The sequence below is a fragment of the Cricetulus griseus genome, chromosome X (genome assembly GCF_003668045.3).
Source record: "Cricetulus griseus strain 17A/GY chromosome X, alternate assembly CriGri-PICRH-1.0, whole genome shotgun sequence".
Lineage (NCBI taxonomy): Eukaryota > Metazoa > Chordata > Mammalia > Rodentia > Cricetidae > Cricetulus > Cricetulus griseus.
The window spans coordinates 112762621-112834709 of NC_048604.1; the positions used below are offsets into that span (position 1 = coordinate 112762621).

Genomic DNA, 72089 nt, shown 5'->3' on the forward strand with positions numbered 1-72089 from the left:
GGAAAATTCACTAACCAGAGATCCACAGAAAGGAAGCAGAAATGTACTCCAATCGAATTGGAGAATTTGATTTCTAGATTAACGATTTAAGAATATTCAAAGTGGTCATTTTCTAATGAAAGTTTTAAAAATGATTAACTGGAAAAAAACCTGATGTGAATGAAGAGAATGCTTTTTTCTGAAAACAGAGAATTTAACAAAGGAGAAACTGTAAAAAAGAAATAAAACAAATTGTGGAACTAAAATATAGACTAATGATGTAAAAAAATAATGAGTGATCTTTTGATTTGAGCAAGCCAAAGAACAAGTGGATTTGAACACACATTTTGAAAGCTAATTTTTAAATAAGCTTAATCTAAGATGCTGAAAGAAAAATATGAAGAATAAAAATGAAAAGCTCCTAGTGGATTTGTAGAACAGCATCAAACATACCAAGCACATATTGTGGAAGTCACAAAAGGAAAAGAAACAGAAAAACCTGAAACAATGTTTAAAGAATAGTGGCTGGAAACTTCTGAAATTTGAGAAAGGAAAAATACAAATAAGAATCATAACAACTACAGCTAAATTGAACTCAAAGATATCCACAATAATGACATCTGAGTGTGGATTACTAGGTTAAATACAATAGGAACTATATATAAGCACTGTACTTTTGTTGGTAAAGTTATTTCCCCAAAGCAAATGAAACTGCCATATGGCCATCTACCACTTAGTAACTGGGAAAAATTCTGGGAAATATATTGTTATGTGATTTCACAGAAATTATCCAGAATTCTTCTCCACATGTGATTTATCTACTACTATCTTCCATGTATATACATATTTGACCATTTATTGTGAAATCACATAGGGAACACTTACACTAAGGCATAACATATAAAAATAAGGATTTATGAAACCATAGGGATAGAAATAAATGACCAAATAAGTACATGGAAGATAGCAGTAGATAAATCACATATGGAAAAGAATCTGAATAATTTCCTCAGGAAACTGCAGCACCCCTCTAAAGAGTGCAAAGTAGAAAAGAGAAGTTGTGAGAAAGAGGGATGTTACAGTGGAAAACAGGACAAGCTTCAGGCAAGTAATCAAGTAGTTAGGGGATTAAAAACAATAAGTTATATTGGTAGGGTACATACTACACTTTACCTGTCTTCTAGATACATAAATTCTGAATTGTATAAATTCTACACCCAAATTCCATAAAATACTTGACCAGTATACTTCATAACTGTCAAAATCATCAGTGACAAACAAGGAACGCTAAGGACTTTTCCCAGTCAAAAGGAGCCAAAGCATACATAACTAAATCTCAGAAATATGTAAAAAGTCCACACTTTAATAAATGGTAATGTATCAATAAGGATTAGTTTTAACTGTACTATTGTAAATGTCAGATGTTACTAATAGAGGAAATCAGTGCGGGGTATAGGAGGATTCTGTAATATCTTCACACCTTTTCTATACATTTAATTGTATCACTTTTATGCTGTTGTGATAAAATACCATGAGCAAGGCACCTTCCAGAAGGAAGTGTTTATTTGGAGTCAGAGTCCATGGTTGATGGGGAGACTTGGCAGAAGCAAACTAGAGCATGAAACTTAGCTAGCGTATCTTCAACTGCAAGCTGGAAGTGAAGCTAGTCTTTAACTACTGAAGGCTGCCCGCAGTGACATGCTTCATTCAGAATGCCCTCACCTTGGAAAGGGGCCACAGCATCATCCAAACAGTGTCACCAACTGGGAACCTAAGGTTCAAATGCCTGAGTAGTTTCTCATTGAAACTACTACACAAATATTACAGAAAATAAAACTATTGAAATTATAGAAGAACCAAATAAAACAAGTAAAAACTCAAAGAATTAATTTTTGTGTCAGAGCTACATTGAAAATACTAAAAATACTTTAGGCCAGAATGACAAACATGAAATAGTAAACTAAATTAGTAAGATATAAAGGACACCAATAAAGGTAGCTAATGCAAAACATTATACACTACTGCTATTTGCAACCCTCTTCTCTATGTGATTTAAAAGAAAGTTGCTTCCCCAATGTATTGGTACATGCATGTAATGTCAACACTCAGGAGGCTGAGGCAAGGGGATGGAGAGTTCAAGGCTACCCTGGGCTACATAGGCTACATAGTGAAACCATGTTTCCAAACATCCTAATCAAATAAAAAGTTAAAAATAGAAGACAATTGACCAGGTATGGTGGCACACATCTTTAATCCTAGCACTCTAGAGGCAGAGGCAGGACTCAGTGAGTTCCAGCGACCTTTCTCAAAAAAAAAGTAGAGGACAATTGCTGTGCAAAGTAACGAATATAAACTTATTGATGTATTGTAATGCATCAAGTAATTTGTGTTATAAAAATTGAACAAAAGGAGAAATGCAGAGTAAAGCTATATTGAAGCAATGAATGTTTTTAAAAATTCTTGAAATTGTGTTACTACTAAAGAAATTAGGTTGTTTACGAAGCCAATTTTAAATCTCAATGCAACCATTAATAAAAAAAACACAATGAGATATTCCAAGAAAGTAAAATGGCACACTTAGAACACATGCATTTACTACAAAAGAAAGTGATAATATAGAAAATCATAAGTAAATATCCAGTCATAATGGAATGAAATAAAAAACCACTAACAAAAGTAAATTTGGGGAAATCCATAAATACATGTAAATTAAATAACCCATTCTAAAAACAAAACAAAACAAAACAAACAACAACAACAACAAAAGAGTCCCAATGGATCAAGAAGAAAGCACGAGAAAATGTAAAGTAATTTGACATAAAAGAAATTTAAAATGCAATATATTAAAACTAATGGAATGCATTTAATACAAGGTTTAAAAGACAGTATATCACCCTGGATGTTGATGTCTACATTTAAAAAGAAGACAGATCTCAAGTCAATAATATATCATATCAGCTTAAAAAAGCAAAGAGCCAACTAAACTCAAAATAAGATATAAGTAAATAAAAGACAGAATAGACAAACAACAGAAAAATCAGGGAAATAAAATTATTCCTTTAATAGATATCAAGGAAATCAATAGATCCAAAGATATCAAAGTAATTTTGAGCAGACAGGTTAATAACAACCTATAGTATTGATCTTGGTTATTGTACCTTCTATCACTCCTAGATTCAGATGCTTTTTAAAATTCCATGAAGGACAAAGGTCTGTCTTGGAAAGCCATGTGACTTTCTACTTAAATTTCTGTATTAATTTCAGATTAACCGTTTTAGGCACAGTGCAATGTGATCAGTAAGCTTACTGCAGCCTGCAATCCTTTTGGGACTAGATAGGAATGTGTGTCATGATAGGATACACATGAGGAATGCAACTCCACAATGTGCATGGTATGTGGCTTTTATACATAAAATGTTTGCTCACAGCACAGCTCAGTAGACACTCTAATGTGGCCTCAATCATGGGACTTCTGCTCATAGGTTCATAATACAGTCCAAAATATAGAAATGCTTTTTGGTTTCAGAAGCTGGATAAATCAAGCTGTTGCAAAGAGGTTTGCTTGAACTTGACATCCATATACCAGCCGCACAAGCATGGACACCATCTGGAAGTAGTTAACATGGGAAATGGACAGCGTGGGACTGCCCCATGCTGTTTTCAAAGTCAGTACAGCATCAGGTGTGGTCAGTCGGCTGTGAAGTTTCAGTTCCAAGCATTTGCTGGCATTTCAAAAAGCCCCACAGTGAAGTTTCTTTCAAAACCAGAACAAAGCTTCCAGGAACAGTTTTGAAAAATAAAGATCATTAATACCCACCCCCATGTCCACCTGCATTTCTAATTTTCCACATTTTCACAAAGTCAGTGTGCTCCATCCAATACTTCTAACCTTACACTCACACTGCCGTAAGCCATCATTTTATTCTCAGTAGGGTGTTTTATGCTTAGATGAGTTGTATGTAGGAGAAACCATTTTCCCAGGAAAAAATAATATTCAACATAGTCACAAATACACATTTAAGAATTGCTCAGGTTTTCAAGAGTTTACAAAAAGGTTTTTTTGTTCCCAGCCAGGGAAGCAGCTAGGCTAACTGCAGATCTTTACGTCTTCCTCTTCACCTCCAAATCCAATTGCACAATTTCACACGCAGCTCTGTAGCAGACTAGCTGCCATGGCTTCCCCTTCTCCCATCCCTCATCTAAAGTGCATCACACAGATCTTCCTCCCCAAACACCCTTTCCACCACTCACTGATTTCTCTCAGCCCCCAAGTCAAAGAGGCATTCCCTGGGAACCTACAATCCATTCTAGCCAGGGAAGAAGCTAGGCTAATGCTAAGTGCAGATCAACACCTCTCGCTTCTCTCTTCCACATCCAATTCCCCAGTCTCATCTCCAACTCTGTAGCAGAGCAGCCTTTTACTATGACCTTCCCATCCTCTTTGCCCCCATTTCCAGCAGATCATTCATATCTTCTCTTCCAGCCTTCCTCCCCACTTATCCTGCCGTTCTAGCCCCCAGATCCAGCAGGCATTCCCCAGGAACCCTATAGCCAAGTCTGCCAGAGAAATAAGTAGGGCATTGAAGCAGGTAGGTGAGCTCCAGATCTTCAGTCTCACTCCTCTCCTCCAAATTCAATTCCTCAGTCTCACCCCCAGCCTGTGGGGGCCACTCCCCACCCTGTCCCCTCATTCAAGGGCACTAAGCAAATCCTGGTGGAGCACCCCTTCTAGCCTATCCTTATTCCTGTCAACTCCCAGTAACTAGAAATATTTTTACTATGAAATTCCAGGGGACACACCTGTCAGGATCCCAGAAGACTTTCCTACTAGGCCACCACATTCTCCTATGAACCAGAGAGGGCAACAGAAACCAAGGAACAAAACATTCACTCAAAAAAGACAAGACTAGATATCAGCACTTTGAATTATAATCACCTCAAACCCAGATGCCTAGACACCAATGTAAAAGCATAGTCAATAATAGCCAGGACAATAAATCTCCATTAGAGAGCAGCAACCCTACCATAGAAACTGAACATAGTTGAAAAACAAGATAAGGATATTACAATAGCTTACAGATTTGATTGAAGCACTTAAAGATGAAATGAATAAATCCCTTAAGGAAATCTATGAAAACACAAACTGTGAAAAGAAGTGAATAAAACCACTGAAGACATGAAAGTGGAAATAGAATCAAAAAAGAAAACCCAAACTGAGGGAAATTTGGAAATGAAAAATTTGGTATCTCAAACAAAAATCACAGAGGCAAGGTACACCAATAAAATAAAAGAGATGGAAAAGAGAACCTCAGGTCTTGAAGACACAAAGAAAATATTAAATCTAAAAACAAAACATGAAACTCCTGGCACCAAACATCCAGGAAATCTGGGATACTATGAAAATGCCAAGTATAAGAATAATAGGAATAAAGGAAGAATAAGAAAAATAGCTCAAAACCCCAGAATATATTTTCAACAAAATAATAGAAGAAATTTTCCTCACCAAAAGGAGAAGATGCCTAGAAACATACAGGAAGAATACAGAATACCAAATAGATTGGACCAGAAAAGAAATTCCTTTTGGAAATAATATTTAAAACACTAAATGTACAAAACACAGAAAGAATATTAAAAACTGTAAGGGGGAAAGACCAAGTAACATATAAAGGCAGATCTATTAGAACTAACCTGACTTCTAAATGGAGACTCTACAAGCCAAAAGGGCCCGGACAGTTGTGCTGCAGACTCTAAAATCCAGCAAAATGCCTGCCCAGACTACTATACTAATCAAAACTTTCATTCACAATAGATTGATAAAATAGTGCATTCTATGATTAAAAACAAATTTAAGAAATAAATGTATCTTCAAATCTAGTCTTACAGAAGGCACTAGAAAGAAAACTCCGACCTAAAGAGCTTAACAACACCCAAGAAATTGCAGGACATAAATAATCCCAGGCCAGCAATGTAAAAATAAGGGAAACACACACACATACACACACACACACACACACACACACAGCCACTACCAACAACAACAATAACAATAACAATAACAAAATAACAGGAATTAACAACCATTGGACATTGATATCTCTTAATGATATAAATTCTCCAATAAAAAGATGAAGACTAACAGAATGGGTGCAAAAACAGGATTCATCCTTCTGCTGCATCCAAGAAACAAACCTCAATATAAAGGATAGAGATCACCTCAGGGTGAAAGGATGGAATAAGATACTCCAAGCAAATGGATCTAAGAAGCAAGCTGGTTTAGCCATTTTAATATCTGAAAAAATAACTTCAAACCAAAACTAATCAGAAGAGATAGGGAAGGACACAACATATCATTAAAGGAAAATTTCATCATGAAGATGTTTTTGTAATATTACTATTCTAATAAAATATTGCAATTCTTAACATTTATACCTTAAACACAAGGACACCCAAGTTTTTAAAAGAAACACTACTATAGCTTAAATCATATATTAACCCTCACACACTGATACTGGGAGACTCAATATCTGACTCTCACCGATAGACAGGTCATCCAGACAAAGCTAAACAGAGAAATTCTGGAGCTAACTGATGTTATAAACCAAATGGGCCTAACAGATATTTACAGAACATTTCACCCAAAACACAAAAGAATATATCTTCTTCCCAGTACCTCATGGAACTAACTCTAAAATTCACACAAAGAAAGTCCCAACAGATTAAAAAAATAAATCGAAATACTCCCTGCATCCTATCAGACCACCAAGGATTAAAACAGGATACCAACAACAACTGAAAGCTTACAAACTCATGGAAACTGAAAAAATCTCTACTGAATGAAAAATGGGTCAAGACAGAACTCAAGAAAGAAATTAAAGACGTTTTACAATCAAACAAAAATGAATACACAACATACCCAAACTTGTGGGACATAATGAGGGCAGTTCTAAGAGTCAAGTTCATAGCACTCATGGTGCTATGCTAATACCAGCCTCCCTCATAGTAGCAACTTACAATCACACCTGAAAGTTCAAATACAAAAAGAAGAAGTAACATTGAAAAGGAGTATGTGGCAATAAATAATCAAACTCGTGGCTGAAATCAATAAAATATAAACAAAAAATACAAAGAATCAATGCAACAAAGAATTTGTTTTTTTGAGAAGATCAGTAACATTGACAAACCTTTATAAAAATTAGCTAAAAGGCAGAGAGATAATATTGAAATTAACAAAATTAGAGATGAAAAGGGGTCATAACAACAGACATTGAATACCAGATAATCATAAGGATATACTTTAAAAACCTGTATTCTTCCAAACTGGTAAACCTAAAAGAAATGGATAATTTTGTAGATAGGTACTACTTAGCAAAATGAAATCAAGCAGGCCTGACCATCGAGGCTCAGCCCAGGCAGATAGAAGACACTCACAGTCCCAGCCATTGGGTGCTGTTACCATGAGCAAATATATGGTGGAAAAATGGGAAAGAAAGAGAAACAGAGCACTTCATGTGCTGTGGAGAGGGGCAGAACTGAAGAAGCAAAGGTGTTAAGAAACAGGCTGATGTGGGCAGCCTGCGCAGACACCTGGGACCATGGTTACATCCGGACCCAGGCTGCTACCAAGGACCATGTCTGGGTTCATGGTCCTATCCCAGACAAGGCCTGTGTTGATGTCCATGGCCCCAAGTTGCCATGGATACCACACAGATACCAGGGTGTCTGGGCCGCCACCTGACACCATGTTGGTGTCTAAGGTCCATGCTGCCACAGGGACCATACTGATCTGATTGGCCTGTGCTGCCATCTAGGGCCATGGTGATGTCTTAGCCCAGGCTGCTGCCAGGAACCATATCTGGGTCCATGATCCTAATGCAGCTGGAGTCGTGTGGCCTGTGTTACCATCATGCAAATCATGTGTATTGAAGTCTGAGGTCCGTGTTAAGCAGGTCCCACCCTTTGCTGGCCCTGGGAGAGCTAGTCCTGCCCCTCACAGGAAAGCTAGCTCCACCCCTCACTAAGATGAATGAAGAGTGATGGAGAGGCAGGAAGATGGAGGAGCAAAGTGTTTTTGTTGTTGTTGCTGTTTTAAGATTTTTATTTTTGCTGGGGGGGAGGGGGAGGGGGAATTCTACAAGGGTGAAGGGCAGATATGGAGGGACTGGGAAATGAATGAAGTTGGGATGCACGAAGTGAAATTCCCAAAGAATCAATAAAAAATGTTTTAAAAAATGAAATCAAGATAAGATAAGCAATTTGAACAGGAATATAATCAATAATTTGTGAAATAGTAGCAGCAATTAAAAGCCTCTGAGCCAAGAAAGCCCAGGGCCATATGGTGTTAGTGTAGAATTCTACAAGAGTTTCAAAGAAGAGTTAACACTAATACTCAAATGATTCCAAAAAATAGAATCAGAAGGAACATTTTATTGCCTGATATGTTTACCAAGGCCACAGTTACCCTGATACCCAAACTACATTAAGACCCAACAAAGAAAATTACAGACCCATTTCCCTTGTGGACATAAATGAATTTTTTTCAATAACATACTTGCAAAGAGAAACCAAGAACACATCAAAAACATGATTCAGCATGATCAAATAGGTTTCATCTTAGATATGCAGGAATGGTTTAATATATGTACACAAATAAATGTAATCTACCATATAAATAATCTGAAAGACAAAAATCATATGATCATCTCATTAGATGCAGAAAAGGCCTTTGACAAAATCCAGTGACCTTAATGATAAAAGTCCTGAAGATATTAGGAATACAAGAGGCATTCCTCATAATAAAAGCAGTTCATGGAAACTTAAATCTTGAGAAACACAAAGCAATTCCACTAAAATTGGGAGCAAGACACGATTGTCCACTATTTCCATACCTAGTCAATAAGTACTTCAAGTTCTAGCTGGAGCAATAAGACAACTGAAGGAGATCAAGGGCATAGAAATTGGAAAAGAAGAAGTGAAAAATCATTATTTGCAAATGTTATGATAGTATATATAAGTGGTCTGAAAAATTCCATTGGAAAACTCTTATAGTTAATAAATACTTTCAGCAAAGTAGCTGGGTAAAAAATTAAGTCACGAAAATCAATAGCCTCCTACATATAAATGGCAAACGGACTGAGAAAAATCAGGGAAATAACACCTTTCACAATAGCCTCAAATAAAAGTATCATAAAGTAACTCTAACCAAGCAAGTAAAAGACTTGTGTGATTAAAAAAAAACATGAGGAAAACTATGAAAATGATATCAGAAAATGGAAAGATCTCCCATGTTCATAGATTGGTAGGATTAACATAGTAAAATATGGCCACCCTACCAAAGGCAATCTAAACATTCATTGCAATCCCCATCAAATTTCCAACACAGTTGTTTTACAGACCTTAAAGGACATTTTTCAGCTTGTAAAGGAAACACAAAATACTCAGGATAGCTACAACAATTCTGAATAATAAAAGAAGTTGTACTACAGAGCTACAGTAATAAAAACATCATGGTATGGAACAAAACCAGACATGTTGATCAATGGATTTGAATTGAATGAATCCACATACATGTGGACACCTGATTTTTTATAAAGAAGTCAGAAAAACATGCTGAAGAAAAGGCAACATCTTCAACACCTGCTGCTGGTTAAGCTGGATGGCTCCATGTAGAAGAATCCAAAGACCCATAATATCACGCTGTACAAAACTCAACTCCAAATGGATCAAAGACCTCAACAGAAAGTCAGATATACTGAACCTGAAAAAGAGGAAGTGGAGAATAGCCTTGAACTCATTGGCACAGAAAAAGACTTCTGAATAGAACACTGTTAGTACTGGCACTAAGATCAACAATAAATGGGACCTCATGAAATTGAGAAGCTTCTGCATGGCAAAGGATACTGCCATTTAGACAAAGCAGCCTACATCCAAACGAAGCGGGGCATTGGTGGTGCAAGCCTTTAATCCCAGCCCCCAAGAGGCAGAGGCAGGTGGATCTCTGTGAGTTTGAGTTCCAGGATAGGCTCCAAAGCAATACAGAGAAAACCTGTCTTGAATGCCCCCAAAGAAAAAAAACAAAAACACATCCAAATGAGGGCTAATATCCAAAATATATAAAGAACTCAAAAGTTGAAGATCAATAAAACAAATGTCCAAAATTAAGCTCAAATGGCTGAGAAACACTTAGGCATCAAGGAAATGCAAATCAAACCTATGATATTTCATCTTACCCCCATAAGAATGGCTAAGATCAATAAAAACGTTGGTGGCACATACTTTTGATCCCAGCCGTAGGGAGGCAGAGGCACATTGAGATCTACAATTAACAAATGGGACCTCCTAAAACTGAGAAGCTTCTGTAAGGCAAAGGACACAGTCAGCCAGACAAAACACCAGCCCACAGAATGGGAAAAGATATTCACCAACCCCATATCCGACAGAGGACTGATATCCAAAATTTACAAAGAACACAAGAAGCTAGCCTCCAAAACACCAAATAATCCAATTAAAAAGTGGGATACAGAGCTAAATAGAGAATTCTCAATAGAGGAATCTAAAATGGTTGAAAGACACATAAGAAAGCGCCAACATCCTTAGCCATCAGGGAAATGCAAATCAAAACAACTCTGAGATACCACCTTACTCCTGTCAGAATGGCTAAAATCAAAAACACCAATGACAGTTTATTCTGGGGAGGATGTGGAGAAAGGGGAACACTCCTCCACTGCTGGTGGGAGTACAAACTCCTACAGCCACTTTTGAAATCTGTTTGGTGATTCCTCAGGAAAATGGGAATCAGTCTACCACAAGATCCAGCAATTCCACTCTAAGGCATATACCCAAAATAAAAACACTCATACAACAAGGACATCTGTTCAACGAAGTTCATTGCAGCATTATTTGTAATAGCCAGAACCTGGAAGCAACCTAGATGGTCATCAACTGAAGAATAGATAGAGAAAATGTGGTACATTTACACAATGGAGTACTACTCAGCAGGGGAACAAACAATGGAATCTTGAAAATCACAGGCAAAGGGATGGAACTAAAAGAAACCATCCTGAGTGAAGTAACCCAGTCGCAAAAAGACAAACATGGCATGCACTCATTCATATATGGATTTTAGACATGGAGCAGGGGATTGCCAGCCTACAATCTACATCAACAGAGAAGCTAGTAAATAAGGAGGACCCTAAGAGGGACACACAGAGTCCCCCGGAGAAGGGGAAAGGGACAAGATCTACTGAGCAAATTGGGAGCACAGGGGAAGGGGAGAGGGAGCTAGGAGAATGAGAAGGGGAGAAGAGGAGGGGTGAGGAGGACATAAGGATCAGGAAGTTTGTGTAGAGGGAAGAATAGAGGAGAGCAAACTAAGAGATACCATAATAGAGGGAGCCAGTATAGGTTTAAAGAGAAATCAGGCACTAGGGAAATGTCCAGAGATCTACAAGGATGGCACCAACTAACCATCTAAGCAACAGTGGAGATGCTACCTTAAATGCCCTTCCCCTGACAATGAGGTTGATGACTAACTTATATGCCATCCTAGAGCCTTCATCCAGCAGCTGATGGAAGTAGAAGAAGATACCCACAGCTAAACACTGAACTGAACTGGAATCCAGGAGGAATGACGAGCAAAGGGGTCAAAACCAGGCTGGTGAAAGCCACAGAAACAGCTGACCTGAATAAGGAGGAACTCTTGTCCCCCAGACTGATCACTTGGAAAGCAGCATGGAACTGATTCAGACCCCATGAATGTGGGTGTCAGTGAGGAGGCCTCGGAAATCTATGGGGCCTCTTGTAGTAGATCAGTACTTATCCCTAGCACAGGAATGGACTTTGGGAGCCCATTCCACAAAGAGGGATACTCCCTGAGCCTAGACACACGGACGAGGACCTAGGTCCTATCCCAAAGGATATGACAGACTCTGAAGACCCCAATGGAAGACCTCACTCTCCCCGGGGAGCAGAAAGGGTATGGGATAGGTAGGGTGTTAGTGGGGGGCAGGGGAAGAGAGGAGGGAGAGGGAATTGGGATTGACATGTAAAACAATCTTGTTTCTAATTGAAATAAAAAGTGGAGGAAAAAATCCATTTTCTATAAAGGAAAACAAAATGGGTTTGTATAATCTTCCAGAATTTTTTTCCCACTGACCACTTATCCAAGTTAGCATCATAGGAAAGCTAATTCCCTTTCTGTGGTCACCTGAATTAACCAGCTTTAAAAGCTGTGTGCCAGGCAAAAGGTGAGGGAAATAATGCAATGTTATCAAACATCTGTTGAAAAGTGTAGTTAATCAAGCAAGTGGAACATAATAATCAACAGTAGGAGGCACTCCTGTCACTGGGCCAAGAATTCAATCTGTCAGGATTTAGGGGCTGGCTCCTGCTTCTTGAGATATGTCCATTCCTAACTTGTAGGCTCAGGTAGGAATCACGAATTGAAAATAAAATTTGCTTTGGGTCTTAAATTTAAAGCTTTAATTTATTTTGGGCTGATACTTGTCACTGATGAGAGATAGGCCTGCAATCTCATCTTCCTGAATGTGATTATTAAATAACCCAAACACTGTTTGTGGGTACAATGCTATTGCTGGGATGAAGAAGTCAGTTTTGGTACTTTAAGATATAGCAGGTGATTGCCATTTACAAAATAGAAGGGAAGAATTTGAGTAAGACCTGATAAAAGTTTAAATTGATGACTTGCCTATTTTCTTCAGTTAATCACTACCCAATGTACACATGAGTCAAACATCACAGCATGGTTCTCAAATATGTACAAATATTATGTCAGTCAAAAAAAGAAAAAGAAAAAAATGTACAGTTCACTTCTGGATCAGAAATTATGGCATAATGGATGCAGAGATCCACAGCCAAGCACTGGGCCCAGCTCTCAGATTCCAGTCGAAAAGAGGGAGGAAAGATTATATGAGCAAAGTGGTCAAGGTCATGATGGGGAAAACCACAGACATGGCTGATCTGAGCTACTAGGAGCTCATGGATTCTGGACTGATAGCTGGGGAGCCTGCATGGGACTGAACTAGGCTCTCTGAACGTGGGTGACAGCTATGTGGCTTGATCTGTTGCCCTAGCAGTGGGACCAGGACCTATCCTGGGTGCATGAACTGACATTTTGGAGCCCATTCCCTAAGGTGGGATACCTTTCTCAGCCTTTATACAGAGGGGCTTGGTCTTGCCTCAACTTGATGTGCCTTGGAGAGTCAACCCTTACCCTTACTGAGGCGTGGGTAGGGGCTGGGTGTAGGGAAGGTGTAGGGGGTCAGTATCAGGAGGAGGGGGAGAGGGAACTGTAGTTGGTATGTTAAAATAAAAAACCTTTTAAATAAATTTTAAAAATTAAAAAGAAATTATGGCTTCAATTAGGAGCAAGTGCCTTCAATCTCAGCAATTCAGAAAGCTGAGGCAAGGAGGATTGATTAAGCCCAGAAGTTTGAAGTTAGCCTGAGCAACATAGTAAGATCTACACCTCATAGACAAAGAATTTGTGTGTGACATCAGTAGGAGTGCTTCCTTCTTGGCATCTGTAAGTAATGTAGAGGGCCTGGCCAGTACTTCGGGTGCTTTTGTTTTTATAATCTAGAACGCCCCCAGAGGAATCTAATATGCAATGGAGCCTGAGTAAGAATTTCGTTGGTTGAGCCTATATCTTCATTCTGTCCTGCACAGTTGTTGTGCAAGCTGATAAAAATAACCTGAAGTGAGGCCCAGCTAATTGTTGCTTGTGAATGAAGAATAAATAAACTGGTAGCTAGCTCTTCTTCAGTAGCAAAGCCAAGGTGTTGTAGAAGCAGACAGACATAGCACGAATCTAAGTGTCAAGTAGGGATTTCTAAAGGTGCTTGTCAGTTCTAGAATCCATTTGACCTATTCAAAAATATTCATTTTAAGCAGGAAAATCATTAGCCTTTAAGGGTCAGACTCTGAGAGTGCATTAGCAAATTAGAAATTGCTTTTTATAACTCCGAAAGTAAATGTCGTTCTGGAGATTTCATTTCATAGTGGACTGTTTCCCTTTTATCAGAGTTCCAATAGATAAGAGCCATAGTTTGTATCATCAGCTATGGAGACTTACTCTGCTTGTAATACTTAGAGGGTGTAGACTGTAATATGTTCATCAGAGGCAGAAAATAAACGGACTTCTCATTAACACAACTTCTTCCTTTCCATAACTGGGATGAGCCCTCAGGAATTCATGTAATTATAAGAATTTCATTATACATCTTGTTACAGACCTATTGTTGGCATCATCCCCCAAGAGAACAGCATTTAAAAGCAAAGCCTGTGGTAGGTAATCAGGCACAGTGGAACCTTTAAAGGTCATGTCTTTCTCCCACTATTCAATCACCGCCTTTATAATAAGATGGAAAAACACAGCATGGAAGTCTTTTAGCTAAGATCAAGTATAGGAAGAGACCAGAGCGATCTACTATACAGTGGTGAGGAAACACCCTGAAGGTGGCTGTCAGTAAGACAGGAACAAACTCTCCCAAGACACTGCATTTACAGCATCTTAATCCGGGACCTTCTAGCTTTCCAATCTGAATGGAAAGCATTTGTCAAAGCACCACAGTATACTGGAGTTTTATTAGAGGCCTGAACTAAGACACACCGAGGTATAATACCAAAAAATTAGAAGCAAAACTAAAAAAAAAAAAAACACATTTCTTTTCATTGCAAACCATTAGTAGGAAATCCAGCTTGTACAGAACTAATATTGCAATCCTTGGAGATTATTCCTACCTTGTAAGGAGAGAAGGAGCTGCTCCAGACTGAGGTCTGCTATCCAACCTCTTTCTGTCTGGTTTATCTAAAGCTTTGTCTTCCCACTTGGTAAACAGAGGGATGTAACATGCTAGTAATTTTGGCTCATCCACACTATCACCCATGGTGGGGTAATCAGCTGTCCTTTTATTGGCTGTGAGACCTACTCCATGAGGAGAATGGAAACCCATGCTTGGTATAGTAAGCCTGACTAACAGCTCAGATCTAGGGAGGTTGTAGGCTGAGGCAGGGAATGTATTACTGCTGTTTAAACTGCTTATATCCACAGACAAAGCTGCTCTGAGCCTTAATCAGAGAAACCTGTCTTTACAATAAATGATGGTAAATGTAGAGAGTGCAGTTCAGAATGCAGAGAATAAGCAATAGCTATGGTTCTAATCCTAAGCAAGACATTTGTGCCACTCTCTCTAAGGCTCAGAAACACTGCAGAAGAGGAGGTTAAGCAGGAAGATAGGGTGAAGGGCTACAAAATGTCACTCTCTATGCTACTGCAATCATTAATTCACAATCACAGTAGTTACCTTCACTGGGCTCACACAAGACCAGCCCTTTCAACAGTAAATCAAGGGAGGAGGTGGGTCTCACAATGCCCTAACTTTTCACCTTTTAACTATTAGCTATTGATAGACAGTCTTTAACTGTTGGTCCATTTCTGAGCCCCCTGGGCTCAAATGGAGGTATGCCACATAGAAAGCTGTGGTTAATCTCAATGGGCAACAAAACAAATGACTAGACATGACAATGGCAGAGATATTTGTAGGGAGGAGTTGATGGATAGGGATGTAGCAAGTGCTTTTCTAACTGAGCTATTTCCCCAGCACTCTTCCTGTTTTGGGCATCTGAGGATCAAACCCAGAATATCACATGGCTAGGCAAGTGTTTTACCATTGAGTTGCAACCTTAGCACCCCTCCAATCCCATGAATATATTCCCATGCAAATGAAATCTCTATATGGAAAAGAGAACTGTTATTTTCTGTTTATTTTATCAGATGGCCCTTATTAGAATGTATAAAGGAAATATGGTACATTCACAATAGAAAACTACTGAGCCATAAAAATGAATGAAATCCTGTCACAACAACATTAATACAAACAGAAAATGTTACATTGAGTCAAACAATTGAGATGCAGAAAGACAAATGTGTATTCAGTAATTTAAAGGAATCAATAATTTAAGCTTGTAGATAAAGAGAAAAAAACAGCAGTTACTAATGGTGGGGAAATCAGAAAAATGGAAGAAATTAAGAGGATGGAGGTGGGGAAGAAAATCCTGGGAGAAACTACTGGAATTGGGGGGGGGAGTTGAAAATGAGGTGGAAACCAGGGGCGATGGAAACTCATGGAATCAACAAGAGTAGCCCTAGCAAAGACTCCTAGCAATGGGGGACATGGAGCCTGAACTGGCCATCTTCTGTAACCAGGCAAAGCCTTAAGTGGAGGGACTGGGACACTAATCCAGCCAGAAAACTTTGTTCTACAGTTTGTCCTGCCTGCAGAGTGTGTTCTGGGACCAGAGCCTAGCAGAATTGTTGTCAAAGAGACTTCATCCAGCAACTAATAGGAGCAGATGCAGAGTCCCACAACCAAATATTGTATTGCTCAGGGAGGTTCTCCGAATGAAAGATCATCAGGCACAACAGGGACAGAGAGACCAGGAAAACATGTCCACAGAATCAACTGAACAGGACTCAATGGGGGCTCTCAGAGACCAGGGAAATTGTAGGATTCTGACCTAAGTCATCTGCATATATGCTATAGCTGAGTAGCTTGGTGCACTTGTGGGACTCCTAACAGTGGGAATTGGGGTGTCTCTGACCTTTTTGGGTACTTGTGATACCCTTTTCCTCCTACTGGGTTGCCTTGTTCAGCCTTAATGTGATGGTATGTGCCTGGTCTTATTAGAGCATATTATGCCATGTTTGGTTGGTGTCCCTGGGAGGCCTACTCTTTTCTGAGGGGAGACAGAGGGGGTGGTGGATCTGGGGAGGGGGGAAGAGACTGGAGGGAGGGGAACCATGGACAGGGTATGATATATGAGAGAATAATAAAATAAAAAAATTGAAAAAAGGGATTCAAAAGTATTTTATTAGTTCTTTGAGAATTTGGTACCATATGTTTTGATCATATTCACTCTCCTTAAGAAGGATTTTTAAGGACAAGGAAGGGTGCTATGAAGGGGGGCAAGAATAATAAAAGGGTGTATTGATACAATATGTAATAAATTTATGGGAACATCATAGTGAATCCCATTTAATTTATACAATTAATATAGGTTAATAATTATTTTTTAAAAGATACCATTCAGAGTTAGAGAGATGGTTCAGTGAGTCAAAGTGCTTACTGTGCAAGCTTCATGACACAGGTTCAATCCCCTGGTAAAAATAGAGCTGACTCCACAAAGTTTTCTTCTGACCTCTACATACATGCCATGGTACATATGTACACATGCACACAGATGAATACAACTTTTAAAAAGACACCATTTAGAGATCCATAGGTAAACTCATTTAAGAAAATGTTCTGCCTCCAAATAAATCATAAATTTACAATTTTCTGGAAAGACACACAATAAATTCATAACATTAACTGCCTCTATGTAGTAAGAGTTACTTATTTTATAGTCTTTAGTACTAATGGAACATTGAACCAGGCATTGCCATTACTTTCATAATTTCTAACCTAGATTTATTTTAAAGCAAATATGAGTGAAATATGTCTGTACATCATGATATTAAATACATAGTTTGAAGAAGACAATATGCAACAAACTGTTCATAGAAAACAATACAAGAAAACAATATTTAAACACTTTCAAATATTTTGAATTTTCTAGAAAAAATCTCAAATTTTCAGAATTCTTCTCAAATTTTCCAGAATTCTCAAATTTCTGGAAAAATATATATGTGTTTTAAATTGTCACTTCTGCATGGAATCAGAGGGATCTTACTAGGAGAAGAAACGGGACCAACAAGAAGGGAACAGAGAGACAGGATAGCAGAAGTGAGGGAGGAGAATCAACACAAATACAATATATGTGAAAATGCCATAATAAATCCCATCACTTCAGATGTTTCTTTTAAAACCTAATAAATGGTACCCTTTGAAGCTGAGGAGGATATAGTCAGAGTTTAGAAAGGGACACATTTACTATTAATTTTAAATGATTTTGTGTGTTTTATGTTTAAAGTTTGATATCATTTTTAATAGGAAGAGTATTTTAATTTGAAGATAGAGAGGCTTGTTGTCATATTAAAACTAATACTTTTTAAGTTTTAGCTTACACAACTGTTTCTGAGTTTCCAGTTTTTCTTGCAGATATGATCCCATGGGTTTGGAGACCCTCCACAACACTCACTACTCTCTGCTGAACTATACCTATGACTTCCTTTTAGCTCCATGCAAAAGGAAAGAGAAAAGACTATAGAATCTCACAAAATATCTTCACTTCATCTACATCCTAAGATGGATTCCACTGCAAGTCATGGACCATTAGAAGAGTACAATGAGGAGCAGAGATTCACACACAAGAATAATAAAATACTTTACTCACTTCTAGTGATGAGAAGATATGGGAGCTAGTAAGGCAGTGTGTATATACTCTAGAAGGGAAATGTGCTCATCTTGTTGGAAGCTGTAAGACTGTAACAATGGAGGTGGATGGAGAAAGTCAGACAGATGAGGCATATGGCAGAGAAATCCTATATTTGAGTGAGATGTAGAAATTTTGAACTGAAGTGTACAGGTGTGGGGAATTCCATAGAAATCACATTCTTCCTTCTCACCATTGCCCAGCTTCTGACAGCTAAAGCACATGCTGGATGGTCATCAAAGGCATAGTAAGGCAATTCCCCATTTACTGTCATCCCATCTCTAAGGGTCTCTACTAGCCCTGAGAGACCAAGTTATGATGGAGTAAGACTAATAGGAATCACTCATTTTGTCTCTCTTTCTATCCCTCAACCTTCCCAACCAAAATCTATCTTGTTAAAAAGCATGCATATGCTAGCACTATGCAATAAAATGTGCTGTTGCCAAAATAAATTGCGGTAAAAATTATTTAACCCTATTGACATAAGAACAAAGAACAAATGTAAATCCCAGCTCCATTCACAGTTCTAGATCTGCTTTCCCCTGTGGCTGTTTTTTTTTTTATTTAAACATTTTACTTTCTTTTTATTGGCTTATATTCACTGTACAAAGTAATAAGTTTCATGCTCGATTTTCATTCAAGTGTGTATCATACACTTTGACCCTATTTCCCTCACTTTCACTATTTTTGATGATACAGTGTTCATTCATATAAAGACTAAGCAGAGGGTATGTGAAGCATGTGAATCCCAGAGTCTTCCACTTTACCTGGGAGTAGCTACAGAACAAAAGCTGAGGCATACTTGTAGCATTTGGTTACACACTCTAGAGTCCAAATATAGGAATTCTACAGCTTCTGGAAAATTGAAACTACTTGGAGTTGCTTGACAGTCTCTGGTTATCTAATGGTTTTGCCACAGTCTTTACCATAGAGTCAATGAATTAAGTAGGGCATAATTGAAAAACGGAGGAGGAAGGAGACTCCAGTTGAATACCCAATTCCCATGGCACCTATCCTCCAACCATTCCCATCGTCCCATCTTTTTACACTTACCAGATGAGGCACCACAACCACAAGCAGCAGTAAGTGATGACATGACTCCAGAAAAAAAAAAAAAAAACAAGATGCAGGCAGTGCTAGGAAGGAATCCTAATAGCAAAAGAGCATCTGTGATTTCAGTGAAAACCAGTGAAGTTTCTGAACCTCGTGTTCCCTGAAACCCGTCCCCTCACATCTTCTCTTGAGATTGCTCCTCCTAACCTAACAGGCACTGTTCACATATTTACTCATTTCCTGCTTGTGGAACTTTCTTTCCACTGCCTCTCTACCTCTGATCTCCCTTCTTCCTTTCTCCTGAGATTTCTCCATTGGTCTTTTGGGGTCAAGTAAAAACACTAGTCTCACGGTTTTTCTTCTTGCTGAACGTAAACATACTTAGGCCCCCAAAGATGAACAAGTGATATATAACATTTTATTGGGCAATACCATATTCTCCTTGCACAGTAATACTAAACAAATAAATTACAGATGTGATAGTTGTGTCTATTAGTATGTGGGAGAAATACAGGTACAAGTACACAACTATGCCTGGTATGTAATATTGCTTTAATATTCCATAAGATGGTGAGAAATGGTCTGTTATCTGTGAAAATGCATTTTTGAACTACTGGATGAGAAGCAGGCACAGAGGTGTAGGTCTTTGGAATGAGTCACAGTGAGGAGAGACTATGATAGAGCAAATGAGGAATGCCTGGGTCAAGGGTCTCCAAAACACTACAACTTCATAAAAACAGAGCACTAGGGGAAAATTCAAAATCAACCTTTTCAGGATCAAACACTTTTGAATATATCAAAGGTTTTAATAACCCAGGGAACATTTATAAAGAAATATGGCTACAGCTCTGTAAGAACTGATGAGTTCTGTTGCTTCAACTTGGCTTATTCTACTCTGGATGTTCCCAACTCCACAGTAACCTTAAAACCCAACAGCTTGGCCATAATAGTAGTTGAGAAAAACCGGGATCTGAACATGTACTAAGTGAGGAAAACTTGGTTGAAGCATCACCAAAAACCTCTCTTTTCAAAAATTTATCATCACTTGACATAACTCATATGATTCATTCTTATTTAATCTGCCTTAGGGTTTGCCTCATGCAAAATTCTTTCATTTTATTTTAAAATAATTAGTTTTTAGAGCAGATTTAAGCTTAGAGAAAGATTGAGTAGTTGACAAAATAGAATTGACAGAGGGACAAACCAAATAGGAGCAATAGAACTCTCCAGCAATTATCCTCCTAAACATTAGTATCAAAAGTACTCATGTAAAATAATGCCTTTCTGAGAATTAAGGAAACCATGTGAGAGACAACAGCACAGACTAAGAAAAGAGACATAAAGAAGGCAGAAAGGGCAGCTCTATATTACCCATGTCACCCTTCCTTCAATAGCACTGCCCAGGCTGTCCTGGAACTTGCTGGCCTCTGCCTCTTGAGTGTTTCTAAGTTTTTAATGAAAAAATAGAAATACAGATAAATCTTTTCCTAGAGGGAGAGACATACATGGTCCCCTGTAGAAGGGGAAAGGGACAAGGTCTACTGAGCAAATTGGGAGCATGGAAGGAGGGGAGAGGGAGCTAGGAGAATGAGAAGAGGAGAAAAGCAGGGGTGAGGACAACATGAGGGAGCAGGAAGTTTGAGTTGGGGAAGAATAGAGGAGAGCAAGATAAGAGATACCATAATACAGGGAGCCATTATAGATTTAAAGAGTAATCAGGCACTAGGGAAATGTCTGGAGATCTACAAGGATGACCCCAACTAACAATCTAAGCAACAGCGGAGAGGCTACCTTAAATGTCCTCCCCTGATAATGAGATTGATGACTGACTTATATGCCATCCTAGAGCCTTCATCCAGCAGCTGATGGAAGTAGAAGAAGATACCCACAGCTAAACACTGAACTGAGCTGGAATCCAGTTGCAGAGAGGGAGAAGTGATGAGCAAAGGGGCCCAGACCAAGCTGGTGAAACCCACAGAAACAGCTGACCTGAACAAGGGGTAACACTTAGTCCCCAGACTGATAGCTGGGAAACTAGCATGGGACTGATCCAGACCCCATGAACGTGGGTGTCAGTGAGGAGACCTTGGAAATCTATGGGGACTCTTGTAGTAGACAAGTACTTATCCCTAGCATAGGAATGGACTTTGGGAGCCCATTCCATATAGAGGGATACTCCCTGTGCCTAGACACACGGGGGTGGGCCTAGGCCCTATCCCAAATGATATGACAGACTCTGAAGACCCCCTATGGAAGGCCTCACCCTCCCTGAGGAGCAGAAAGGAGAGGGGATGGGTAGGATGTTAGTTGGCGTGGTGGGGGGAGCAAGGAGGTGAGGAGGGGGAGGGAACTGGGATTGACATGTAAAACAACCTTGTTTCTAATTCAAATAAAAATGGAGAAAATATAAATCTTTTTAATGTTTTTTGTTTAAATAGAATTCTCATTTATAGCTCTTCTCTTGACACCTCAGTTTTCCCCTATTAACATATGGCTATTGAATAGTGCATTTGTTATAGTATATGAATCTATTGATACTATATTAAGGTTGGTGGTTTACATTAGGGCTCATCCAGTACTCCTCCTATGGGATTTGAGATATATCATGTACCTACTATTATTGCATCACAATTTAATTACCCTAAAATCCCCATACAATATGTATTAATGTCTCCCATCTTGCTTACATCTTTTGCAGCCATTTTTCCACTCTTTATAGTTTTGCCTTTTCCCCCAGTAGCATATGAGTGGAATCCTTGGTCATGTGTTATATGTGGCTAGTTTTTTCCCCATATGTCATAAGCATGTATGTATATTCAAACATTTGAGTACACATGTGCCCATAAACATGGGGCATCTCAAAGTTATCAGAAATTATTCTATATCACTCTGTACCTTATTCACTGAGGCAATTTCTGTCAGTGATCTCACAGCTCACTGATGTAGACTAACTTAGCTACCCAGCTTACTCTGGGAATCCTGTTTCCACCATCTCAGTGCTGTAATTACAGGCAGGCCAACATGTCCATCTGATATTTACATGGATTTGCTGGGTTTGAACTAAAAATGTTTTGTATGCATGTGGCAAGTGTCTTATCCACTGAGCCATCTCCCCAGGCCTTAGTATAAAGGGTTTTTAAATCTGTATTAGTTCATAGAGAATTTTATGAAATGTGTTTTGGCCATATACACCCCCTTCCCCAACTCCTCCTACTAGAACCTCCCTTTCTCATATAACTTTGTGTCCTCTTTTTTACCTGTTAATTTCAATTTATGCAGCATATATATATATTCTTGGATGTGTGGCCTTCCACTGGAATGTGGTTGACTTGCAAGTGTCAATACTCTTAGAGAAAACAGATTCTCCTTCTCTGAGAAGCTGTCAATTGCCCATATACAGACCTTTAAGGCTTTCCCTTTTTTAAAAGACAGGATCTCATCCTGTATTATAGGCTGACCTGGAGCTATGTAGCTGCAGTTGTCCCAGATTCTCAGAAATATTCCGCCTCCATCTGAGTGCTGGGATTACAGGTATGTGCTACCACGAAGTCATTCAAACTTGATTCTATTACAATCTGCATTCAAGTTTCCCTCATGTTTTTTCATGGCTTGATAGCTTTTCAAGTATCAATATTGTTTTATTATGTACATGACCCAGAGTTTTTTATCCATTCTCCCGTTAAAGAATATCTTAGTTGTTTCCAAGCTTTAGCAATTATATTTATGCTATAAACATTCATCTGTAAGTTCTTATCTGAACATAAGTTTTCAACTCATTTAAATAAATATCAAGGGCTATGATTGCCAGATTGTTATGAGACTATGGTTTAATTTTGTAATAAATTGCCAGTCTGTCTGACAAAGCAGCTGTACCATTTCATATGCCTACAAACAAAAAAGTATTTGTCCTATTCCTCCATATCATTACACTTGTTTGATGTTTTATTTGGGGTTTATCCATTTATACTGATGTCCAGTAGAAAGACCCAAAAGCCTAATATTATATAATTATATAAATATCCATAATTCATCAAAGAAAATACAACAGTGGTGGGGACACAGCTCAATCACTGAAGTGTTTGCCTTCCAAGTGTGGGTACATGAATTAAATCTCTATCATAAACATAAAAGCATGGTAGTATGTGGTGATATCTTGCTTATATAAATAAAGCCTGTCTGAGGGTCAGAGAATGGAGCTTGCCACTAGCTAACCATAGATGTCTGGAGGTCTATACAGACAGACAGGAAGTGAGGTAGCTAGGCAGAAACAGGATATAAGCAGGGAGAAACAGGAAATTGTTTTGTTGTCTGCTGAGATACTAAGGAAGTAAGGTGTGCTGTGGCTTGCTCCTTCTCTCTGATCTGTCAGCATTTCTCTCTATATCTGACTCCAGCCTTTTATCATCTAGACCAATTAAGAACTCCTTTTACAATGGTATGCATTTATAATTCTATTGCTGGGTAGGTAACAATGGGGTATTCATGAGTATCACTGGTCAGCCAACCTATCTAGAGCTTTGTGAAAGACTATCTCAAAAGACAAGATATATGGCATCATAAGAATGACAGCCAAGTTTGGCCACTGAACATATGCAAACACATATAGATACATGAACATGTATGAATCTATACAAGTATGCACAGGTACATATACACAAACACATATGCAGAATGATTAATAGTTACTGGGAGCTGTAGTAAAGGAGGAACTAGGATTCACTGGTAATGCTCATGGGATTTCCTTTTATGGTAAAACTGGACTGTAGTGGCATTTTCATACTGTTGGGTATTCAAAACTATCTGAATTAAAGAAAAAATGGTGACTTTATGGTGCATTAATTATACCTCAGTAAAATTCCCATTTGAATTGGAGCTAATACCTCTTTCACCCATACCACAGTACTCAGGTGAAATACTATTTTACATTATTTAGCACCCAAATCCTTGGTGGAACTGAAGATAAAAGTTTCCTGATTCTCCAGAATTAGATTAATATAAGTGTAAGATGTAACCAGGCGTTGGTGGCGCACGCCTTTAATCCCAGCACTCGGGAGGCAGAGGCAGGCAGATCTCTGTGAGTTCGAAACCCTGTCTCGAAAGACCAAAAAAAAAAAAGTGTAAGATGTAGGCTAAATACCACTTTGGTCAGGGAGGCAAGTGAGCTAACTACAGATCTAGATATTTCCTTCTCCTTCAAATCCAATACCTCATTATCATCCTCAGATCTGCAATAGAACATGTGCTGTAACCTCCCTTTCACTCCTGCCCCATCTCCTGTGCATCACACAGACCTTTCCCTCCAACCTCCGCCCCCACCATTGCTTTGTACCAGCCTCCAACTCCAGCAGGCACTCCCTGATAACCCACAGACCACTGACAAGGCAAGCAAGTAGGCTAACTACAGATATTTATCTCTCTTTCCATTCCCCTGACTCCAGTCCCCCAGTCTCAACCCCAGATCTGAAGCAAAACTTTTTCTGTGGCCTCTCCTTACTCTGGCCTTATTCCTTGCAGAATAACTACACAGATCCTGGTAGAACACCCTGCTTTCCTCCCTCCAGTTAACCACCCCACCACACACACACACACACCCTTAGCCCATCCTCATTCCCAAGTCTCAGGCTCCAATATCCAGAAGCACCTGTTACCTGGAACATATCCCCCTATACCCATGCCTATCACTACCCCAGAAGATTTTCCTACCGGCAAGACACAGCCACAACACTCTCCTAAAAACTAGAGAGGGCAACAGAAACCAAAGAACAAAACACCCACCCAACAAAGACATGACCAGATATCAGTACTTAGAATTATAATCTCCCCAATCCCAGATGCCTAGACTCCAACATAAAAAGATAATCAATAACAGTCACGACAATATGTCTCCACTAGAGCCCAACAACCCTACCACAGCAGGCTCTAAATATCCCAATAAAGCTCAACTCCAAGGAAAAGACTTTAAAATAGTTTTTATGAATATTATAGTAGTTAAAAGGAAATGAATAAATTCCTTAAAGAAATCTATGAAAACACAGACAGACAACAGAAGGAAATTAGTAAAAAACATTCAAGATCTGAAAGTGGAAATAGAATCAATAAAGAAAACCCAAACTAGATACATCGTCTCTGATGACAATTAGAGTAGTCACCAATCTGATTACAGGGGAAGGCCAGTTCAGGCACCCTCTCCACTACAGCTAGGAACATTAGCTGGTGTCATCCTTGTAGATTCCTAGGGGTTTTCCTGGCACCAGGTTTCTAATCCTGAAATGCCCCTCTTATCAAGATATCTCTTTTGTTGCCCCCCCATCCAATAACTGATGGAAGCAGATGCACAGATGCATACAGATCCACAGCCAAGCACTGGGCTCTAAGAGTCTTGCTGACCTGAGCTCCTGGGAATTCATGGTCTCTGAACCAACAGTTAGGGAGGCTGCATGGAACCTACTTAGGCCCTCTGCATGTGTGTGACAGTTGTGTAGCTTTGTCTATTTGTAAGGCTCCTAGCAGTGAGATCAGGACCCGATGCTCAGCTGGCTTTTGAGAACCTGTTCCTCATGCTGGATTACATTGCCCAGCCTTGACACAAGGGGAGGAGTGCATTCCAGACTCACTTGATATGCCATGCTTTGTTCAAGCCCATGGGAGGTCTGCCTCTTTCTGAATGGAGGCAGAGAAGTAGATGGGGAGGGTACGAAGCAGTGAGGGGGTGGGAGGGAGGGGAGGAGAAGAAAGAGGGGAAACTGCAGTTGGTATGTAAAATAAATGAAAACAATGTTATTTAAATGAAATAAAACAATTTTTAAAAAGAAAACCCAAACTGAAGGAAATCTGGAAATGAAACTTTAGGAACCATAGAGTCAAACTTCACCAACAGAATACAAGGAATGGAAGAAAGAATTCATGCACTGAAGAAAAATAGAAGTAGACACATCAAAGAAAATGTTAAATATTAAAAAACTGGCACAAAACATCCAGAAAATATGGAACACTATGAAAACACTAAATATAAGGATAAAGAAGAAGAAACTCATAGAAGAAAATTTTCCTAACCTAAAGAAAATGATACATATAAAGGTATAAGATGCACACAGAACACCAAATCGACCATTCCAGAAATGTCCCCTTAGCATATAATAAATAATCAAAATACTAAATGTATATAGAAGAAAGAATATTAAAAGCTGCAAGGGAAAACACCAAGTAACATAAAAAGACAGACCTAATAAAGCTTCAATGGAAACTCTAAAGCCAGGAGGTCCTGAACAGATGTACTGCAGACACTAAGAGACTACAGATGCCAGCCCAGACTACTATACCTCTCCCCAAAAAACTTTCAAACACAATAGATGGAGAAAATAAGACATTCCATGATAAAAACCAAATCTAAGCAATATCTATCTATAAATCTATCACTATAGAAGGCTCTAGAAGGAAAACTCCAACCTAAAGAGGTTAACTACGTCTAAGAAAACACAGGGAATAATAATTCCAGACTATCAAAGTCAAAAGAAGGAAAACACACACACACACACACACACACACGCACGCACGCACGCACGCACGCACGCACGCACGCACGCACGCACGCACGCACGCACGCACACCATTGTCACTGCCACCGCTGCCACCACCACCAACACCAACAACAACAACAAAAATACAATAATAAGAATCAAAGCATCAAAACCATTGGCCATTGATCTTTCTCAACATCAATGATCTGAATTCATCAATAAAAAGATACAGACTAACACAATGGATGTGAAAACAGGATTCATCATACTGCTGCACCCAAGAAACATACCTCAACAGAAAGGATAGAGATCGCCTCAGGGTATAAGAAGAGAATAAGGCATTACAAACTAATGGAACTAAGAAGCAAACTGGTATAGACATTTTAATTTCTGACAAAATTGACTTCAAACAAAAATGAATAAGAAGAGATAGGAAGGATACTACATACTCATCAAGGTGAAAATCCACAATTCTTAACATCCATGCCCTAAACAGAAGGGAACCCAAGTTTGTAAAACAGACACCAAATGTAGCTTAAATCACATATTGATCGTCACACTCTAAGAGTGGAAGACTTCAATACCCCCACCCTTACCAATACAATACAGAGAAATGCTGAAGATAACTGATGTTATAAACCAAATGGACCTAACAAAAATTTACAGAACATTTCACCCAGACACAAAAGAATATACATTCTTACCACCTTGTGGAAATTTCTCCAAAATTGACCATAGACTTATGCACAAATCAAGTCTCCAAAAGAAAACTGAAATAACCCTCTGAATCCTATAGATCACCATGGATTAAAGCTAGATTTCAACAACAGAAATAAGACAAAGCTTACAAACTCATGGAAACTGAACAACTCTTTACTGAATGGAAAATGGGTCAAGACAGAAATAGAGAAATTAAAGACTTCCTAGAATTGAATGAGAATGAATACAGAACATACCTAAACTTGTGGGACACAATAAGGACAGGCCTAAGAGGTAAGTTCACAGAACTAAGTGCCTACACACAAAATGAGAGATATTATACTAGCAACTCAAGAGCACACCTGAAAACTCTTGAAGAAACAAACAAAAAAGAAGCTGGGTGGTAGTGGTGCTCACCTTTAATCCCAGCACTCGGGAGGCAGAGGCAGGTGGATCTCTGTGAGTTCAAGACCAGCCTGGCCTACAAAGCTACACAGAGAAACCCTGTCTCAAATAAACAAACAAAAACAAAAGTGAAGAAGAAATCACAACCAAAAAGAGTAGATGGCAAGAAATAATCAATCTCAGGGCTGAAATCCATAAAAAGAAACAACCAAAAAACAATACAAAGAATCAATAAAATAAATAATTAGTTCTTTGAGAAAATCAGTTTTCCTGAATTAACTAAAAGACAGAAAAAGAGAATATCCAAGTTAACAAAATTAGAGATGAAAAGAGGGGTGCAAAACAACAGAAACCAATGAAATCCAGAGAGTCATAAGGACATAATTTTAAAAACTGCACACTAAGAAAATGTAAAATCTAAAAGAAATAGATAATTGTCTCAATGCACAACACTTATCAAAATTAAACCAAGATCAGATAAGCAATTTGAACAGACCTACAATGCCTAGTGAAATAGAAGTAGTCATTACAAATCTCCCAACCAAATAAATAAATAACCAAATGAAGGCCAGATGGTTTTACTGCAGAATTATACCAGACTTTCAAAGAGGAACTAATTCCAATACTCCTCCTCAAATTATTCCACAAAATAGAAACAGAAGGAATATTGCCCAATTCATATAAATCCACAGTTACCCTGACTCTCAAACCACCTAAGGACTAACAAAGAGAATTACAAACCCATTTCCCTTATGAACATAGATGAAAAAAATACTCAATGAAATACTTGCAAACTGAATCCAAGAACACATCAAAAAGATCATCCACCATGATCCAGTAGGCTTCACATCAGAGATGCAGGCATCATTCAAATAGTACATCAATAAATGTAATCTACCATACAAATAAACTGAAAGACAAAAACCACATGATCATCTCATTAGACAGAGAAAAGGCCTTTGACAAAATTCAATACTCCTTCATGATAAAAGTCCTGGTGAGATTAGGGATACAAGAGACATACCTAAACATAATAAAGGCAATGAACAGCAAGCACTTTAATGGAGAGAATCTCAAAGCAATTCCACTAAAATCAGGAAACAAGACAAGGTTGTCCACTCTCTCCATACCTATTCACTATAGTACCTGAAGACTTCTCTAGAGCAATAATACAAATGAAAGAGATCAAGGCGATACAAATTGGAAAGGAAGAAGTCAAATTATCTTTATTTGCAGTTATACAGAAGCGACCTGAAAAATTCCACTGGGAAACTCCTATAGCTAATAAACACTTTCAGCAATGTAGCTACATACAAAATTAAATCACAATATCAGTAGCCCTCCTGTATACAAATGTCAAACTACTGAGAAAGAAATCAGTGAAGCAACAACTTTCACAATAGCATCAAATAATCTAAAATATTTTGGGGTAGCTCTAACCAAACAAGTGAAAAATCCTGCATGATAAAAACTTTAAGTCACTGAGGAAAGCAATTGAAAATGATGTCAGAATATGGAAAGATCTCCCATGTTCATAGATTGGTAAGATTATCATAGTAAAATATGGCCATCCTATCAAAGGAAATCTAAAAATTCAATGCAATCCCCATCAAATTTCCAATACAATTCTTCAGAGATGTTTAAAGGACAATATTCAGCTTCATACGGAAACACAAAAAAGCCAGGATAGCTAAAACAATTCTGAATAATAAAAGAACTGCTGGAAATGTCACCATCCCTTATTTCAAGTTGTACTACAGAACTATAGCAATAAAATATCATGGTATTGGGGTAACAACAAACACATTGATAAATGGAATCAAATTGAAGACCCAGACATAAATCTGCACACATATGGACACCTGACTTTTATAAATAAGTCAGAAATACACACTGAAGAAAAGAAAGAATCTTCAACAAAGGGTGCTGATCAAACTGGATATCAGCATGTAGAAGAATGAAAATAGAGCCATACATACCACCCTGCACAAAACTTAAGTCCAAATGGATCAAAGACCTCAATAGAAAACCAGATACACTGAACCTGATAAAAGAGGAAGTGGGGAATACCCTTGAATTCATTGACACAGAGAACGACTTTCTGAACAGAACACCATTAGCACAGAAGATAAGATGAACAATTAATAAATGAGACCTCATGAAATTGAAAAATTCTACACAGCAAAGGACATAGCCACTCAGACAAAGCATCAGCTTACAGAATGGGAAAAGATTTTACCAACTACACATCCTATAGAAGGTTAATACCAAAAATATATAAAGGGCACAAAAAACTAGGTATCAAAAAATAAATAATACAATTTAAAAATGTGGTACAGTTCTAAACAGTGTTTTCCATGGAGAAAACTCAGATCTCTGAGAAACACAAAGGAATGGTCAACATCCTTAGCCATCAGGGAAATGCGAACCCAAACTACTTCTAGATTTCATGTTACACCCTTCAGAATGGCCAAGACATTAAAACAAGTGACAACTCATGCTGGAGACGATGTGGAGCAAAACTTATCCATTGCATGTACGACTACAAATTTGTACAGTCACTATGGAAATCACTGTGGCAGTTCCTAAGATGAGGATCAATCTACCTCAAGATCCATCTATACTATTCTTGGGAATACACCCAAAGACAGTTTTATCTTACCCTTGAGACACTTGTTAAACCATGTTTCTTGCTGCTCTATTTATAATAGCCATAAATATGAAACAACCTAGATATTGGAAATGAGTACTGCTGTTTCTCAAAAAAATGGGAATCAATCTACCCCAAGACCCAGCCATACCACTCTTGGGCATATACCCAAAGTATACTCAATCATACCACAAGGACTTGCTCAACAATATTCATAGCAGCATTATTTGTAATAGACAGAACCCAGAAACGACCTAGATGGCCCTCAGCCAAAGCATGGATAAAGACAATGTGGTACATTTGCATAATGGAGTACTACTCAGCTGTAAGAAACAAGGACATCATGGAATGGAACTAGAAAAAGTCCCCAGAAAGATAAGCACAGGGTAGGTACACATTCATAAGTGAATATTAGATGCAAAGCAAAGGATAACCAGACTACCATCCACAGCTCCAGAGAAGCTAGGTAACAAGGAGGACCCTAAGAGGAATGGATTTCCTGGGAAGGGAAATTAGATGAGATCTCCTGGGTAAACTAGGGGCAGGAGGCAGTAAAGGGGAGGGGAGATGAGAACATGAGGGAAAAGTATGGTTAAGTTGGAGGAGGGACGGAGTGGGAGAGTATTGAAAGAGATATCTTCATACAGAGAGAGACATTATGGGTTAGGAGAAATCTGGTGCTAGGGAAATTCCCAGGAATCCATGAGGATGATCGCAGCTAAGACTCCTAGCAATAGTGGAGAGGGCGCCTGAACTGGTATTCCCCTATAATCAGATTGGTGTCTACCCCAACTGTCACCATAGAGCCTTCATCCAGTAATTAATGGAACTAGACACAGAGATCCACAACCAAGCACCAGGCAGAGCTCTAGGAACCCAGTGGAAGAGAGGGAGGAGGGAATATATGAGCAAGGGAGGTCAAGATCATGATGGAGAAATCTACAGAGACAGCTGAACCAAGCTCATGGAAATTCATGAAATCTAGACCGAAAACTGTGGAGCCTCTGTATATGGGAGAAAGTTGTGAAGCCTGGACTATCTGAGGGGCCCTGGTAGTAGGACCAGGATCTATCCCTGGTGCATGAGCTAGCTTGTGGGAGTCCATTCCCCATGGTGGAATACCGTGCTCAGCCTTAATGCAGAGGTGGAGGGGCTTGCCAGACTTTGTTGACTCCTCATGGGAGCCCTTACCCCATTAGGAAAAGTGGATAGGAGTGGGTTGGGGAGAGGTTGGGAGCAGGATAAAGAATGGGAGCGAGAACTGTAGTTAGAATATAAAATGAAATTTTAAAAAATAAATAAATCCTAAGCCATGAAATTTTTTGAAACTCATTTGCTCCATTTGAAACCAAAGTAAATTGAAATAAAGACTTCTTGGAGGACAACAACAAAAAAACACATGAAGAAAATGTGGTACATTTACATATGGAATATTTCTCAGCCATTAAAAAATAAATTATGAAACTCACAGATAAAATCATCCTGTGTGAGGTAACCCACACTCAGAAAGACAAATATGGTAAGTACTCCCTTATATGTGCATATTAGCTGTTAAGTTAATGATATCCAAGCTACAATCTGTGGAACCACATAGGGTAGGTATAGAGTACAGGATGAGAGGTAATATATGTCAATAGGGAACATAGGAATGATGTGTCTTGTTAAGAAATGGAAATAGAATAGATAAAAAATGGACAGGTGAGGGTGCTGGAATGGGAAGATCAAGTAGGGAAGGAAAGAGAGAGGCGATTGAGGGAGAGATTATAGGGAAAAGTAGCTAAAGTTAAAGGGAATTTGAGTGATAGTATGAAAAAAGTAGAAACTTCCTAAAATATATAAGAAGGCAATCTAAATGAAATCACCAACAAAAATGGAGAAGACAAAGTCTTAAGTGGACACCAAATGAAGTTTCCAGCACCAGGATTGGGTTAAATCTAATTGACTTGTTGGCCAAAGAAGGTGCCATGGGAACCTCCAAACAACCCATGCTTTTGCCAAGACATTAGGTTCCTCTCTATGAAGTAACATCAACACCCCATTGCTAAAGACAATACCAACACAGATCATTGAACATGAAAAGTATAGCTGGTACCTGCATAAAGCTGTCACCCACATTTTCCAGTGTCTTTTTTTACAGAAAGGTACTCTGCAGACTACCAAAAGAGTAGCATAAACACCAAGTCAGTCAGTCACAAACCCAATTCCTGATTTGACTTAAGGCCTACTCCACGAGATGGAACCTATACTAACATTACTCGTGTTACCAAGAACCTGAGACTAGATAGCCCAGGGACATAGGGTAAGACCAAATACTGCTGATCTAAAACAAAACAAAAAACGCCCAAAAAGAAACCCTCATACCCTCCCCCAAAAAACCCTGACACATAGTGATATATTGAGTTCTAATGAAATTCTGCTATACTTATAGAACAGTACCTCATTCAGCCATCATCAGAGAAGCTTCCTCGTGCAGCAGATGAGGCACTGTTCTATGAGTATAGCAGAGACTGAAGCAGGGTGCACAAGACCTGCACAGGTCTATACCATGTCCTTAGCGTATATATTATGGCTTCCAATTTAGTGTTTACATGGAATTCCTGAATAAATGAATGAGTGGGTCTCTGATTCTTATCCTTTCTCTTTGGACTCTTTCCCATCTGTTGGCTTATCTTGTTCAACTTCAATGTGATGATCTTATTTTTTTCTATTTCATTTCATTGTATTTTCTTATCTCTTAGAATCCAGTTCTTTTCTAATGAGACAGAAAGGGAGTGGATCAGGGTGGGAGAAGAGGTAGGAAGGAACTGGGGGGAGTAGAGGCAAGGGAAACTGCAATAAGGCTATATTATGTGAGAAAATAATCCATTTTCTTTCTCTTTTTTTGTTTTTGGGTTTTTATTTTTGTTTTCAAGAAAGGGTTTCTCCATGTATCCCTGTCAGTCTGGCCTGGAACTCAGAGATCTGCCTGGCTCTGCCTCCTGGTATTACGGGCATGCACCACCACTGCCCAGCAAAAATCTATTTTCTTTTTTAAATTTCATTTTATATTCCACAGTTCTCCCTCCCATCCTTCTCCCTGCCTCCCTCCCCAGCCCACCTCTCATTACTCCTGCCAAAGGGGAAGGCCTCCCATTGGGAGTCATCAAAGCCTGGCACATTAAGTTGAGGCAGGCCCAAGCTCCTTCCCATGCATTAAGGCTGAGCATGACATCCCACCATAGGGAATGGGCTCCAAAAAACTAATTCATACACCAGGGATAGATCCTGGTCCTACTGCCAGGGACCAAGCTACAAAACTGCCTCCCACATGTAAAGCAAAGGATAACCAGACTACAACCCACAGCTCCAGAGAAGCTAGGTAACAAAGAGGACCTTAAGAGGGATGCATGGATCGCCCTGGGAAGGGAAATTAGATGAGATCTCCTGGGTAAACTAGGGGCAGGAGGCAGTAAAGGGGAGGGGAGATGAGAACATGAGGGAAAAGTATGGTTACATTGGGGGAGAGACAGAATGAGAGAGCAATAAAGAGAAGAAACCTTGATAGAGACATTATGGGGTTAGGGAGAAACCTATACTAGGGAAATTCCCAGGAATCCACAAGGATGACCCCAGTTAAGACTCCTAGCAATAGTGTAGAGGATGTCTGAACTGCTTTTCTCTCAGAGGAAGGTTTAAGACACATGCCTTTTACTTTAGACTTGAAGAAAAGGTGCTCAACTGAATCAATACAGTTTTTCAAAGGGAAAACGATAACACCATTGACAAATGACACCATCCTGCCAGTGTTTTCCTTGGTTATTTTGACTACTCGGAACATAATAGGGACAACTAATCATGAATTTCCCTTAAGTTTCAAAGGTGTCCAGAAGTCATAAGGGTCAGAGATATTTTTTTCTGAAAACTCCAAAGAACACCAAGAGGTTGAACTCTGGACTTAATCCCATAGCCAAAGTACATTTTCAGGTTTGTTGTGTGTTTTTGCCTATCCTAGGAATGCTGAAGAAATAGCTAAATGGGAAGCCAAATTTGTTCTCCTAGTTCAGCTTACAACATATCATGATTTCTCAAACCACCTTGCATAACAACATAGCTTTCATAATCTTTTATAAATTAAACAGTTTTGAAATCACTATATTTTATATGCAAAGTACACATGTTACATTTATTCTTTAAGAAAATATATAAACATACAGATATATAAATAGTGGGGTATTCCATGTCACACACACAAAAACAATGTCAACTTTGTGTTCAAAGGATTTCCTAGGTCTTCAGCTCTGGTCACTCAGAACATAGTCATGAAACAAGTAAAACCTTCAAAGGGAGCTCCAACTTTTTTCAGTGAAGACGGTATCACTACAGCATATTAAGGGAAAGCTTACTGTGCTATGAGAAGAGAGTAGACACAGCTACTTTAAATGGAGTTGTCATGACAATACTGAAGAGATAAATGGTAAAGCCTGAATTTATTTCTAAGTATATATGTGAGCAAAATGATGCTAAGTAATAGATCCAGATATTCAGTCCAGTGAGCATCAACCACTGGGAAATGATTAATTAACAAGTAACTGAGTTAATTTATGATAAATGTGAAGAAACAGATGGGAATTAACAGTGGCAAGCACATGCCCGAACCCTTAAGTCAGGTCCTATCCCACCGAGAATGGTGAGAAGAATAATCAATAGCTATGCAGGTACTGCAACATAATGGGTTTCTCTAACAGGCACATCAGTGAGAGCAGCTTACTAGTAGTGCTGCCTGGAGAGCAAATTCAGAGCCGCCTCTGGCCCTGTCCCTCAGAGACTAGGGTAGATATTTGGATCATAGCTGTAGATTACAAAAGCCATAAATTCATTCTTCCCAATCTCCAAAGCATTTAAGATTCTCTTTAACAAGCAAAGTATCATTTATTTGCAATATTGTTCCAACACTTATGGTACAGGATTGTAGAGCCAAGCTGGGCTGGGAATAAAGCACAGAGGTAAAGCACTTGCTCACTATCCTCAGTACCACTATCCTCAGTACCACTAAAAGGAGAGAAACTCAAGGAATTTAATTCCAGAGAAAGTTCTATACTTCTTCCCAAGCAGCAAATGTTGTCCTTCCAGAGACCCATGCCCAGAAGAGCCCAGATGAACACATAAAACAGGTGAGCCCAGAATGAAGTCAGCTCCAGAATGCCACATGTTCTACTACCATGGACCAGTGTTGTTTTTTTCAAAGTCACAATAAAAAAATGACATAATAGTACATCTCTAGAAAAGCATCTTATCCAAGCACTGCAGGCTCTGACTAGTAAAATCACACCGATCCATGCTATGCTACTAGTACCAGAAAACTCTTTTACAAGCTGAAGAGTTCACAAATGAGGGAAGAGATTTAAATAATGCTAAAGATAACTATTTCATGGTATTTTAAATTAATTTTTTAAAATATTAAGATGTGATCCCAACATTTATAGAATTTAAAGTGCTCTTATATTTTAAGCATAAGCACAATAGTTTTTTTTTTTTAAGATAAGGAATAGAAGCTGTAGATTGGGTAGATCACTGTCAGCTTTAACACCAATAGTGCTGTCTTTATCTTCTCCAGTTTCTTAGGAAATTTGAAATAGCTACAACTTCATTGTTATCTACATGTGCAGGACTGGGCAATCATACCCTCATACTCCTTGTACAAGATACTCCCATTTGCCTCAACCAGAAGGATGCTCATAGGAAGAAACTTATAAGGGACACAGGAAGGCTGTGGTACACTGTGATTCACTAGTTCATTCACAAGGCTCTGAATGATGGCATGGTTGGGTGAATTGAGACCATAGGGTAGCACACGACTACAGAATCCTTTACAGTAATTTGGAGTGTAGAGACGGGGAGCAATGATCCAGTGATCCCAGCCTAGTTGATGGAAGCTGACCTTGTAAGGGTGGAGGGAACACTGATTATTTATAGACCCATCATGTTCCTGAGAATGACAAGGGACATCAGATGCAATGCTGCATGCTTGCCGGGCACTCCGCATGAGAACAGAAGATTCCCTGTCAGTTAACTCCTCTTGGCCTTGTGCAAGAAGTTTAGCCTGTACACTCCTGTCAGTGTCATTGAAATAGAGCAGCAAGAAGGCGACATCCAAGGATGACATACCATGCCACTGGAACTCAAGAACCTCACTGCCTTTTTGCTGCTGACACATGAAGCGGAGGCGAAGGATTCTCCGTCCCTTGCGATTCCAGAGCCTCTGCTGAACACAGTGTGTAATATCCATCTCTGTCCAGGCTTTCGACATGGGAGGCAACTTTGACGAACCTGCTTCTGAAGAAGGAAAGTGCTTGGCCAGGCATTTGGGGATCCAAGGTTCCACGTGGCAGGAGAGATGATAATGAACTAGATGAAGTTGATGGCGGTAAACCACAGTGGCTCTGATAAGCTGGTATGCTACCTGGTTTGATGTTAAAGGAAAGTCCAGGATCTGTACATGCCAGGGACCTGCACAAATGTGAAAGAACAGGACCCACTGTTAGTGTCTTATCTACCACTTGTACATCCTTATAAAACCTGAATGTAAACTGATAGTTGTAATTAGCCCTGAAATTAACTCATTTATTGAGCACCTACTAGTATACTATCTAGTACCTACATAGATCCTTTAATTTACAATAGTCTTATGAGATAGTTATTATCCCTATTTTGTACATAATGACATTGAGGCTTACAGAATCCATCAGAGGACACCTGAGCAAAGGCTGGGGATGAAGCTTAGTACGACCAGTCCAGGTCCTGGATTCTATACCCTGAACTGAAAAAGAATGCATGCAGTCATCACCTGGCAAGTAAAAGATTTGAACCCAAGTCTATTTATAGTAAGCATAAATCCATCTTACTTTTGGACTATTGGTATTCAGGCATCTGTACTGGCCTGTCCTCGGAGTACTGACAAGATACACCCTCAGCTGCAGCCACTAAAAACACCACCTGTGCCTATTCTCTATGTTCCTCTTTAAAAGGGCCCTGCCCACCTCCCATCCTCCTCTCTTTCTCTCCCTCTGTTCTTGCCTCTCTCTCTTCCCCCATTCCCCCTCTCCCCCCCTCTCTCTCTTCCTGCCTGTCTGCTTCTTTCCCACTGTTCCTATCCCTAGACGACAGTCTCCCCTCTCCCTTTCCCCTTTTCAGGGTCCCTTTCCCTAATTAAAAAACTCTCTGCTTGAACCCTGTCCCATGGCATCTTTGTCTCAAGACACTTAAATTACAACACTACTAACAGTGAAAACTCAAATATAGAAGTATGTTGTATGTATATATTGATGATGAGTTATACTATTCATTGACTATTAAAAGTGACCAATGAAGAAAACTATCAAAACACACATGTATGAAGAAAGGATTTCCATGTCACATCACTATACAGATGTAGTTTTAGGGGGAAAATCTAATATTGGGTGCTATGGCTGTCATGAATCACTGAACTGGGTGCTTAACCGTCTTTGCATCTCTGCCTTCCACCAACTTCAAGAACTGTTTCTGAATCTTTTCCTTCAGCTCAGTCCCTCCTGTTCCACTCAGGTTTAGCCCATTCATTTTACAACCACGCCCCTGAATACCATTTCGGTAAGAACCTTGATTGCATGAATAGTCTTTGGGGAAAAAACCCTGCTCCAGCCAGGTGGTGGCAGTGTACACCTTTAATCCCAACACTTGGGAGGCAGAGGCAGGTGGATCTCTTGAGTTTTAGGCCAACCTGGTCTACAGAGTGAGTTCCAGGGCAACCAAACCTACACAGAGAAACCCTGTCTCAAAAATAAAATAAAATAAAATAAAATAAAAAGAAAGTAATAAATAAAAAACCTGCCCAAACTGCATGAAACCTAGGTTTAAAAGCTTTAATCCAAATTGTAGTTCTGACACCATGTGGCCAAACCATGATCAGAATATATTCTTGAAAAAAAATTATTTCCAAAAATAAATAGTGGAAGCCTCTGTCTGCAGAGCTGTGAACTTCTTTTCCTGGTACAGGTTAAGACTGGACTAGAAAACAGACAGCATGGGGTAAAGCCTCCTGTTGTGTTGGAACATCTTAGTGTGTCCATGTATCATTCACCTAACCTTCCTTTTCCACTGAGTGTGCAAGCCTAAAATTCTCCAAGGGGACAGTCACTTTCAACAAAGAAGTCCTTAATGTCTTGGTGTTCAAAATAGTTTTAGAAGTTCCCATTCCAGCTCATGCCTAACACATCCTCAGGTTCGCAGCACCGGCCTTCATTCTAGGGAAGGAGACACAAGCTACCCTTGTACTTGTTTCCTTATGTTATCCCACATTCTCCTAGTACAATTTTTCCAAGAGGCCCACTCGTACACCTGCCCCACCCTGCAAAGGAACCCCACCCAAACATCTAGCAGGCTGTCTGCTGAGGAACTGCCCTTTCCTTTCAGACCTTGACATCACATGTTTCCTGAAGCAGGGTGGGGCTGCTGAGAACCTGAGCCAGGAAGGGTCTGTGAAGACTTTTCAAGGGAAGGGATGACTCATACATCCTGTGTGACTGAACTTCTGGATCCTTCTATAGGCCTTAGATGCCAGTTGTCCCACAGTCACCCAGGATCCTTGCAGTTCTAGGCATCCATCCCATCACCAGTGCACCCTTGATTTGTTCAGTTTTTCTGCCACACTTAGTAATAAAAACCAGATCCTTTCTCAAGGCCTGCAAGTCCCTGACTCTAAAAAGTCTCAGTTCCTGCCATTCCCCACAAGGCTCCAGCCCCACTAGTCTTTCCCTTCTTCGAGTGGGATATGCCCGTTTCTGCCCTTTAAGCCTTTACAAGTTTTTTCTGCCTAAATCAGGTTCTGTTCAGTTTCCTCAGTTAAAACTTCTTACAGACCTCAGCCCATATATCACTTCTTCAAAGCTAACCCCCTACAGAAAGAAGTGGCCTTACTATTCACTATTGCAGAGCATTTCACTTGCCACAAATTGCAATTATTTAACAGTTTGCTAATTTATCTTCTCCATAAGAACATGTGTTCTATGAGAGCAGGCGCTATATTTGTCTTAATCACATCTTTATGCATAGCATTCAGTAGTAAAATACAATTTGCTAAATTAATCTCTACTACCATGCCACTTTTCTTTGCTACATTGTGCACCTCATTGTCTACATGCATACTCTCCTTATTCCTTTCTCAAATAGCATCTCTTCATTGAGGCCTCCTAACTAACTCCCTGCTTTCTTAATTCTGATCAGTGAGTCATTCTTCAAAGCACTCGTCCTTACATCATTACATCATTATGTAATTGTCTATTGATACTAGGAACCCCTAGAGGCTAGGGAAGATGTTATTTGCCTTTATCCCAAAACTACACACACACACACACACACACACACACACACACACACACACACAAACACAGCAACTTGTGCTCAATTAAAATCCTCTACTGAGGATTCATCATGGTATGGTAATTAAGATTACAGACACTGGAGTTTCAGAGCCTGTTTGATATCTGGTTCTACCCATTACTAGCTGTGTGGCATTAGAGTTTCAGTTTCTTCACCTATAAGTGATTATACCATCACCTCCTTTTATAGTATTAAAAAGTAATACTCTCATAGTATTTGCAAAGTAATTTTTCCAGTGCCTGATACACATTAAGCTCACAGCAAGGGATGGATAGTAAAATATAAGTTATTTTACTTGAATGAAGAAGTGTGAATCCTGTGGGTATCTTAGAGAGTAATGCAAACCCCATACTGATCTCATCAAGTTCCTAGGAAGTTTTATTGAAGTTGATGGCTGCCTTTACTTCAGGAGACTGGGAACAGTATCCAATTCATAGATAGAGCATAATGTGGACAAATAAATACACTCGGTCCCATGGTACCAAAATCCCCAAGAGGTAATGTGAACCAAGTAATAAAAGTGCTTGGTGTAAGGATATCTTCGTAGTGCATTCAGAATCAGATGATCAGGAGTTTAAATCTCATCTCTGCCAGCCAGTTGTCTAGGGGAACATCTGCAAGTTACTTAATCTCTGTGCCTTATTTTTTTTTCTGATCTTTAAAATTAAGCTCATTGCCACATGACAACAAATGGAAATGGTTGTCATTAGGATTAAATATAGTAACAAGGAGGTTATAGGGTCATGTATGTTGACTTTCAGATGATAGCTGGTTTCTGTCTGAGGCCATGCAAGTTTTCCTAGCTCATTATCTTGTTTGTAGTCTTTGCCTTCAAAGAACAACCAACCACATAAAAAGCCCTAGTTTAAGAGGTATAACAACTTACAAAATAAAGGAGTTCATACTGTACTTAGCTGTCCTGCAGCCCAGGAAGATTGCTCAGTAGGACCCAAGACAATTTTTTCTTATGTTGTGGCTCGAATGGGAAATAGGCTTGGAACCAGCTTTTCATAAGTTTCCAACTCTCTGAAAGCCACACTTGACCAAATCTGCTCACCAATCAATGACAACACACCAAGCCTCCTTTCTGTCTACACATTTCCCCTCTTCTGTTCCCTGAAGGGTTGTGGGGCCACAAGAACTCACCTCGGAGAGGCCTTACTACATTGGCTGAGGGCTTTACCAGCCTCACCATTTTAGCTCCAATCGTGCGATTCTCCCTAGGATGCCCATGCAGGTCGGCCGAACGCTGGTATAACTTCAGCATATACCTCAGGGGATATCCTTGGGGCCGTGGCTTCATCTCCTTTCCAGAGGCTTCTTTTGCCAGATCCAGATTTAAGGGCAATGTGGGGTCGTCAGCAAGGCGGGTGATGGAGGGCCACCCTGCCTTTGCCATTTGAACCCTGTGTTCCATAAAAAACACCATTCCCCAAAAAAGAATTTTAAGAATTGTGAGAAGGGCCATCTTGAAAAGCTTGGTGCTTGTCAACGGATTCCTACTCAAGTCCAAAGGACATCACTCTGACCTCTTCCACATCCTGGTTTAACAAACACCAAAGACAGGGCAGGAAATCAAAAGAAAAACCGGCTGGCAGACCCTCTCTTGCTTCCTGTGGGAGAATCTTCTGGGCCAAAGCAAGTCTCCTGACTAGGCTTCTTGGCACGAAAACAAACAGAAACGGCAAGTGGGACAAGGCAGCATGCCCTACCCACTATCCATTGGTGGGAACCACACAGTACTTCTCAGACAGGCTAAAGTAACCTACGAGGAGAGGCCCGTTCCAGGAATCTGGACTGCACCCAATATAATAGGTTAAAAGGAAGCAACCTTACCCCGTGCTACCGCAGATTTAAAGGCTATCCCTCAATCAGGCCTTAAAGAGACAGAGGCCTCCTATTCCCATCCAACTTCTATAACTCTTAGTGAAGCATCTCACAAAAGTGTGGTTTGCTGCTGGATTGTGGTGAAGCTACCTAGGATGAGTAGTGGTCGGGAAGTAAAAAAATATAAATAAATAAATAAATAAATAAATAGGTGATAAAAGGGGAAAAAAGAATGTATTCTCCTGGATCCAGTCTCAAATACAAACTCTATGGGGGTAAGGTCTCAGCAGGTGCTTCAAGAAGGCCCTGCAAACAGTAGAATGTGAAAATCACTGTGTGAGTGTGGCTACTGGAGCTTCAAGAAGAGTCCTTGCCTAGTGGTTCGAAATTCTGGCTGTACGTTGGAGGCAGCTGATCAGATTCTGCTCCTTTGGGTCTGGAATGTTACCAGCCCACGAGGGGTTTTCAGCTCACAGATGATTGTAATATAGAGTTAAGTTTGAGACCACCAACTTGGAATTTGCTGGTTTACCATGGAAAGTGGTGAGCAGGTTTCCTCTGAGAACCCCAAGGCAATGGAAGGTGAATTTTGGGGAGCTTGTCTGACCTAGGTTCCTAATGGGAGGCAACAGAGCTGGGTCACTTGGTTTAAGCTTCCCTGGGCATCAGTTCTGTTGAAAGATGGTAGGTTATGAACTTGCTCTCACCCAGGTTGGATGGAGATTTGGTGAAAACATAAGGCATGAGGTCAAGACTTGAATTGGATGGGTGAGGCCTGATTTGTGGAAGGCACTTACTTCATAATGTGACTATCTATAAACAGGCAACATTATCATGAAACAAGCATGGGTCTTTGGACTTTTGCTTTTATATTTTTTTCTGTTTGAATTTTACATACATTTCAGAGGTTTCTTCGTTATTGAGACTACTATACCATGAATTCAGAGAGCATAGGTTTCCAGCAGCACAGGTTTCCTCCTCAAATGTGCTTTTCTTTCCACAGAGCAGGCTGGACTTTCAGTTGAACACAGGTTCCTTGCTCTTTCTACTCAAATTTTTGTTGCTTTTGTTCTCAGATAGCATACAAAATAATGGGTTTTATTATATCATTTCATATATGAATATTACTGTACTTTGCTCATATGCACCCCCATGAATTTCTCTTATACTCTCTCCTTCAGCAAACAGTCTGCCCCAGGCTTTCATATCATGGAGAAAATGTAACGGCTGTCTTTCCATTTTCCCTCATTACCCTGTCCCTGTCTTGTTTCCCTGCCTCTTCGTCTCTTTCTGTATGCTACATATGAGAAAAAATTGACATTAAAGTCTGGCTTATTTCTCTTACTATGATGGTCTCTAGTTCAATCTATTTTCCTCCAAATGCTCTTTGTATTTCAAAATAAGATTTATTTTAAATTATGTTATGTACTGGTAAGTACAGGGGCTCACAGAGACCAGAAAAAAAGTCCCAGGAGGTTGTGAAACCTGCAACATAGTTGCTGGGAATTGAATTGCATTCCTCTAAAAGAGTGGTGCATACCAATAAATGCTAAGCTATCTTTCCAGTCCCTCTATTTCACGTCTCTATGGCTACATAAAGCTCACGTGTGTGTGTTCTCACAGGTATATCACATTTTCTTTATCTATTCAGCTGTTGCTGGACATCAGCGGCTTCTATTATTGGGCATTTATTTGACTTCTGAAGTTTCAAGAACATATCTTGGCTTGAATGGTGCATGATATGTACAGCATGCAAATTAATTTTTCTTGGTAATAATCTAGCCCTTAACATGTTTGTTTACAAGAATGTCTTTATGCAGTGGGGTAACACTTTTCTCCTTTTGCCATAGTAACATTTGTGAGTCAGCCTTTTGAACAGCACCAAACTCTTTTCACTATCTACACTATCAACCTTTCGTCTATATTTTGAATGGCGAATTCCAGGTCCGCCACTTTTTAGCTTGTATTGGGCAATTTACTCAGTTTCTCTTTACCTCCAATTTCGCATAGTGGTCATTCTCTTAATTTTGTAAGAGCTAAACTGAAATTTTGTGAGGACTAATGAAATTAATATATGTAAAACACAAGAGTGTCTAGAACAAAGTAAGTTCCAAGTGTAGATCAGTTTTCATTATCTTTGATCTATGCTACTCAACTTGTTAAGCTGGGGCTTAGCCTGATGGATTTATCCTAGCTTCCTGGGCTTTAGAGAGGCAGCCACCAAGCTCCTTCAGCACCCTCCTACTCCCCCTCTCATTTTCTTTCTGTGCTATGAGAATTGAACTTGGGCTTGGCAAATGTTAGGCAAGTACTCTACTACTGATTTACATCCAGGTCACCTTTTAATTTCGAGACAGGGTCTCATTAAGTTGCACACACTTACCTTGAACTCACTCTGTTACCCAGGCAGGCCTTGAACTTGTGGTCCTCCTGCTTCAGTCTACTTCATAGCTAGGAATACAGATCTGTGCCACTAATCCTGGCCTCCTCCCTATCTAAACTACTTCTCTGTTTTTCTAATATTGTCCTTGCTATTTGACCCTTGCCTTTAACTAAACTATGTATCATCATATATTGTGTTCTATATATATGAACAAATAGTGAGGCCAACAAGCAACAGTCCATGTGAGTGTTTTGATCATGATTTTCTTTGATGTTTCAGTCTTATATGGAAATTCTATCAGTCAAAGAACATCTCCATGACATCTTTTTTTTTTTTGTAGTGAGATTCTGACATGGGAGCAAAAAAAAATAATGTAGAGAAAGAGAACATATTATACCAAAAGGAGTACCACTGAGGCTTTAACTCCTGGCTCTGCTACTTTGGGGCTGTTGCTTAGCCTTTCTCCATCTGTTTTATTAATTGTACATTGGTACTGTCAGGATTTGATGTGATTTAAATGATACTTATATAAATGAGAATTTATATAAAGTAGCAACTAGTTAATCTTCAATACATGGTGTCTGTCATTAATAGCCTTAAAGTATGTGTGTATATATATCCTTACTGAAGAAAATACATTCTTGGAGTCCTTCCAACGCTTAAAATGGCTGGGTATGGTGCCCTCACTCTTGTAAACTCAGAAGTCAGGTAGATGAGAGGTAGAAGATAACAGGCCAATCTTGGCTACATAATGAGACACTGTCTCAAACCAAAAGGTTCACCAGAAATCTAATTTTCTTCACTACAGCATCAGGAAACACATTGTTTTCTTCCCAAGCATTGGAGATTTAACTAAAGGTATTTGTATATTGCAGGCAAGTACTCCACCATGGAGCTCTAGCCCCAGCTCACATTACTTTTTATATTCTATTGTTAAAGCAAAGGTATTAATAATTACCAATGTATACAATTTTAAAGACTCCTAAACTTTGAAATTTATAGAAAATCCATATAATCGTTCAATTTTCTGATCAGCAATTTGTACAACTATCTATAATTAACATGACCTAACTTTGAAAAAAAAAAAAAAAAAAGGTAGGTTCAAAGCATCCCCGCCCCAAGGGATGGTATCTCAACGAAGTTGCCCAGGTTGGCCTTATTTATACTCCTGCCTTAGTCTTCAAGACAGCTGCGATTGTGAGCCTTGGCCACCTGGCCCACGCCAATGATCTTGTTTTCATAAAAAGACCCTCAAGCTAACTACCTTCTTATCATTTGAATGGAAAGGAAGGAATTTGGCCTGTTCTCCTAGAAACGCACCCCGGTGGCTCAATGCATGCTACTGCCCCAAATCTCCAGAAGAGGGCACCAACTGTCTTTCTAGCCCTACAGTTCTAGGAGGGTAGGGTGGCTATTGTAGGCAAGTGGAAAAGATCTACAAAAAGGATATTCACCAGTTCCCTACATGTCAGAAAAGACTATATAAATGGGAGAATTTAGGAGGTGATTATTGACTTGACAAAGGGATTCTTCACTAAACAAAATGGGTCACCGTGTCTAAGCAGCAGGAACCCTTAATGGGCACTATGGGTTCTTTTTTTTTCAAGCTATACATGTATTAGGTACATTAGCAAAAAGCTTATAAAGAGTAGATTTGTATCCAATTTCTAGGAACAAGGCTATTATAATCAGTGCCCATGTGTGATGATGCCCTTTCTCTTTGCGCAATTATACTTTATGTTTTCATAGCTGTATTCTTTTTTACAAATATCAAACAAGTACCTTCTATGTGATATATATATATATATATATATATATATATATATATATATATATGGGAAAAGACCTCGGATTCAAATCCCAGCTTTGCTACTTGCTGAGTATTTTTAAGACATTTGACTTAATCTCTGTTCCTTACTTCCCCATCTAATACTAAGGATAATAGCACAACTTTAGCAGGCAGTTGTGAGGATGGATTCATGTAAGTGACAAGCATGCTGTGCTCTAGATATTATTCCTAACTCTGAACGTGAAGAAGCAAATCAGACGAGCGCTCTATCTGTAGCACTCTCAAGCAACAGGCAAGCACTGGGGTCAGCTGGGAGATGCCAAGATTGCAGAGTTTCTCTAGCAAGAAGCTCACACCTGGATAGAATAGATAAGACACACCATGACTTTTCCTTGATTACTGCTTTGCTATCTTGGAAAATCATTTCCTAAACTGGGCTTAAATTTTAAAAATCCACCCCAAACCAAAGGGTATGGTATTTGTATTTACAAAAATATTTATTGATTTGGAACATGCATCCTTTTACACTGTTGATTAAATGCCAGTTTCATTTACAAATACAAAGCTTAAGAATCAGAAAGGATAAGGTGCCCGAAGCTGCACACTGCTTGAGGAGTGGCATCTATGAAGATTTGGACTCATGGGAAGCTGATTTCAAGTCTCCCCTCCTTGAACCTCATGGCTACTTTAGAATCTGCTAATGTGCATTTAGCCATAAGGAAACACAGCTTCCCTTTAAGGCAGTCCCACAGAGATTCCTAAACATGGTACTAAGAGGTACATTTTATGAAGTCCAATATTGTACTTATCAATTTACCTTCACATGTGCTTACTAAAATTTTTGTATGATGGGTCCATGGACAAATTCTTGTGGAAAAGGTAAATTCTTCTCAGAGTTTTGAGGGAGAGAAAATAGAAGCAATCACATACCACCATTAATTTTAATGCTTTTGGAGGGGAAACTTCATTTCTGGTATGAAGAATTCTTTGTGACCCTCACCATCTCTAAAGATTCTAGAGGCCCCACAGAAACCAAGTATTCCTTTCCATGTATGGTAAAAGGGTCACAGATCCCAGGAGTTGGAAATAGACATTGTACAAGCCTTCTTAGCCTGAAGACCACATTCTTACTAAACTGTAGTAGGGTTGAGACCTCATGGGCATATCCCCATCTATCTTGGTATGTCTATTTCTGTCATCCTTGTTCAGCTCTTTAAAGAAAAAATATAGGCTCCTCAAGGACTCAGTAGTCAGTGTCAAATCTATAATAAAGCCTCATCTTTCTCTCTCAGTCCAATACCAAGTTTGGTGTTAAAAAGGAAAAGATGCTGAGCTTAGATTTAAACAAAGCACTTGGGACCTTAGACTTAAATAAAGCTCTTGGGACCAATAGTATAATTATGAGACATTTAGAATGGTCCCTTTCAGAGCCCCTGTTGAGGGCCTTACCCTGCCTGGGGAGTGGAGGGAGGAGGGGTGGGGGGTGAGGGGAGGGAGAGGGAGAAGGGATTGATATGTGAAACAAGCTTGTTCCTAATTTGAACTATTAAAAAAAATTAAAAAATGGTTCCTGTCTTGCTGTAGACAAATCCTTGACTCTGACTTACTGAGTTAGATAAGGCTGAAGATGCCTCTATCTTGCTTTTTACTTCCTATGACTGAAACAAAATTGAGAAACTTGTTTCTCTTTTACCGACCCTAAGTGTTCCCTTCACCTACTACTCTGGCAAAGCTTCCTGTAAGACATGCATGGACCTGGGAGCCAGAATATCTGGGACATAACAACTGAGTGTCATGAGGTTTGGAGTCATAGATCCCTTATCTCAGCTTTTCAATCTTGGGCTCAGAGGTTAAGCTGTAATGAAAGCTCAGTCCCCATCCGCACACGCACACAGGCACATTGTAACTGAAAGTTGAAGAAGAAAACAAATTTATCAACAACTGAATTAGCTCTAGATAAATGAGTTTTGTAGAAGTAGAGACAAACTAAAACTCTTAAGTAGACCTCAAATCTTCTAGATTCTCAAAAGATGGTGTTTTATTGTGCTCTTCTTTTTTCTCTACCTGATTTTTTCTCCCTGTGGAAATCTTAAAAAACAGAAAAACCTGAGGACAAATGGAGAACAAGGAAGTATACTTCTCATTTGCATCATGGGAGATGAAAATAAGAATGTGGTTGAGATCTTCTTAGTTGTCAATCTTTCAGAGTATGTACTCAGCAGACACTAAAGCTGACCCCCAGCTCAGAACACTTTTCCCCTTTAACAGAGAAGAACATGCTTTAGAAAAATATTATTACTCATTCATATGTATATATAGGAATGATATGTATATGAGAATATATATATTCAGTGAAAGTATTTTTATTGATTGCTATGTGTCGTTATTTTCTGTGTTGGGAACACAGACAAGAATAGTATTAATAGTCTTTCTATCCTTGTGTAGTTAAGAGTCAGAGGCATAAAGACAGTATATAAATGATCTCATAAATATTTTAAATTATGTTAAGGGCTGGAGAGATGGCTCAGTGGTTAAGAGAATGTATTTCTCTTCCAGAGGACTTAAGTTCCATTCCAAAAACAATTAAATCTTTAAAATTGTGCTAGAGAAGTGTAGAGGAAATTCATGGGCTGTTATGGGAACATCAGGCAGCAGAGGAGGGAAATAGTATGGAAGACACAATGATGAGTCAGATGAGTCCAGAAAGTTGCACTGAAAAACATGATATGTAAGCTAAGATATGAAAGTTATGTAGAAGCTCAGCAGATAAAGATTTTAGAAAAGAATGTTACAGACAGATTATATAACAATGTAAAGACTCTGAAAGAAAAAAAGACCTAGGAATCCCAAGGGGAAAGGAGACAAGTTCAACATGAGTTTGGAATATACATGTCGAGGCTGGAGAGTGCACTAGGGATCAAACTATGGAAAATAAATTCTCAAAAATGGTATGCTGTAATGGAAGATGAGTAGTCCTTATTAGTGTTCCAGATCAGTTAGAGAACATATGTGGACAGAAAATGAGAGAATTAGTTTGAATAGGGACATGATGAATTCAAGAGCATGACAAATGGGGGATTGTAGATACCATTTTGAAGCTTGGGACAGAAATCTAGAAATAAAAAACTACAAGTTGTTGCCATATGCTTGTATATTGAACACATGGAAATTTTTTGGGTTCACTTGAGAAAGTATAGAGTGGAAAAAAGTTAGCTTGTCATTGGGTTTCCCTAGGTATCAATCAGTCTAGCTTCAACTTGTGATATTCCTGCCTGAGCCTCCAATATAGTTGAGATTTCAAGTATGTGTCATCATACTTGGCTTATTCTGCCATTTTATTTTTTCATTGTGTGTGCATGTACATGATCATGTGAATGTGCAATACCTCACCCCTAATTATACTATTCTAATATTAGATACAAGTAAGAGGACCAAAGATGCAGGAGAATGTTAAGCCCAGAAGCTATAGAAAGACAGTGTTTCCTAAAGAAATATTCACTGTTCAACTGTGTACAGAAGTAAATGATAACTACTGATAACTGTATTTAGCATTAAAGAACATTGATAATCTAACTCAAGGGTGTATTTGTTAATGTGATGGTTACTCTTACCTGATAAGAATTTTTCCCTATAACTTTGTCTTTCTCTTTGATGATATCTAAATGTTGTCCCTAGTTTTATTCGGCATCATCATTCTGACTACTAAAATAACCTTTCTAAAAGAAAAATCCAATTATGTCATAGTCCTATATTTCAATTGTCCTCATCTATCTTCAAAATACAGTTGCAAGTTCCTCAAAATAACAAACAAGTCCCTTTCTGATATGGCCTGTAACTATCTCTCTGGCCTCCTTACTTTTGTGTCTCCAGTTGTATGCCGCAATACATTCAAGCCAAAGTATTAACAGTCTTTGAACCAACCAAGATCTCCTTTGATTTTGCCCCCTCCACTTTTCTCGTGCTGTTTATTTTTCTTAAATGACTTCAGTTAATGTAACCAACAAATTGTGCTAAATAAATAAGTGAATGAGATTACCTCTATTTTTTGGCACATTTTGAGAGGTGCTTTGTGATATGGAAGGTCATTTTGAAAAGCTGAAGAACAGCATTTTTATTTTTATCTCTATTTTTTTAAATTTCTTGTAGATGTGCAATGTATGGGGATCTTATTTACCACTCACTACTCTATGCTGTCTCTCCTCCTTTCCCTCACAACCCCTTCTTCTTTTTCCCACCCAGTTCCCCCATGGTTATGCCATCAGAGAAAAATGATATCCCCTCCTTTAGCAACTATTAAAAATCATTAGCTTCTCAGAAATGCACAGGACATCATGGATGCCTCACCTACCCATGGTGAATGATATAGTATAGGTTTCTGTCAGTGCTGTATGTTTATGTTGACAATGCCAGTATCATATGTAGATGACAGAGTTTCATGACATGCTTACCCATTCTTTGACTCCTAAATTCTTTCTGATATTTCTTCTATGATGTTTGTGGTAGAATATTATTTTAAGGTGTGTGACTTTTGTTCATGCTGCATTTTTAACTACATGAAGCTGTGATTCTTAGCCTGTCTAAAACACCTAATAAAGAGCTGAACGGCCAGTAGCAAGGCAGGAGCAAGGATAGGCAGGGATGGCAGGAGAGACTATAAATAGAAGGGGGAAACGAGGAAGGAGGAGAAAGGAGAGAACAAGGAGAGGAGGCTATCAGGGGCCAGCCACTCAGCCAGCCATGGAGGAAGAAGGAAAGTAAGATATACAGAAGTAAGAAAGATACGAGCCCAGAGGGAAAAGTTAGATGGGTTAATTTAAGAAAAGCTGTCTAGAAACAAGCCAAGCTAAGACTGGACATTCATAACTAAGAATAAGTCTCCATGTGTGATTTATTTGGGTGCCCCCCAAAAAAATTCAAAAGACTAAAACATTACACCACAGATGTTCCCTGGTTGTTGGGGGTAGAGGTGATAAAGATGTCTCATTTAAGACTCTGCTCATTAATTACTTATTCTCAGCACTTTTGCCATATATGAGTCTACATTAATTGTAATCTTTTGCAAAAGAGAGCTTCACTGGCCTAGGCTGAGAGTCACAGCAGTCTATGGATAGAAACATAAATATTTAGAAAGCAGCTTCACAATATGTTCATTTTAGGAATCATCAGTAGTGTTTTCCTTCTTGGGCCTAGAACTTCCCCAACATAACCAGGTTTATAGTATCAGAGGTGTGGTCTCTTTCATGTAACAAGCCTCAAACCCAATCACAAAGTGACTAGTTATCAATGAAGAACTGGAATTTTCACTGAATCACTGAAGTCCTCACTGTGTTGAGCCATCACTCCTGCTAGCCTAGGTTTAGACCTTACTCCATAAGCATTTTTCTTTTCTTGAGCAAGAGATTCTCCTGATAGAGACTGAGTGTTCAAGACACAGAAATTAGAACTAGGAGGCAGCTGATTGCAAACAGCTTAATAGCATCATTTTGCTCCGAACTGATGATAACCACTGGAGCAAAACCAAGCCAATCCAATGTTGTTCTAGTGCAGGCAGAAGGCTGATTGACAGCCTAAAACAAACTTGGAGAAATTTTAAACATCCTATTGTGTCTATATAAAACAATTAAAATCACTTATACTCTTTATCATAGGCTCCTGAGGTAGACAAATAAGTGAAATAGTAGGGAAGCAGGTTCAGATAATTTCTCTAGATAGGTCACTTCCCTTTGATGGTAATAGAGGGAGGCAGATGGATTAGGGTCCCCCAGCAGAGCCAAGTCCATGAAACAATTGACCCCAGAAAAGTCTCAGGCGTTTCATAATACCTATTGAGGGAGGGGGAAGGTCTGGCTCACAGGTAAGCAATCCAAGAAAAATCCCACATCTGGCAGTCCCTTTTAGGTCTAGCCAGAAGGAGATCAAAACCATAGTCTTGTGGGTGTGCTCTGGTCTGGCTATGGTTAGTGTCTTTTAGATTGCATATCTCAAATCAAAAACTCTCCTACAAGTACACAGAAAGTACAAAATTCAAATCCCATTATCTTTTCAATCTAATACTGCTTGCCCTCTCAACTACTGAGCATATTTTCTAATAGTCAGTTTATGTTTTGATGTTATAGGGCTGGTGTTAGAACCTAAGCCTTTGTGGTTATGAGGCAAGTACTCTACCACTGAGCTATATCCACACATCACTGGCCAATTCCATCAGCTTTTGCTGCTGTTGTTTGGTTTTGTTTTTAGGGAACAAGAAATAAAGGATTGGCCAGGAAACAAAGCTCAAGATAATAGGATACAAAAAAGTACTATGGTCTTGTTTAAATAAATCATGGCCCATAAATTTTGTTAAATGGTAGTTAATGGAAAATGGACTTTGGCCCACTTTATTCACATTCTAACTTTTCTGAGATACTATATGTCCTTGGAAATTGTCCTTGCTGGGTCTTAGTTTCTTTACCTATAACATGAAGTTAATGGAAGACAGTTGCACCAATATAAGGATTGCAGTCCATGGAAAAGTCAATCAGTCAAAGTAAATTCATTTCTTCATTTGTGGGAACTCATGGGATCCTAGGTAAATCATATTTGGATGGACAAGGATGTTGAAATACTAATGTTTGAGTTTAGCAAAAACAAATTGGTAAGTACATCTTATAGATGAAATATGGAGCAGGGTCACTAGATAGAAATATATTTTTATCTGGGAACCACTGTTTGAATACCTCCTAAATGGATAAGCTGAGTTTGTGGGTAATATGTCATTCAGTAAGGAAACAAGGTCTCTAATAAGTAATATGTTACTGGGTGACAAAATGGCCTTTGATAATATGGTCTGGGTTTCTTATTCTACTTTGCCCAACTTTGCACTTGCTTTGCTTGCATGAGACACTTAACTTTACCCATATTTAATCACTTTCCTCGCCCTCCTACCTTGATTTCCATCACTAAATCAAGGTGTGATGCAGACTAATTATTATTTAGAAACCATGATGTTCTGAAGATCTATTGAAAAAAAACATTATGGAGAGAGAGAGAGAAGAGAGAGAGAGAGAGAGAGAGAGAGAGAGAGAGAGAGAGAGAGAGAGAGAGAGAGAGAGACCAAATAGCTCAAGAAAAGTACTGTAAAGATAGGTGTGGTGGTACACATCTATAATCACAACATAATCCCAGCATTGGAGAGGAGGTAGATGGATGGAGAAGTCAAAGCTAGGCCAGTTTGAGCTGCACAGTAAGACACTGCCAAAAACCCCACCACTATAGAAGTATTCTTGAAAGCTGTGTGCTATGTTGCAGAAGGGGTAAGGTTTGCCCTTAATTTGTGGAATTGGAGACTAGAATTTATAGCTGCCTTTCTGCCTTTATCAAGAGTAGAATTCAGTTGAATGATAGATTCAATTATTTTGAGCCACCAAGAAAATGAGTTTACATTGGGTGGCATGAACAGAGCTTGCAGGATTGGAAAATCCATTTACCATGAAATCATATAAGTGATATTTACATTGTTTAACCACCTATGCAAGATACTCTGTAATCATCCTAACATGCTTTTTGATGAATATTTCTAACCCTGGGAGATACATTCCTATCTCCCCTTTTTAAATCAACAAATGTCTAGCTTTCTAATTAGATTTTAACCAACTCTTGCTCCTGACTTTCAACCTATTTTATTATTTCAGGGGATTCAATGACCTCCACATGGCCTAAACCTATCTGCTCCTTCTTGATCTTATAACATTCCTTATGTTTTCCCCTTTGAAACACTTTTCTCTGTAGGCTACTATAAATCAACATACATCAGGCTCTCATTACCTTTCTAACGACTCCTTTTCCTGTCAAGACTGAATTCCCTCTTAACCCACATAGAGCAGTCCTTCCTCATCTTTCTCCAATACTCTTGTTTCTCTCCCTATATATTCGTTCTTTGCCACCTCTTAGTACTTTTTAAAAATTGTATCTCAATCTCTATTATTATTTTTACTATCAGCTGGGCTTCCTGTTTTCCTACTGTCACTTGTAAATCTTGTACTAACCATACATGTCTACTTCCCCAAGTTAGTTCCCCATACTTTATTCCCTCCCATTATTAGTTTTACCACTTTCTCAACATAGAATCTTGACTCCCCTCTCTCCTTTACACTTTGTATTTAGTGCCCAGATCCTATGGATTTCACTATTCCACAGTATCTTAAACCTTTTGACCCTTTGCTATTTCTTTTTTTTGGGGGGGGAGGGGGTCGAGACAGGATTTCTCTGTGTAGCTTTGGAGCCTACCCTGGCACTTGCTCTGTAGTCCAGGCTGCTATCTCTATTGTAATCACTGGAAGTGTGGTTCTCATTTCTTCTCCTGGAACAATTATAATGACTTCTTTATACATGTTATTATTACTAAAACAACTCATTTCTTCAATAAATATTTATTGAGTCGATGACAATATGCCTTTCCCAGAGTATACAACCATGGATGTTCTCTCTATAAGCACAAAGTCCAGTAAGGAAGACAGACAACTAAAATGTAAATGTCCAGATGGAAAAAAGTGTCATGAAAGATACATATACCAGAAACCATGATACCCAGAAGGACAACCCACTAAATCAGAACAAAATTTATAGAAAGCTTTACAGAGAAGAGAATGCCAATGTATTCAAGAGATCAGTCACTGGCAAGAATGGTCAAGAATGATCAAGAGGGCATTTCTAGCAGGGAGATAAGGATGAACAAGAGCATAAGAGAAAGAGACATCATACATTTCACTGGGAAATGCAAATTAGTAGAGATGACTGGAGTGTGGCAGAAATGGGGCAAGAGGCTAAAAAGTTATTGAGTAGGGTTAGGGAAGGTATAGTAGTCCTACCTAGGAGATTTCAAAAGCCTAGAAAACAAAATATTTTAATTATGAAAGGAACAGATGTTATTTGTACATTAAAAGTCTTTTCTTGTTACTGGAGACATGGCTCAGAGGTTAAGAGTACATACCGTTCTTGCAGAGGACTAAAGTTCAGTTCCCCACACCCACATCATAGGGCTCACAACCCTCTGTAACTTCAGCTCCAGGGTATCTAACACCCTCTTTTGCCTCTGGAGGTATGTGGACTAATATGCACATAACCCACACACATATAAACATAATCAATTTTTTATGAATTGTAAAAAGTTTTCCTTGCTAGTACTATGGAATTGAATTAGGGGAAGGCTATTTCAATGCAAATCTAAAATGTTTAGAAATCAGAAAGATAAAAAGTAAATAGATAAAATAAATAAAGTTGTACAAAAGTTAATAAGGGACAAGGAAGTTGGTCACAGGTAAAATATATCTATAATTAAACCCATTTGTGATGGTTAATTTTAGGTATGTCAATTTGACAAAGCCATAGGATACCCACATATTTTGTGAAACATCACACTTCTAGGGAAATATTCTGGATGTATCTGTGAGGCTATTTGTGAATATGATTAACATTTGAATCAATAGGTTAATGAATAGACTCAATACAACATATTGTCCTCCATTATGTAGATGGGACTGTTCTAATCCAGAGCTTCTTTTTCTTAAGTAATTGTTTTTATTTATTCTTTGAGAATTTCATAAATATATTTTAATCACTTTCACCCCCCTTTCCCAACTATTCCCACATTTTCCCCTACCACCCTACCCACCCAACCTCATACCCATCAACTTCATGTGCTTTCTTGCTCTCTCTCTCTCTCTCTCTCTCTCTCTCTCTCTCTCTCTCTCTCTCTCACTACTCTCTTTCTCTCTCAAAAATGGAGTCCAGTTTCTTGTGGCCAACTATTCCTGGGCATAGAAGCCTGCCCTGGAATGTGGTAAATATATTGATTTTCCTCTAACAACATCAAATACCAATAGCTCTTCCCCTAGATGGGGGTGGGACTTTCAATCTCCCCTTTTCCATGTTGAGATTTTGTCTAGTTTGAGTTTCTCTGGGTCTTGTGCATGCTGTCATAGTCTCTATGAGCTCATCTACCCTGTTGTGTCTGGAAAACACTTGTTTTGTTTTGTTTTGTCTTCATCAACCACTCTTGGCTCTTACAGTATTTTCACCCTTCTTCCACATAGATCCCTGACCCCTGAGGGGTGATAAAGACATCTTATTTAAAGTTTAACATTCCAAAGCCTCTTACTCTTTGCAGTGTGTCAACATTTAGGTTTCTGTGTTGTCATCTACTGTAAAAACACTTCTGTAATGAGAATAGAGCAAATTACTGATTTATATGATCTATACCAAACATAAAGCAATATGTCATTAATTAGGAGTTGTTAATTGCTATATTCATTTAGTGGAATAATAATAGTAGGTTTCTCCTAGGGCTCATGACTTAACTATCATAAGGTTTTTGCCCTCTTTGACAATTGTCAGGTATGAGTTCCATCTTAAAGCCAATCAACAGTGGTTGTTTACTCCCATAATCCTCATGTCACTATCACACCATCATATTTATCTTGCTAGTCAGGTCATTATTGTAGCTTGCAGGGTTCATAGCTGGGTGAGACTGATGACTACTCTTCTCCGCTAGTAGTGTGTATAGCAACTTCCAGCAATATGAACACTAGACAGTAGGGATAAAGATTCTAGTTGAGCTAGATTTTCCCATGTTTTATGACTCAGGTACATAGTATCTTTAGCAATAGGGCTATACCACCAAGTTTGGAAGATAGATTTTAAAATAGCTTGTTATGTTTGTGGGGTCTAGGGTACTCCACTGGCCAACAACTCAAAAGGAGGTAAGCCAAATTTTCATCCAAGGCTCCTTAAAGGTTTTCCATATATGACCTGTCCATTTTTTTATTTCTCCTTCTCAGGGAGATCAGATACATGCACCCACTTATATCCATCCTTGTTACATAGCTTTAATATCTACTTATAATATCTACTATATTTGTCTTTCTGAGTCTGGGTTACTTCAATCAGGATGATTTTTTTCCTGGTTCCATTCATTCGCCTTAAAATGTTATGATTTTTAAACAGCAGAGTAATAATAGCCCATGGTGTGAATGTATCACATTTTCTTTATCCAGTTTTTAGTTGAGAAACATCTAGGTTTTTTCCAGTTTCTGGTGTTAATTAATAAAGCAGCTATGAACATAGTTGAACAGGTGATATGACCTGTTCATATATGAGAAAACTTACTTTTAAAATGTATTCTTTGTAATCCCAGCACTTGGGAGGCAGAGGCAGGCAGATCTCTGTGAGTTCAAGACCAGCCTGGTCTACAAGAGCTAGTTCCAGGACAGCCACCAAACCCACAGAGAAACCCTGTCTCAAAACCACCACCTCCCCCAAAATGTATTCTTTGAATATTTCATACATGTAAACAATGAAATATGATTATACCCATCCAAGATTCCCTCATCCAGTGTTTGTTGGAGGTTTTTTGAGACAGTGTTTCTTTGTATTGTCCTGGCCATCCTGGAACTAGCTGTGTAGACCAGGCTGGTCTTGAACTCACAGAGATCTGCCTGTCTCTACCTCCTGAGTGCTGGGATTAAAGGTGTGTGCCACCACTGCCCAGCTCACTTCTCCAATTTTTGAGACCAAACATTATAACACAACCCAGTTCAAAAATATACTAACTCAATATGTACATCTTGAGGATGTACATGTGATGATAGGGAAATATTCAGTCTTTGTTTTCCACAATTAAAGCACTGTGTTTCTGTAAGTGTATAAAACATTGTATTTGCAGCAAAACACTGCAATTTGTAACATATAACAGTCTAAAATCTGAACTGAGAGGTTTGAGGCAGTACTATCCATACAACTCTAAAAGTTTTAGTACCAATAAGGACACTGGAATCACAATACCTAAAAATTTGGAAGCAGCTTTGAAGTTGGTACCTGGCCAATGATGAAATTTTGAGGTTCATTCTAGAAAGATTGTACATTAAATTTGATTCTAGTCAAGGTGCAGATACAAATAAGATATTGGATACTAGAAGAAAATCAGTTCTTATAAAGGGTAGAAGATTTGGCTAAATTGTGTTCTAGTATTTTGTGTAAAGTATAACTTGCAAATAATGAGTAAACTTGGATATTAAAAAGAAACCACTTCTAAGCAAAATATTAAAGGCATAGCTTAGCCTTCCTTATGGCTCACAGTAGAATACGAAAGGAGAAAATTAAAGTGAGGAAGAATTAGTTGGCAAATGTCACCATAATCATAAAATTATTTTCATTGCTACTTCATAGCTGTGATTTTGATACTGTTATGAATTGTAATGTAAATAAATATCTATGTTTTGCAATGGTCTTAGGCAACCCTTGTGAAAGGGTCATTCTACCCAAGGGTGTTATGCCCCACAGGTTGAGAACCACTATTCTACACAGAGAGGTTTAGTCAAAAGCTGTTTTGACTATGTAATTGGAAGGGGCAATCCATATGTTTACTGATAGTTTTGTTACTCTTATAAAAATATTAGAAAAATTGGAGAGCACATAAAATCCTAACACTAAATACTGACTCACTGAGTAAGCAAAACTAAAAACAAAACATGAAACTTCTGTAAATTAACCCCCCCATGTGCAGAATGCTCACTTATGTGCAGCAGAATGCAAACATGAAATGTTCACTTCTCTTTCCACAGCCTTCAACCTGCTCTTCCTCCTCTAAGTCATTGCTCTTCCTTATCACATAGGCAGATCTCACTGGTGTTTAGTCACTTGAAAAAAGTTGAATGCTTCCATTTGAAATCAGATTAACTTTCTTTTGAGAAGGGAGGAGAGCACTTCTGGTTTCAGTACTGGAGATTTAACTTGTATTTGCCCATGCTAGACAAAGACCATCACTGCTACATCTCCAGCTGTCCAATCTAATGGTCAATTCTTCATTCGCTTTTCCCTTCAACTTCTGTACTGGATGTTGTCAAACAAACCAAGTGTTACTGGAACAAATCACAAATTACAAACTAATACTAACCGAAAACATATTTTATAATGTAAATCCTAAAAGTTACTACTACTTATTGGGGGCAGGGTGCACACTGGGGATTGAACCTAGACTTTTATTGTTAGACCCATACTCTAAGATCTGTTATCCCCAGCCCCCAAAGTGTTTTTAAATGGTTTTCCTAGCCATTCTGAGTAACAGTCTAGTATAGGTAATAGAGTAAATCTACATTAACAAACAGTGAGGGAGTGTGTATTCCAGTAATTTGACTTGTTGACTACATATATTTATCTCCTTTCTCTTGCAAAGGTTAATGCCAATATAGGATTCAATTTATGTATAAGCTGTAAGAAAGAAGAATGGAAGGGAGATAGCAGGCAGCAGGTTTAGTATATCTGCCAAAAAACAGAGAGCAGGCCGAGGAGTAAACTAATTTATCACACAACATGTAAAACTTGAAATACTTTCAGAGTGGGATCCTAACAGGAAGCAAGCCAACTCAAGTGTATAAACCCGGAACAGGCCAGAGACTGCAAGTACTATGTTTTTGAGAAGACAGAGGTAAAGAAGAGGCTAAATATATGACTGGTTGAATAAAGTAACTACTGGCTTACCATAATAATTTACACACACACACACACACACACACACACACACACACACACACACACACACCACCACCACCCACCACCACACCACCACCACCACCACCACCACCACCACCACCACCAGACACTAACATCATTTAGCCCAAGAAACTGTTAAAAGAAATAGGAAGGATTAGGATATTGACTCCAGCCAGACCCTGCAGAAGACAGAGGTAACAAACAGACTGAAAATGAAGTACATCCACTAACAATAGGATACCAAACCAATTTTCCTCTTCCTAACTCTCATAATATCTACAAGTAGGAGCATGCCTAGTAAGAAAATATAACTAGAGGGTCAGGAAGCATGGCTCAGTGGATAAAAGTGCTTGCTAGGCAAGCGCGAGGAAATGAGCTCAAATTATCAGCACCTATGTATAAAAAGGGACATAGCTACATGCACCTGTAACCTCAGTACTGTGAGGAATAGAAACGGAAAGATCCCTGGGCTTAACATGCTGCTAGCAGCATGCTCCAGGTTCAATGAAACATACCATACACATGTGCATGCGTGCGTGCACGTGCGCATAAACACACACACACACACACACACACACACACACACACACACACACGGGAGGGAGGGATGGAGGGAGAGAGAGAGAGAGAGAGAGAGAGAATGCAATGCAGCTGGAAGTAAATTAGGATATTGCTTCTCTGTTCCAATATCCATTATTTAAGCAATGACACATTAATATGATGGTACTTATATAATAGCCTCAACAAAGCTCATTTAGAAATCACTCGAGTGATTTCTAATTTTGAGCACATACTATTTTAGATACAGAATCCTCCTGAGAATTTGCTTTAAGGTAGTTATCCTTATTTTTTAAAGAATAGAATAGAACTAAATCTAACACATTAGAAATGGCTGAAACAAACAAACAGAAGAAAGAGAATCCAAGAGAAGGCAAAAGGAAACAAGAGACCCACATATGTTTGCAAACTGAACTGGAAGCCATAATACACACAGAGGACCTGGTACATACAGGTGTAGGCTCTGTGCATGCTGTTTCAGTCTCCGTGAATTCATGTGAGCTTTAATCATGTTGATTTAGAGGGTTTTGTTTTCTGTGTGTCCTCTATTGCCTCTGACTCTTACACTTTTTGTTTTGTTTTGTTTTTCAAGACAGGGTTTCTCTGTGTAGCTTTGGAGCCTATCCTGGCACTCGCTCTGGAGACCAGGCTGATCTTGAACTCACAGAGATCCGCCTTCCTCTGCCTCCCAAGTGCTGGGATTAAAGGCGTGCACCACCAATGTCCGGCTGACTCTTACACTTTTTCCACAGTGTTCTCAGAGCCCTGGGGAGGAGGGATATGATAAAGACATCCTGTTTAAGGCAGAGTGTTCCAAGATCTCTCACTCTGTACATAATGTCTGACTGTGGGTCTCTCTGTTTATTCTCATTTGTTACAGGAGGAAGATTTTCTGTTCATGGATGAGCAAGGCATTGGTCTGAGTCTAGCAGACTGTCATTAGAAGTCATTTTTGATACTTTTTTAAAGACCAGTAGTATTTGGCTTTACTCTAGGTCTCTAGCTATCTAGTATTAGGTTCTTGGTCACTCAAGCAGTGTCAGCTATGGGCTCCATTTCATGGAGTTGGCCTTTAATCAAATCAGATATTGATTGTTCCCATGAGCTTTGTACCACCATTGGCATAGCATGTCTTTCAGGTTGAACACCATTGCAGACAAAGGGTTTGTAGCTGGCTTGGTGTTTATGTTTCTCCTTTGAGAGCATGCAGAGTATGTCCTGTACCAAAAAGGCTATAACGCAGGGCTGAAAGCCCTATGTAGTCACCAGCTTGACATCTCCATGCCATCTTCAAGGAGTTATGTAGGTATTATCTTCAGCAATGGGGCCTTCCTGTCAGTTTGTAGAAAGCAACATACATTATCTTAGCAACATCCTGGGTTGCTTTGGGGATTCCTATGGGACTCTTTTAGTCAACAACTAGATTAGATGTAACCTAATTCCCAGATTGGAAGCTTCATTTGGTGACAAGAGATGGCCAGTTGGGGCCCCTCTAAATAAGATTGCCTTCATGTATGTATATGTTTTAGGAAGTTTATGCTGTATTAAGTTTCCATACTGCCCCTTAAATTGCTCTTAATATTAGCTGTGTCTCCTTTATCCTCTCTCCCCTCCCTTCCTCTGATCTTTCTGTTCAAATCCTCCACATCCATTCATAACTAACTATTTTATTTCACTTTCCTAAAGATATCTAACTGTTCCCTCTAGCTCATTACTCTATACATACCCTCTGTGGCTCTACAGATTATAGCTTGGTTATCATTGATTTAACAGTTAATATCCACATGTAAGTGAATACATACCATATTTCTCTGAGTATAGGTTACCTCACTTGGGATGATTTTTCTAGATCTATCAATTTGCCTGCAAATTTCATGATTTAATTTTTAATGACAGAGTAATATTCCATTGTACCACATTTTCTTTATCCATCCTTCTGTTGAGGGATAGTTAGGTTGTTTCCAATTCCTGGCTATTATAAATAGAGTAGCAATGAACATGGTTTAATAAGTGTCTTGAATAGGATGAAGCATCCTTTGGGCATATGCCCAAGAGTGGTATAGCTGCATCTTGTGGTAGATCAATTCCCATGTTCCTGAAGAAGTGCCACACTGATTTTCATAGTATCTGTACAAGTTTACAGTCCCACCAGTAATGCTGAGTGTTCCTCTTGCTTTACATCTTTGCTAGCATGAGACATCACTTGTTTTATTGATCTTAGCCATTCTGAGATGTATAAAATAAAATTTCAAAGTAATTTTGATATTTATTTCCCTGATGGCTAAGGATGTTGAACATTTTTTGTTTCTCAGTGTTTTGAGTTTCCTCTATTGAGAATCCTCTGTTTAGGATTTTTATAACAGAGAATCCTCTGTTTATACCCCATTTTTAAATTGGGTTACATATTTTCTAGATATCTAGTTTCTTGAGTTGTTTATATTTTTGGATATTAGTCCTCTATTAGATGTGGAGTTTGTAAACCTTTTCCCCTTCTATAGGATGATACTACCTCCTGTAGTTCTTTTTTTGTTCTAACTAAACTTTATTGATATGTAAATTAAATAGTATCTTTTGTTAAGACCTTACATATTTAATACAGTGTGTTACCCCTGTATAAATGGAAAAAAAATTAAGTTCAACATTTCTAGACCAATATGGCTGTTAATTTTTGTACAATGCCAACTCAACATGGTAAACTGGGATACTTTTTCCAAAGTTGACAGCACAGCTAAAGTTTCCAAAAATTTAAATTATATATGTGTATATATTTATATTTATATAAAAAGACCAATAATGGCAGTATGTTATGCATCAATAGCAGCAACAGCTTTTCCAGGTTCTGCAGTCATTTAAACAAAATAGTAGAGACATCCAGCACTCTCCATTTAAAAAAAAAAAGTAAAAAAAACAAAATCCCAGAAAAACAGCACAGTTCTGTTACTCCTGTGGTACATAGCACCATTTTTTGGTTTTTGGTTTTTTTTTTTGTTTTGTTTTGTTTTTTAAATTAGCTTCTCAGTCATCATCTGGAAGGAAACCATTCTGAGCAACATCATTAAAAACAGCTCTGATAAAGCATGGTCACTACTATGTATCATAAAGGAGGTCCACATATGAGTGAGTACATATCATGTTTGTCTTTTTGTGATTGAGTTACCTCACTCAGAACGGTTTCTTCAAGTTCCATCCATTTTCCTGCAAATTTCAAGATTCCATTGTTTTTTTCTGCTGAGTAGTACTCCATTGTGTAAATGTACCACATTTTCTATATCCATTCTTCGGTTGAGGGGCATCTAGGCTGTTTCCAGTTTCTGGCTATTACAAATAATGCTGCTATGAACATAGTTGAACAGATGTCTTTGTTGTATGAATGTGCTTCTTTTGGGTATATGCCTAGGAGTGGAACTGCTGGATCTTGTAGTAGACTCATTCCCATTTTCTTGAGGAGTCACCATACTGATTTCCAAAGTGGCTGTACAAGTTGGCACTCCCACCAGCAGTGGAGAAGTGTTCCTCTTTCTCCGCATCCTCTCCAGCATAAACTGTCATTGGTCTTTTTGATTTTAGCCATTCTGACAGGAGTAAGATGGCATCTCAGAGTTGTTTTGATTTGCATTTCCCTGATGGCTAAGGATGTTGAACACTTTCTTATGTGTCTTTCAGCCATTTTTAGATTCCTATATTGAGAATTGTCTATTTAGTTCTGTACCCCATTTTTTAATTGGATTGTTTGGTATTTTTGAGAATAGCTTCTTGAGTTCTTTGCATATTTTGGAAATCAGCCCTCTGTCAGATGTGGGGTTGGTGAATATCTTTTCCCAGTCTGTGGGCTGTCGTTTTGTCTTGCTGACTATGTCCTTTGCCTTACAGAAGCTTCTCAGTTTCAGGAGGTCCCGTTTATTAATTGTTGATCTCAGTGTCTGTGTTATGTTCAGGAAGTGGTCTCCTGTACCGATTAATTCAAGGGTATTTCCCACTTTATCTTCTAGTAGGTTCAGTGTGGCTGGGTTTATGTTGAGATCTTTGATCCATTTTGACTTAAGTTTTGTGCAGGGCGAAAGGCTTGGGTCTATCTGTAGTCTTCTACAAGTTTGCATCCAGTTATGCCAGCACTATTTGTTGAAGATGTTCTCTTTATTCCAGCGTATATATTTGGATTGTTTGTCAAAAATCAGGTGTTCGTAGGTGTGTGGGTTAATTTCAGGGTTTTCAACTCTATTTCATTGGTCTACCTGTCTATTTTTGTGCCAATACCAAGCTGTTTTCAGGACTATAGCTCTGTAATAGAGCTTAAAGTTAGGGATGACGATGCCTCCAGAAGTTCCTCTAATGTACAGGGTTGTTTTGACTATCCTGGGTCTTTTGTTTCTCCATATAAAGTTGAGAATTGTTGTTTCAAGGTCAGTGAAGAAATGTGTTGGGATTTTGATGGGGATTGCGGATCTGTAGATTGCTTTTGGCAAGATTGCCATTTTTACTATGTTGATCCTGCCTATCCAAGAGCATGGGAGATCTTTCCATTTTCGGGTATCTTCTTTAATTTCTTTCGTTAGAGACTCAAAATTCTTATGGTACAAGTCTTTCACTTTTTTGGTTAGTGTTACTCTAAGGTATTTTATGTTGTTTGTGGCAATTGTAAAGGGTGATGCTTCTCTGATTTCTTTCTCCACCAATGTGCCATCTGTACAGTATACAGATTTTTTTTGAGTTAATCTTGTATCCTGCCACTTTGCTGAAGGTGTTTATCAGCTGTAGGAGTTCCCTGGTTGAGTTTTTGGTCACTCATGTAGACTATCATATCATCTGCAAATCGTGAGAGTTTGACTTCTTCCTTTCCAATTTGTATTCCCTTGATCTCCTTCTGTTGTCTTATTGCTCTAGCTATAACTTCAAGGACAATATTGAAGAGGTATGGAGAGAGTGGACAGCCTTGTCTTCTACCTGATTTTAGAGGAATTGCATTGAGTTTCTCTCCATTTAATTTAATGTTGGCGGTCGGCTTGCTGTATATTGTTTTTATTATGTTGAGGTATGTTTCTGCTATCCCTGATTTCTCCAGGACCTTTATCATGAAGGGGTGTTGGATTTTGTGAAAGGCTTTTTCCACATCTAGTGAGATGATCATGTGATTTGTTTTTCCTCAGTCTGTTCATATGGTGGATTACATTGATGGATTTTTGTATGTTGAACCATCCTTGCATCCCTGGGATGAAGCCTACTTGATCAGAATGGATGATTTCTCTGATGTGTTCTTGGATTCGATTTGCCAAGATTTTATTGAGAATTTTTGCATCAATGTTCATGAGGGATATTGGTCTGTAGTTCTCATTCTTAGTATCTTTGTGTTGCTTGGGTATCAAGGTTATTGTGGCCTCATAAAAAAAGTTTGGTAATGACCCTTCTGCTTCTATTGTGTGGAATACTTTGAGGAGAATTGGTATTAGCTGTACTTTGAATTTCTGGTAGAATTCTGCACTGAAGCCATCTGGCCCTGGGCTTTTTTGGTTGGGAGACTTCTAATGACTGCTTCAATTTCATTAGAGGTTATAGGTCTATTTAAGTTGCTTATCTGTTCTTGATTTAATTTTGGAAAGTGAAATTTGTCCAGAAAATTGTCCATTTCCTTTAGATTTTCAAATTTTGAGGAATATAGGTTTTCAAAGTATGACCTGATGATTCTGTGGATTTCCTTTGTGTCTACGTTTATGTCTCCCTTTTCATTCCTGATTTTATTAATTTGCATGTTCACTCTTTGTTGTTTGGTAAGTCTGGATAAAGGTTTGTCTATCTTGTTGATTTTCTCGAAGAACCAACTTTTTGTTATATTGATTCTTTGTATTGTTCTCCTAGTTTCCATTTTATTGATTTCAGCCCTCAATTTGATTATTTCCTGGCGTCTGTTCCTCCGGGGTGTATGAGCTTCTTTGTTTTTAAAGCTTTCATTTGTGTGTTAATTCTCTAGTGTGATTATTCTCCTGTTTCTTCATGTGGGCATTTAGCACTATGAACTTTCCTCTTAGCACTGCTTTCAGAGTATCCCATAGGTTTGGATATGTTGTGTTCGCATTCTCATTGAATTCTAGGAAATCTTTAATTTCTTTTTTTTATTTCTTCCTGGACCTATGAATTGTGTAATTGGATGTTACTTAATTTCCATGAGTTTGTAGGTTTTCTGTAGTTTTTTGTTGTTGAATTCTAATTTTAAAGCATGGTGGTCTGATAAGACACAGGGGGTTATTTCAATTATTTTGTACTTGTTGAGGTTTGCTATGTTGCCAAGTATGTGGTCGATTTTAGAGAAAGTTCCATGTGGCACTGAGAAGAAGGTAAATTGTTTTGTATTTGGGTGGAATGTTCCATAGATATCTGTTAAGTCCAATTGCGCCGTAACTTCTATTAGTTCTTTTGTTTCTTTGTTAAGCAGGAGAATGGGGTGTTGATATCTCTGCGGTTTTGTTGAGTTTTAGTAAATTTTCTTTTACAAACGTGGATGCCTTTGTATTTGGGGCATAAATATCATCCTGGTGGATTTCTCCTCCTGTAGTTCTTTTACTATTCAGTTTTGTTTGTTAGTTATCCTGGGATTTTTTTTTCCGTGTGTATTTGTGTGAGTTTCCATGTGAAGCTGAAAACTGTCCTTTTAAGCCCTCTGAAGAATTGTGCTGGGATTTTGATGAGGATTGCATTGAATCTGTAGATTGCTTTTGGTAGGATAGCCATTTTTACTATGTAAATCCTACTTATCCGTGAGCATGGGAGATCTTTCCATCTTCTGATATCTTCTTTGGTATCTTTCTTCAACGTCTTAAATTTGTTTTTTTTTTTTCCTTGGTTTTTTGAGACAGGGTTTCTCTGTGTAGCTTTGGAGCTTAACCTGGCACTTGCTCTAGAGACCAAGCTGGCCTCGAACTCACAGAGATCCACCTGCCTCTGCCTCCAGAGTGCTGGGACTAAAGGCATGTGCCACCATTGCCTGGCCAATGTCTTAAATTTGTAATCATGCAAATCTTTCACTTGCTTAGTTAGATATACCCCAAGATATTTTATATTATTTGAGGCTATTGTGAAAGTTGTTGCTTCCCTGATTTCTGTTTCAGTCTGTTTGTCATTTGTATATAGAAGAGGTACTGGGTTTTGTGAGTTAATTTTGTATTCAGCTGCTTGCTGCAAGTGCGTTTCAGTTGCAGGTGTTTTCTGCTAGAATTTTTGAGTTCCTTATGCATCATATCATATCTATCATATTGTATCATATCATCTAAAAGACAAATACATTGACTTCTCCCTTTCCAATTTGTAACCTCTTGAACACCATCAGTTGCCTTAATGTTCCAGCTAAGGTTTCAAGTACTATATTGAATAGATACAGAGAGAGTGGACAGCCTTGTCTTGTTCCTGGCTTTAGTGGAATTGCTTTGAGTTTCTCTCCATTTAATATCAAAATTGATGTTTGCTATGGACTTTCTGTAAACTGCCTTTATTATGTGGAAGTATGTCCCTTGCATCCCTAATCTTTCATTTATCATGATGGGATGCTGGATTTTTACAAAGGCTTTTTTACAATTTCTATCACTGTTTTTGTTTTATAGATAAGAAATCCAGCGTTCAGAGGAATGAGATGTTGAAACAATCAGTTTAAAATTATAGATGGGGATTTTTTAAAGATAAACTTTGTTTTTAAGGTGTATATGTATAAATATGTGTCTATTTTTCATTTGAGGGTTTAGGGTCACACCAAAGCTAGGAGGGTATGTTGGATCCCCTGGAGCTAGAGTTTCAGGTGGTTGTGAGCCACCTTATATGGTTGCTGGGAACCAAACTCAGGTCCACTCCAAGAGCAGCATGTACTCTTAGCTGCTAAGCCATTGTTCTAGTTCCTAAAGACTTAGATTTTAATAAATAACTTTTTAGCTACTTTTTAATGATTTATTTTTAAATGTTTTTAATGGAATAGAATTACATTACTCTCCCTTCCCTCCCCCTAGCCTCTCCCAAATTACCTCCCTTGAACCCCTCTCATGTCCAATCCCTCTCACATTGATAGCCCTTTTCTTTTGTTCATATATATGTGTGTGTGTGTGTGTGTGTGTGTGTGTGTGTGTGTGTGTGTGTGTGTGTGTGTGCGCACAAATAAAAATTCAGCCTGCTGAGTCCATTTTAATGTTTTATTTTAATTATATGTATGTTTATGCATACCTGTGAGTGCATGTGCCCAGCCTAGGGCATTGGATAACTATATCTAGAGTTATTGACTGTGTGTGCTACCCAATATATATGCTCTGCTGGGACCTGAGTACTTGTCGTCTTGAGAAGAGACTAGGGACATGAACATTTAGAACAACTGCTCTGAACCCAGGCTGTCTGAATTGAAATTTCTGCTATAGTTATTGGCTGTGTGACTTCAGACAAATTATATAACTTCTTTTGGGCCTCTGTTTTCTGTTTGCTTTTGTCTATAAAACAGGCCTAATAAAATTATCTACTTGGTAAGACTGATATGGAAATTAAATGATTGAAGACCTTTAGGTCCTTTATAAGAATATTTGCTGACCAGTATTCATAACACCATTGTCATTTTCACCTCTGCAGAAACACTACCATCTTTGTCTGAGCTGGGATCACAAACTGTCAGTTTACAGGCCATGTTTTATTAGAACCATATGTTGTTTTACTTTTCTTGTTTGCTAGTTCCCTCCAGTTTGGTACAGATTCTGCTGTCCTCTGGTTTCACCTGTTTGATTCATTTGTCTGGTCCTAGAAGCTGTGTGCTTGCAATTTTGAACAAGCACATGTATTTCTTGGTCCAATCAGAAAGAGCCCCACAAGCTTGGAGTACACCCCCATTCACATAATTCTTTATGGACCTATTTCTCCCTACCCCACCTCCCCATACTTCCCTAGTCTCTGGTAGATACTATTCAGTATTCAATTTCCATGATGGCCCAATCAGTGAATTTTCAATTTAGGGTTTTTTGTTTTGTTTTGTTTTGTTTTGTTTTAGCAGCAAAACCAATTTCATGCCATTGTGTTATTTCCTTTCTTTTTTATTTTATTTTTTAAAACAATCTTATTTTATATATTAATCTCAGTTCCTTCTCCCTCCCTTCCCCTTATTTCCCCCCACCATCTCTCCATCCCCCCCATTAACTACACAGAGAGCATGAAGCCTCCCAGCGAGAGTCAACAAAGCCTATCACATAATTTGAGGCAGGACTGAGGCACTCCCTCCTGTATCTAGGTTGAGCAAGGTATACCTCCATAGGGAATGGGCTCCAAAAAGCCATTTCATTCACTAGGGATAAATCCTGATTCCACTGCCAGAGGCCCCATAGACTGCCCAGGCCCCCAACTGACACCCACATTCAGGGTTTAGTTTATGCTCGTTCCCCAGCTATCAGTCTAGGGTCCATGAGCTTCCACTTTTTCAGATCAGCTGTTTCTGTGGGTCTCTCCAGCCTGGTCTTAACCCCTTTGCTCATCACTCCTCTCTCTCTACAACTGGATTCCAGGAGTTCAGCTCAGTGCTTAACTGTGGATCTCTGCTTCTGCTTCCATCAGCTACTGGATGAAGGCTCTAAGATGGCACATAAGATAGTCATCAATCTCATTATAGGGGAAGGGCATTTAAGGTAGCCTCTCCACTATTGCTTAGATTCTTAGTTGGGGTCATCCTTGTAGTTTCCTGGTAATTTCCCTAGTGCCACATTTCTCATTAAGCCCATAACAACTCCCTCTATCAAGGTATCTCTTTCCTTGCTCTGCCTCTCTGTCCTTTCCCCAACTGGAATTTTCCCAATCCCTCATGTTCTCCTCCCCTCTCCCCTTCTCCCCTCCCTACTCTCCTACTTCCCTCCTCCCCTCCCCATGCTCCCAATTTAAGGTGCTTTGTTTTCTTGTTTGCATTTTTACTGTGAATTCCTTTCATATAGGAATGGTGACCTCAGTATGGCTAATTCCTAGAACTGTGTGTTACCAAGAATTTTTCAATAATACTCATTAATAAATTGACTGAGTGAATAAAGGGATACCTTATGAGGTTCACATTGTCAGTGAAGAGGCCTCTACAGAGAGAGCTATAGGATTTCTCCTGGAAACTTTAGAAGCTATCACAGAGAGCTCTTTGGCCCTGGCTGGGCACTTTAAAAAGTGCTCTTTAACCCATTTCCTCTAGGGTCACATCTTCTCTGACAGTCAAAACTAGGACTGAAATAATGGGACTTGGCCACAAAAACAAAAGAAGCAGCAGGATTCCTCTTGCCTTTGTAAGCAACTTAAAAGTTGTCAGGATAAGAGCCAAAGTCTCCTGAACTGGAAAGACATTCATTCTTTTCTGAAAACAACAAAGTCAGAGTATGCAAAAATTGTTCAAAACAACATTCCACCTTAAGGTGTGATGTGTGTCCATACATTTGTTTCTTAGTGTTCTAGGGCTTGTGACCAAGGCACAAGTTCAAAAGCAGAGATGGATTCTTATTTCACTGTCTTCTAGCAAATGTGCCTTGGGTGGTGTATTAGGGAGGAATGGAAATAGATGCCACACATACCTATTGGTAAGACCATTGGATTTGGAGCCAGACAAAGCTTGACTGGAATCTATGGCAAAGAAATTTTAAAATGGTAGAAGCTCCATCTTTTGGTTCCCTTGTGTGATACCATGGCCTTGAGTGTGAGTTAAACCCATGACTTAGTTCTAACCAACTGAATAAGTCAATGGTGCTGTGACTTTATATTCTTGCAATATATGAAATCTTTCATTGTATAACAAACAATCTTGCCAGAGAAGTCACTCTTGCTATCTTCAAAGAAGTAAACTGTTAGAAGGAACTAAATAATGCCAATACAAAGGAGGACATTTGTAACTAGTGGATCCTACAGCCAACTATTTTTTAAGAAAATGTTTTTCATACAATATATTCTGATTATAGTTTCCCCTCCTCCAACCCTTTTTAGTTCTCCTCACTTCCTTACCCTCACAAATCCACACTCTTTGTTTCTCTCTCTCATTAGAATGCAAATAAACACCTAAAAATAATAAAAAAAACCAAACAAGAATAGGACCAAAAAAACAGAAAAAATAAGCCAAAGAAGAAACAAATACAGATTCTGAGAAACAGAAAACCCATGAAAACAAAATAAAAAACCAGAATACATAAGCAAAAGATATGTAAGGTTTAAAAAAAATCCGAAAATACCATTGAGTTCATTTTGTGTTGGTCATCTACTGCTGGGCATGGGCTTGCCCTTAAGTGTGGTTTATGTACACAGTGAGACTCTGTTGGAGAAAACTCATTTTTCCTTTGTGAACTGTTACCCGTTGTAGATAGCTTCGGGGTTAGAGATAGCAGCTTGTGTCCACTTGCCCTCTCAGCAGAGACTCCATATGACTTAGACCTGCACATTATGCCATAATCTCTGTGAGTTCATTTATGTGTCTGTTGTGTTGTATCTAGAAGGCTTTGTTTCCTCAGTTTCTTCCATCCCCACTGGCTCTTAAAATCTTTCTGCCGCCTCCTCTGCAGCCAACATGTTGATTGTGATTTTGTTGCACCTGAAGTAGATGAGTCATCAAACCATATTTATACTTATTTGCTCATTTTATTTTTATTTTCCTTTTGAGACATGGGCTTACTATATATTCAGACTTCAGACAGGCCTTGAACTAACTATCCTCCTACCTCAGCCTCTCAAATGTTGGGATGACAAACGACAAACGTATAACACCACATCAAGCTCTATTCCAAGAGTTTTAATTTTAAAAAATCATAATAAATTATCTGCTGTTTTAAGTGGCTAAATTTGTGACCATCTGTCATCTGGGATGGAAAACTACCACAGCCCTGGCTCTGCTACCGCCTACTTAGATGACTCTAGGTAGTTCCCTTCTACTCTTTGCCTTCACCTGTTTATCTGTAAAAGGGGAAGTTA

At 38.8% G+C, this 72089-nt stretch overlaps 1 protein-coding gene across 1 annotated transcript; it reads right to left on the minus strand.

Moving 5' to 3' along the window:
- Nucleotides 1-36197: 36197 nt before the first annotated feature.
- On the minus strand, nucleotides 36198-41554 carry Bmp15 (bone morphogenetic protein 15). The gene is made up of 2 exons (XM_027433159.2): nucleotides 41233-41554; nucleotides 36198-37179 (listed from the first exon to the last, which is right to left on the minus strand). The coding sequence occupies exons 1-2, from the start codon at nucleotides 41552-41554 to the stop codon at nucleotides 36323-36325; spliced, it is 1179 nt and encodes a 392-aa protein (XP_027288960.1). The 3' UTR covers nucleotides 36198-36322.
- Nucleotides 41555-72089: the final 30535 nt, after the last annotated feature.

Excerpts from the sequence above, each read along its gene's own strand:
- Bmp15 (XM_027433159.2), bottom strand. The coding sequence starts at position 41,554 with ATGGCCCTTCTCACAATTCTTAAAATTCTTTTTTGGGGAATGGTGTTT. Across the intron at positions 37,180-41,232 it reads TGTAGTAAGGCCTCTCCGAG|GTCCCTGGCATGTACAGATC; the intron begins GTGAGTTCTTGT and ends ACATTTGTGCAG.